The sequence below is a fragment of the Platalea leucorodia genome (assembly GCF_965183815.1).
Source record: "Platalea leucorodia genome assembly, chromosome: 2".
Taxonomy (NCBI): domain Eukaryota; kingdom Metazoa; phylum Chordata; class Aves; order Pelecaniformes; family Threskiornithidae; genus Platalea; species Platalea leucorodia.
In genome coordinates, this window is record NC_138824.1 from 19,991,536 (window position 1) to 20,047,718 (window position 56,183).

The 56,183-nt window shown below is 42.1% G+C and overlaps 1 protein-coding gene across 1 annotated transcript; it reads right to left on the reverse strand.

The window, feature by feature from the left end:
- Positions 1–1,693: 1,693 nt before the first annotated feature.
- LATS2 (large tumor suppressor kinase 2) lies at positions 1,694–53,356 on the reverse strand. The gene is made up of 8 exons (XM_082304737.1): positions 53,191–53,356; positions 48,206–48,781; positions 16,156–16,288; positions 10,667–12,204; positions 7,330–7,912; positions 6,509–6,691; positions 5,107–5,213; positions 1,694–4,344 (listed from the first exon to the last, which is right to left on the reverse strand). Exons 2-8 carry the CDS (start codon positions 48,536–48,538, stop codon positions 3,850–3,852), a joined length of 3,372 nt encoding a protein of 1,123 aa, XP_082160863.1. The 5' UTR covers positions 48,539–48,781; positions 53,191–53,356; the 3' UTR covers positions 1,694–3,849.
- Between the last annotated feature and the right edge of the window lie 2,827 nt (positions 53,357–56,183).

Consider the following 56,183-nt stretch of genomic DNA (forward strand, 5'->3'; position numbering starts at 1 on the left):
CATGTTCTTGCTGCGGCAGATTTCTTTGCCAAGAAAAACATTTTTACACTTTTTTTTCGGTGTGTTTTAACAGTTGCTATTTCTACATTATCTATTCTTGAGATTATTTCCTGTGGGAAAGATTTAATATTTTTAATTCCAATAATAATTTTAGGAACAGTTGCCATTTTCTGCCAATGTTTCTGTATTTTGGGATAGAACCAAATTATACGTTCTAAATTCCTCTTCTCATTACAGCTTCTCTAGGAAAGCTTTAAGGCGGTTATTTCATACCTCAAAAATCACAGGGAGAAGAACACAGTTTTCTTACGTTCATGAGACTGATTTTCCATCAAGTTCCAGGCTGTTGCCTGCTTCCTGCAGTTAACCTCATTCCTCCATTTCCATTTAAAAGTCAAATGCTTCTCTCCCTCATTTAGCTTTCATGTTATTCAAGCTAGGTACCTGGTTATAACTTCTGCTAGCTCTTTTGCATCCCACTAGGAATAAGTTGCTTATCAAGAATCGTTCCTGCTTCTTGGCGAATCTGGCCGCACCAAGGAATACAGGTCTGGGAGGCTGCAGAGGCCCTGTCTGTTCCTGTGCCACCGCCACCCTGGCACTATGAAGTTTCCGTTCTGGAAACAGCAATTACTTACTTACATTTTTCGAGGCAATTATTTAGACTTTTGTACACCCCCGTAAGCGGCGTTACTGCGCACACGCATCTTTGCTGAAAGCCAGGAATGCAATTCCTGTCTCGCCGAGATCAGCAGCAGGTTCAGCCTGGACCTCGAAGTCAGGATTGCATCTCAAATGTCACCTCTGGCCTTAACCAAGAACGCTACTTCACAATTAATAAACTCCTTACTTTCAGTCAGGAATAAATACATCTAAGGGGCTTTTTTGCTGTTTATTTTTTTAAAGGAAGATTTTTTTTTTAAACAAACCCTGAATCGATATAACTTCTTACAAGACGACATTAGATGCTTTTTGCAGGAAGTTCAGCAGAAATGAGAATGCTTGGAGCGAGTCCCAATATATGGCATACGGTTTACTTGTCCAAATTCCATAAAATTTACTCCAAGTTTCTGTTTACCCCTGGAATGTCTGAGAAAGACGTGAGCCTTCTAGAGACAGCACCTGATGATAAGCTGGAAAAGATTTGTTTTCCAAACCAGTTCTTCTTCAGGTGAAATGGGAGTTGGCTCCTGTTCCCTGCAGCATAGATTTTAAATGAGTAATATCGTCATTGTGGAAGCACCTCTTTCCTTCTGGGCTAGTTTCTCTTGCTTGGCTGAGTTGCAAAAGTGAATTACTTGTATTTGCAGGTGAATTATTTGTATTTTAGAAGTACATCAGAGGCAACAGCCAGAGGGGGCAAGCACACTGGTTGTGGTTGCCCTGGCAGAGCTTCTGCTGCAGAGAAAGCGACTGTGTTGAATTTTATGCCGCCTGCTGAGCTGGTGCCCCCAAAGCAAGTTTCAGCCGGGACGCCGGCCCCTTATTCTCAAGGGCCATGAGGACAGAAGAAATTGTCTTCATGTACCCAGAGCCCCCACATTAAATGCTGCAGGAGAGGTGAGACTTGGATCTCACGTTTATAAACTCAAACCCATCATGAACATCACAAAATCACATCCATTGAAAATTCTGCCTTAAAATAGGCAGAAATGATCCTGTTCAAGAACACATAACGCATTTTAGATTTTGATTCAGATTTTTAATAAATTGTGCCAGTAGAAGCTTTCAAAGGCAATGGTATATCAATAAATAACAGTTAAATTGAGTTCCTGAGAAAGAACCTACCACATGAAAGAATGTCAGATAGATGTAAATAACAAAAAATGGCATTACTATATAAAAAAGCAGTAATACTGAATCTTACATGAACTGTCACAACACAAGCACTGCATACCTCAGAACATTCCTTTCATACAAATGTAAACAAATACACAATCATTTTTGTTTAGTTTAGGCTGATGAATTTATATGTTGTTGCTTAGATATCTAAACAATGGATAGGATAGGATATGCTAAAACATTAAGGAATAATATGTGGAATAACATACGGAAAAAAATAATGAAGCTCCAGATTTAAAAATAAAATAAAGCAAAAACACATTAAAGGAGTGTTTTCCTCAAATGTTATTATGTCAATCACTTTAAATAGGACTGTTACACTAATCTGAATTAAGGATTTTTGTGTGTGTTTACTTATTTAGTTATATATAATATATATGCAAATATGTATGGCTTAATTATCTTTAGTATTCTGATATCACCTTGAATAATTCTCACTTATACATATAAGAAAAATGTATATTTTAACATAGTTAAGAATTGATATTTCAAAGTACGCCTATAATTTGAGCGAAATGCAGGACTATTGCGCTCCATCACAGCAACGTTTTTACTTCTAGACAACAGGACAGAATGACCTATGAACAATGCCAACATTTTCAGATGTCAGTGCCTAAAACATTAGGATCCTAAACGGATACACAGCCAGTCCTGCGTAGGGTTCTGATGCCTGGAAAAGCCACGTACCTCCAGGTTCCGTAGATGTCCGTGGAGCTGCACGCACTCAACATCACCCTCATTGCACTTCGGATCTCGGTGCGTTACGGGAGCACAGCGTTAGACATTCTGTTTTGAAGACGTTGAGCTACACGTGTTAGTACTGGTGCTCTGCGTTACTGCTAGTATTAAACACTGGACACTGTGCTGCATGCTGCGTGAATAAGCCCGATCTAGACTGTTGCCACAATCAGCTGTGTGATAATGGTCTTGCTATTCATCCTTTGTGGGGAAACGTGTGTGCCGATGATACGTGTTTACTAAAATGATCTATTACATCAGACCACAAAATCACTATTCAGTTATAACCTTTGCAATCTGTTTGACAAAATTAATATTGGATACAATCATAAGAGGAAACCATCCACACAATACCTTATCAACACACGGCTTAAAATGGTCTAATTTTAGACCCTTAGTAAAAACGGATCCACAGGACCTGCCTGTGAATGGCAAGAAAAGGCCATTTCAAATAGAAAAACACTGCTCATGCAACATTCTTCACACACTAGACAATGAAATCACACCCAAATTATCACTTGCTCACACTTTCTATTACACTCCAATAAGCAGAAGGAAATAAAGCAGCTTTAAGATTATGTCAGAATTTTGAAATGTGGAAAATACATATAATAAACAAAAATCACGGTGCGAATACAATGGCATCAGTAAATTTAGAAAATTAGAGAGCAGGTTTTTTTTTTTTTTTTTCATTTTTCTTCTTTTTTTTCTTTTTTCTTTCTTACATTATTGCACAGAGACCTTTCATCACATGTTCTTCAGCTTTATGCATCTTCCTAAATGTGAAATAAGTGCTATGGATAAAATAAAAATGTAGAAAAGAAGAACAGCAGCATGATTTGTCAAAGTTAATCCCTATAATTTAGTAGGAAAAAAACCCCTGCTATAAACAAAATATAAGTGCTCTTTATTCATTTAAAAAATAATGCTGACAGTTGCAGAAGTCTGTAAATGTTAATCTGAGTAGGGGGGTGCTGACCTCAAATAAAAATAGGCCTAGAAACGATAGACTGCTGGCCTTGCAGATTTTGGTGAAGACCAGGATTTCAAGTGTAATTATCAACAAAGTTATTTACAGTAAAACTGACCTGAACTTTCAAGAGTGCCATTTTTAGGACCTGGCCCTGCAAGCTTCTGACTCCCCAGGACGACTCCAGCCTTAGCTGGAGTTACACCGAAACAAGTGCTGCAGGATCAGCTCCTAAAGGATCAGTTAAAGGCCCTACTGGATTTGAGATTAGTCTTATCTGGAGTACTCTATACAATAATTTACACATATACAGGCTGACAAGCCCCAGTCTGATCCACCACGCCTTTGTCTTCTACATCAGACTTCTCAGACTGGCCAACTTCCATTCCAGAAGGTTTGGGATACCTGAACGGATACCCGTTGTCATCGAAGAACCTTCGGAAAGTAAACTCGTAAAAAGCATGTTCTGTGTGTTTGCTATTGGAAGAGGCTAGTGGATCCCATGTCCTGGTGCTGTCACCACTAGCATCGTTCCAAGGACCTTCTTCTTCAACTGGATCAAAATTTGAAGTGTCCATTGGATGGCTGATCTTTGGAACATAGGGAGCTGGCTGCCTACGGATATCGGTAGAGAAGTCCATAGAGTGAAAGAAAGAATGGGCCTTAATATCATCTGCTCCATTTCTTCCAAGCCTGTCCTCAGCAGCACAGCAGAGCTTTGTGATGAGATCAGTTGCCTCAGGGCTTAGCTTGATCTGTGAGGGAATGTGCAGTGTGCTTTCCCAATTTATCACCTGGAGGTAAGAAAGGCTGTTAAACAACTTCTAATCCTGGAAACGGACTCCTTTCGATTGCCCACATTAACTGTACAGAAGTGTACACATAACTAGGCAACTCACAGTCTGTAGAGTTATCTTAGAGGTTCAAGAACCGAATGATTAGATTACATTGGCTGTTAATAATTACTTTAATGAATCAAGAAACATTGTCGGATAGCAGATAAAAGGAGCGGTTCCATTTTTAAAAGAGGCAAGGTCCTTCCTGAACGCTCCCATAGTCCAATTTGAGAACATGTTCAATTTACACATGACTTGATGGAATGACTTCAAGGAAGTACTTTGTTTCATCTCCAAAATATAAACTAGGAAGAATGGTCAGGAGATACGTCCTTTTTAATAAAAAACTACTTGCTGCTTGACTTTTAAACACTTACCTTGCCAACTGTAATTATCACTAGCATATCGGCTTACTCAAATCCGATAGGCACTCTAAGGAATTTAGATGGATGAACTTGTGCTTAAGAAATCCCAATTGTGCTGACTCATAAAACTAGTAACTATTTATGCAGTTGGACAAGTCAGCTCTAGTCTGATATTCAGTATCTTCATTGATTGGGAAAGGATTTCTCCCTGCATAGAACGATTTAAAATCAGGCTTTTGTAATCACTGCTCCTTTCTCTAGTAAAACAAGAGGGGATAGGTCTGTGCATGGAGGAGAAAGGAAGGGAAAAGCTTAAAATTTTGCTACCACAGATTAGAATTTTGCTTCAACTTACCTTCAGTTGGGTTTCTGTGGGTGTAGGAGCCAGAAAAGGAGGCTGCCCCACTAACATCTCAAAGAGGATCACACCAACACTCCACCAGTCACAGAGCTGAGTGTATCCTGAAAAGCAAGTCAAAAGGTTGTCCTCCACCAACCACAGAGAATGTGTATAGAGCTACTTGCAATTAAGTATCAAAACATACATCACAGATTTCTGTCTTTCTCAGACAAACAATCTGTGATCTAAAAGCAAAGGACTCCCAATCTACCTTCATCATAAAGTCTCTTCTGCTTGCTGATCTAAATTCTACTGGTGTCAGTAAAGATCTAATCCTGTTGTCTGGGAATCTTTCGGAATAAATTTAATTCTCAACAAAAGTGAGTAGTGAAATCATATCATTAGAAAGAATGAAGTTTTTTTCGTGCCCTGTCCCACAACTACTTCACTACACAGCACAAACTGAACATCAAAGAAAAACAAAAAGGTTTAGTGACTGATGTCCCCCCTAGGTTCAATGGAGGTGACACCACGAGTTTGAAAAGCTGCTGAAAGACACGGCCTGGCTCTAGAGACAGAAGAAAGCCACAGATGACTTTCTGAGCAAGTTCCAAGCAGAGGAACAATTTCAATCACTTAATCGCTGTGACAAGACAAATAAAGGTATATGTTTGAGATCTCCGAAAAGGAATGGAGGACTTAAACACTGATTTCAATGGAGATTTGTGTCATCGGATGATGTAGGAGCAAACGTGAAATCTCTCAACTTGAGAAAGATCAGGCTTAGGGTGTGGCTTGCAGACAATTTTGAACATCTGATCTCCCTCCTACAGTGGCCATGTCTGTTCTGCATGGATAGCCACCAAGTACTGCCTAAAGTCCTCAAGCCAAGCTTTTGAATGCAGGGTGCCCGGTGTAAATTGTGGAAGACTTTTTGTTGGCTTTCCCCAAGATTCTGGCTGGGAATTTGGATGACATGCTTCCACAAGTTTACATCATCCATATTTAAGTGACCCGTCTGAATCAGTGATTCAGAACCATCACCTGGCTACTCACTGGTCTAGGTAAACTTGCTAGCGGTCATAGTCATACTCCATGAGTGCAGATAATCTGCTTTATACTTGAAAAATATCGCCGACATCATCATCTGACACATTTATTAGCAGTCTCATTCAAAGGCCTCAGAGTGCAGACGTACACACAGACACACAAAGTATGACCATCATCAACGTCAGCAATGTGATGCTAAACAGTGGAGCATGTAGAGAAATCTGTTCTCCTTAATCTGAGCTAAGTGTCTGTGGCCTTCAGAATGACAATCTTCCAAAGCAGCAAGCTTATTTAGCTTGGGTGGGGTGGGGGGGAATTTCAAAGCATCGATGGTCACTTAAACAGGAGAAAAATACAGGTTATCTACCTTTACGAAGCAGGACTTCAGGAGCAATATAATTAGGGGTTCCAACTAACGAGTGGGCTAGACATCTCTGATGCTGCTTCTTAGCTCTTTGTTCCAACGTCTTCAGCCTATCTCCACATCTACAATTGGACACATCATCCCAAAGATCACTGGGCTCCATGCTGTCTTGTCTGATATGGCTCCCTTTCAAATGGGAGAGAAAGTTTACATTCACGGTCATAACACACAACACACAAAGAGAAAAGTATTTATCTAGACCTAGTTGTGCCATCTTCTGCTCTCACTGAAGAACAGCATTTAAACTTTAAACCCAAGGCATTTCCTTCTGCCCTCCCCTTCATAATTGGTTTTCCATAACCAGCAAAATGTCTCTGTCTCAGTGCAAGGAAGCATGCTCCCATATGGGAGATAGAGAACAATGGAGTATATTTAGATTGACTATACCAATTGTTCAGGACCTTTTGGCCAACAGATACCAATACTCCTCAATGGCACACACAGGAGGTGTGTGGACTACTTTAAATCTGTGATTAAATTATTTCACCATCAAAAGAGACCCTCCAAACAAGTATAAACTCAAAAATTGCTGCTACTGCAGTGGTCAGCCAGATTACTGGTAAGGATTTAAACAGTACTGGAAACAAAGGACTGGACACCAACTAATTGAATGAGTTAGTGAGAGACAGATGCATCATATTGTCATTGACCCTTTGTCAATGTACACACCTCTGTTTTCTGAGCTGGCATTTCTGCCAAGAGGTACCTGTCTGTTTCAAAATAAATAATGCAATACCATCACAAATAAAGCTTAAGAACACTACCTTTCTGATAGTATTTTGAATTGTGAGTCCACCTGAATCCAGTACACAGTCCAAAGTCAGTTAGTTTGATATGCCCATCAAGGTCTATCAGAATGTTGTCCGGCTTGATGTCTCGATGAATAAATCCCATTTTGTGCACACTCTCTATAGCCAAAGTGAGCTCTGCAATATAAAATCTAGCCAGACGCTCTGGAAAGACCTCCATCCGAATCAGTAGACTCATCATATCCCCACCTGGGATGTAGTCCATCACAAAGTACAAGTTCTCTTTATCTTGGAAGGAATAATAGAGTTTAACCACCCATTCGTTGTCTGCCTCAGCAAGTATGTCCCTCTCCGCTTTGACATGAGCCACCTGGTTCCGGTTTAACACATCTTTCTTTCGCAGAGTCTTCATGGCATACAGGGCATGGGTATCCACTTTGCAGGCCAGGCAGACTTCTCCAAATGCACCAATACCCAGAGTCTTGATTTTCACAAACATAGATTTGTCCATTTTGGCCCTTTTAAGTCTGTTGTAGTTGGACTCCTTCTGGTAGAGAATTTTCCTCATTTGTTCCTGTTCTGCTTCACAAAGGCCAGCCTTTACAAAGGAAAGCAAACCACAAGAGCTAGTACTCTTACATTCATTGCAAGAGAACAATAAACTAGCATTCCCAAAATGCATTTCTCAGAAAAATTAACCAAGAACCAGAAAAGACATTCATAGGAGATATACTCTCTTGTCAGTCTACTGAGGTATTTCTGAAATACCGGCAAATTCACTGTGCCCTAACTTGTTACCTGAATTTGCCATATCTGGGACTGGTCTGCCTTTCTCATTTGACTGAACGAAAAGGCATGGGGCAATACCATCAGAGAGGGGAATATAACACAACAAACCTGATCATGAGATTTGGTTTACACCTTTCAAATGTGCACTTTGCCACTGCACTCCACTATATGTATGTGCACTGCAGTACAGCTTAACTTAAACTGAAACTTAAAACTAGATGCAGCAGTCCACTTTGTTCATGAATGGTTCTCCAGGGCAACTCGCATTAACAGTTCCTACCTTGAGTGCTCTTTGACCGTTGGTTTTTGTGTTGCAATTAAGAAGCTAGTTTTGACCTACACATTCCCAACTGCCTTGGGAACCTTCTTCTTTAGAAAGTGTTTTTCCTCCTCTGCCATACACAGCCTCCACTCTCAAGCTTTGTAGATCTCCTGACCATCTCTTCTATAAACTTCTCCCTTTTCCCTCCCAAAATATGTGCATATAACCCTCAGCTCTAGCCTCCCCCCAGCCACTGCAGCCCAGACCCTGGTGCTATTTTCCTCCTAAATGTATTATTTCCCTTCTGCACCTGAGCTGTAAAAAACCTGGCTTATCCAGCCACCTCCTGTCCCCAGAGAGCCTCCAAGTAACTGCAAGTAACATTTCACATGATAGTGGGGAGAGACCTCCTGAGAAAGGGAGAAGCAGCAGTATCCAACCAGACTTTCCCTGCCCTTCAAGACAGAGCCTGCACACTGCCAACTTTGGTGCCTGTCCCTCTCCTGAGAGCCACTGGTGGCCTCCACCAGAGAAGCCCCTGGGCTGATCCCCATGATCTCCTGACAACTCATCTTCCGCAGCACACCCCTTTCTTTCTGCGTACCCCATTTCCAAAATCCTGAATTAACTGGCATCAGCTGAAGCACTCTGAGAGGAAGATTAGTGCCTGGTGGGAAGGGGCAATGGGGAGGAGGGAATTGAAGCTGCCTGATTAGCAGGCTAGAGACCCAAGCATACACCCACAGGGCCGCTGCTTAGATTGATTTAATTTCACATCTGTAGTCTGGGTCTTTAAAGATGAATGTGGGCAGCCAGACTATGCAGTGAGATCCCCATGGTATAAAAATGAAATCTGCATGAATAGAGGATGGAGGAGGTCTGCAGAAACTTGCAGAACAGGTAGGATGAATTTTCAGACTGAAGGCAACAGCCAAAGCAAAACAAGTAATACTGTTTTTAAAATGTAAGGCAAGTACATAAATCCATAATAAAGCAAGTGTTTACTGTTTCAAGGTAAAATAATTAGTGTGTTGTGTTCTTGGTTAATTCTAGAATAATGCAATATTCAGATAGCCAACATCTCCTGAGTGTATTATTCCAGCCAGTGATGAGGTTGCTAGGGGAAGGAATTGTTTTTGTTTATAGCTGAATTATCTCTGAGTTATGAAGTGAGGGAAAGCTGAAGAGTCAGAAGAGAAGAACTAATGCAATTAGCTGCTGTTTTACTTCTCTAGAGATCATTCCCTATCTCAATCTCAGGAAAATATTCACTAAATCCAAGCAATGCAGCACAATCTGTACTTGCAGTGAGGACAAACTATTAACTAAAATGTCTACCTTTCAAGAGATTTTAGAAGCCTATTCCTTTAATTTTAACCTCAACAAACAAACCGCTGAGTTTTCTGGAGCGATGTGAGCATCAAATTAATTGACTCTGGAAATTGACTGTGCTAGGGAAGATCGGGTAGTTAATTATTATCCATTGTGCATTAATAATAGCTTTCCTTAGGGTTTATCCTTAAATACAAAAGTAGACTAGTCATATTCTAGTCATGCCTGGGGAAAAAAACCTCTTCCACATCTAAAAATTAAAAACAAAATTGCCAGAGCAACCATCAGAACTTGGCAGCTTTGTTTTAAGCAGCCCTATCAGTGAATCAGGTTAGGTTTGAGAGCTACAATAAGGCATGAAAGCAGCGCTCTCACTCAAGAAGTGCACCTCCCTGAGACCTGCTTCTAGAACAAGTTCCAGCAAGGGTCCCAAGATCAGTTCAAGCTGGCCAAGACAGGATTACTTGCACAATATTATTACTTGTGTTCAACAGACAACTTCCAGTCAAGTATTACACATTCATCAGAAAACATGGCACAGTGATCATACTGCCGGGTTGAACCATGGCTTTGGTGAATGAGTGGCTATCATGGAACAGGGAAGGAGGACTGGAGCAAAGAGAAAACCTTTTTCAACATTTTGCAAGAGCTGCCAAAGTATTGCCAGAGTTAGCCTCAAACCTGGCTTCTGAGTTCTTGCCTAAGCAAATCTAATACTTTCCTACTATAGGGGGTTTGCTTAATTTTACTTTTCTGGTATGAAGATGTGTTATTTCTCATCTCAGGTTTTTCAAACAGCCTCCCAGTCCTGCATCCATTCTTCTAAGGGAAAATAGTCTAGTATAAGGAGGTGTTGGATACCTACTACTTCCAGTGGAGTCTGCCTTTATAATTTTTTTAACTGATTAAAAATAGTAATAATCAATTTGACCCCATTAGCTTTTATTATAACAAAACAAGGAGAATTACTTTAGCCATTTCTTGCTCCAACTGTAATCTTCTGTTAATTTTCTGCTGGTAGGTCTTTATGACATTTTCTACATGTTGCTCCATGTAGAACTTGAAGGCAAAAGGTGAGTAGCTCTTTATTCGGGATTCTCGCTTTTCCTCATCTTTGCCATTTTTTCGCACAGGCACCGGAGACGTCTGAATCTGCTTCTTATCCTTGCTTGTTTTTTCAGCTTTAGTGCTCTTGCTGCTTTTATCATTTCGCTCACTGTTCTCCTCAGCCTTATTGCACGTTGAATTGGGGACTACACGGAGGGTCTGCTCTACACCCATGCATAAGCAGTTGATATCGAACTGCTCAGAGCTACCGGGAAGTAACAAATGCTTGGGATACGGTGGTGGTGGACACCGCAGTTCCTGGTTACCGTAATCCACATCTAGTTGATAGGCATTAGCTGCTCCAACAGGTTGCACATGCTGCTCAATGATCTCCAAGCCATCCACAGCCGGTGCCTGCGCAGGTAACCAACCAGGATGGGAAGGTCCCACTGCAGTCTGAGGCTCAGGTCTCATCACTCGCATGCTCTTCACTGGCTGGAGAATATGAGCAGATGTGACTGCTGTGATCGTATTTGGAGACGTAATTGAAGGATCAGGTTTTCCTGGAGGAACCTGTCTTATAGACACTGTCACTTGTGGCTGTTGCTGGTGGTTGTTAAAAGAGTTTGTTCTGCTTGGCACTGTGGCATCGGGTCTGAAGGATACGTGTTGCCGTGGAGATGTTTCTATTCCTGGATTTTGTAAAGAATCTCGGCGTGACGGTGTTGCTGCCTGCCACTGCTGAACTTGAGGATTATTCATGTCATAGAGGTCCATGTTTAGGCTATTTCTCGATGGAGTTAATAGATTTTGTGGTGGACTGTCTGAAAAATCATTAGCAAAGGCTGGACCTCTGGATATCACATGCATTTGATGAGAAGAAGGACTTGTCTGTTTGTGATGAGAATGTGATATATACAGGCTTGCTGGTGCCTGCTGAAATGCATGACCAGAATTATTCTGAACAACTGCCCCTTTATTTGGAAGATTGGTGTATCCTCCCTCCTGCTGCATCTTGTTTTGGAAGGATGGACTCCGCTGAACACCATACCCCATAGGTTCCCCCTGCACCATCATGTGCTGCCTACTGTAATGTTGGCTGTTGGAGCCATGGGATGCCTGCAGCTGCAAAGCTTGACTGCTGTGATTAGCCACTGGATAATTAATCACAGAAGACTCGATATTTGCAGGGTATGTTTTCTGCTGATGGCTTGTTGGTGTGCTGTGAGTGCCCACTCCAGAGGGTCGCTGTACAGGAGCATTCATAGCTGTAGACTGTGAAGTAGAGATTAAATAGTCCATGTATGGCCTTGGAACTTCAGTAAGCATATTTGCACCTTCTGCTCCAAAGCCTGTCCCTTCATAGGCTGCATTACTGATCTGATGGTAGGACGGAAAAGATTCATTTGATCCTTCGAAGCTTGGCCTGCGGGTTACATTATTTGGCACAATACCCTTTCCTTCATAAAAAGAACACAGAAGAATGTTAGGAAACAATTCAGGTCAACCAATTACTTTGCATTACTCATCCATCTATACGTACAGACATACACACACAAGCATGCACACTGCGTGGGGAGTATGTGTTATAAAAACACCCTCCAAAATCTAAATTAAGCACTCTGAACATTTTAAATTATAGGTGCCAAGTATTACTACTGATAACGAGCTACTGGCCCACAACACTGCTCATGCCAGGAATCATCAGGGAGTCCTATCAAATCATGAAAATAGAAGCACAAATTCCTTAACCATGAAATCATCAGATTACACTACAGCCTGGTTCTTAAAGCTGGACCAGTATCACCAGTCATTACTCACAGACAGGAGGAAGCTACAGAGCAGGGGGTTAAGTACAGCACCAACAGGAGAAAAAAAGCTCGTGGAAGGACTGTCAATACAACTTAAAGTCAACATTACTATAAGCTACTAGGTCACCACATAGTCCACATCTTCTGTACAGTGAGCTCACTGCTCACGCTGGGGATCTGGTTACATCTCTCTGTTCCACCGTTCTCCTCAAGAATCCTTGTTTCCCTCTCCTTCATTTACAACAAAGGCATCGTACAGTTTGTCCTGTATTCTTTCCAATATGTTGGACACAGAGTATCCCTTTATATTACTCATCTTCCATCTGTCTGGAAGGCAAATCTTTCAGGGTGTCAACATGTTAATCTTAGCTTGAAGAATGTGCAGAGACAAGACAGCAGCATTCCTACACTGTAAGTGTTAATGGCACTTTTCATCAGTTCTGTGATCTGAGGATAAATTGCAGGTGTATAAAGCACTGGCTGTGCTAAAAAGACAAGGGGAGACTCTGTGCTGTCGCTATTTTTTTGTTCCCCTTATGGTTCTTTGGCTTTCACAAATCACGGGACCTGGCCCATTTATGCCTAAATAATTTCCTTTTAAAATCTTGACTTCACAAGGTCTGCAAGAATAATTGTATTGAGCTAACAGGCTTGAACACCAGATTGCAAGCTTTTCTGATTATTTGCATTCCAGCATGTCCCAGCTGGGCCAGATGCAGCACACCTGAGCACAGCTGTTGACTCTTCATCTTGACACACAAGCCCTGCTATATACAGACAGACAAGGACGTGCATGTTATTAAGACAGGTCTATGCACCATCTCTGCGCGCTGGAGAGGCTGCCCCCACACTAAATGACACTTTCATAAACAATGCAATGTTTTGAAACAGAAGCGAGTTGGACAAATAATCAGTGCTCTTTAAAGTGAAATCTACAATTGGCAGCTCTTTTTCCTACAATAACATGAGGCCATGCTTACTGAGGTTGCACTTACAACAGCACTCCTTGACAGCGCATCTGTTGGGACACAGTGAGATGCACTGATGAGGCTGTGGCAATCCAAAGCATCCTAAGAAGTGGCTACTCTGGCCTGGAGGTGGGAGGCAGCCATAAGACCCATTTGTCATCTCTGTCAGTAGGATTCATGCTGAGCCTCAGGCACAAACTGACTTTGTTTTTCCCTATCAGAGGCTATGAAGGAAACTAGAAGCAATAATTGTCCTCCTTTGGGACACATACTTCAGCTGTGCAAGGAATCTTGCTGATGTCAAGAGAGGTATGATGTCCACCTCCTAGATTTGTATACCAGTAAGTCTGGTCTAGTCTGACGGAGGAATATTTGGATTTGTGAAGATACTAAACATGGTAGTTGCAGATGACTTTTTTTTTTTTTCCACACATTCCTATCCAACACGGTAACTGTTATGACTATCTCTTGCCTATGAAGGTTTTAGATCAGTGTGTATTCTTAAGATTAATCAACTATGCTCATGGGATCATCTGTGTTTATACATAACTCTCTGTCACACGGTAATATCTGGTAAGTTTTATTTGAGTCTTGCCAGTATGCGGAAACTCTTGTTAGCTTTACTACTGAAATTAAAGCAGGACAAAAATGAATAATTTGAAGATCTATTTCCATACACGAATATACGGAATTCAAAACCAGAAGATTAAAATTCTCAAACTGCTAATTAAAAGTTCCCAAGTAGCACTACATGCCTCCTAATGAACTAGAGGATACCTATGCTACCCTAGCACAAACAATACCATACCAAACAAATCAACATGATTTTGTGGCACCTCAGGCAGGCAAACATCAATTGCATGATATTTAAGTTTTGCACTCTGGGTATCCTAAAAGCAAAGGTGGATCTTCAGCTCGAAAGGTTAAGTATTCAAAACAGCTGCATGCATTGGAATGTTAAGAAAGCAAAAACAAATGCAAATGAAAGACACCTTAAGTAATTAAAATGCTAGCCTAGAAAGATTTTTCAACACTTTCAGAAGAAATGTATGCTCTTTAGGACTGTGTTCTTTCACTTTAAGGAATAAAGTCTTTATAATAAAAAGCAAAATACAGTTCCGTAATTCTGTCAAAGTTATTTTAAATTCTCCTTAAGGCCCAGTTGAGGCCACATTTGTGCACGTATTAGGACAGAGCTCTCCAAATAGCAAACTGGCCAGTACTACTTTGTCTGTCAGGTGGTCACGCTGCAGGGTAACATTCTTGGAAATGTTTTCTTAGGGTTTTCCAGAATTTCCCAAGTAATAAAACAAGAAGTCTAAGACTGATAGAAAGGGCAGCTGAGCTGCTCCTTACACAAAACCATCACCCTTTCCCACCACATCTGAAGCTCCATTCCTGAGAGCGACCACCTAGAAAATGAGGTCCTTCCCCACTTCCATCTTCCCTATATGTGGCTACCCTCAGGGTCCCCCAGGAAAGAAGTGGCTTTACTGAAGACCTCCTTCCTGTCCAGGGATTTCTCTTTGTAAACTGAATGGGCTTTCTGTTCCTCAGCTTTCCTCATCTCTGGACATGCCTCTCTATCAACTACGCCAAATTTAACACCCTTCCCAACAAAGATCTTCAATTTGATCAAGAGGCAAGAAGGAAGGTGCTGCTGAGGTGGCCAAGGAGATAAATTTGTCATGTGGGAATCACTTGCACTCAGTAAACTCAACTTATGACCACACTTGGAGGTCTGTACTACTGTAATCAGATTGATTGAAGGGATTTATTAGCTTCAACTAGTCCAACACAGACAAGACCTTTCAAGTCTAAATGATGCCACTGACACAACAGAAGTTCCTTGTCCAACGAAACAGGACCCTGACAACAGCTGTCCAATCTGCTCAACGCTTTGTCCACTAACCCCTCTGCAGCATGTAACACTGTGTGATTACACAGGTTTGGCCAGTCAGGGGATGGTTATTTGTCTGCTTGGCCAGTTTTTGAAACTGAAAGAAGATAAAAGTAACAAACTCTACCCAAACCCAAGTGTATCCTGATCACAGATCAAAAGCATTCTGCTGTGCTGTAAGTGCTAATACCTGAACTGAAACAACTCTTGCAAGGCCTTTTGTCAAGTTGTGGACTGATGTTTGCTGATGATGCATATGCAGGGCCCAAATCCTCCCGTTTGCTAATTTACATGAAACAGAACTGTAGCAGACTAGCAGGGATGAGCGGAAAAGCTTCTGTTATCTTGGGCCAAGCTATTTCTGCAGTGTACTTACAAGAATGTTAACATGAATGAATTCCTGGGAAGTGAGATATCTCACAACTCCTAGCAATTACTTACATGCAAGCTTTTACTTTGCAGTAAACTTGAGAAGATTGAAGTGATTTGCACTGAAGGATAAATAGCTTTGGGTTTAAGAAGGTGGACTATGAATGTGCTCTTGCAAAGCAGGTGAGCTGTGTTCAGCTTCTACCCCAGCTCACCTTGCAGGGCCGTGTTCACATCACCGTCTCCTACAAGAGTATTACTGAAAACTGCCAATCCACTACTTCTCACCAGCAACGACCCTACTTTAAAAAATAGCTTATTGCAAGAAAGAAGAACACAATTTTTAAAAAAGTTCATGCTTACCTGGTGAGGTCTGCTTAATCACACGTACTATCTGTTCATTTCTAGGATCCAAGTAGCTCATCTTACTGATATACTCCAGAGCCGCTTCAATACTTCTGCTACCTGTCTGCTTCAGTGCTCGGACAGCCATCTCCTGTATGAAGCAAACAAGACTTGAATCACAGTGAGGCAAACCCCAAGCACTGTACTGCAAGCTAGAAAGCAGTAAACGTTCTTACATTTATAGAAACATTTTATAATTCACACCAGATCACAGCTGCCTGAAACGAAATGGACTCATATTTTGAAAACATTTGCATGCCTTATACAACTGGAAAATTAGAAGAAATAAGAAAAAACACAACCTACCCAAACTCTGGCAATTAAAGAAGCATCAAACTGAAATGTATACTTTCAGATTCCTTAAAATAAACTTTGAGTCAAATCTGGAAAAGGCAGCATAGTTTGACAAAGGATGAAATAGAATGAAATATTTAGCTTTTGGTATTTGAGAGCATGTCTCTTAGTCACACCTGAACACAGTAAAAGCTTTAAGGCTTCACGGATGCCACAAGAAGCTTATTAGGCAGGGACTGATTTCTGCTGAGCGAATCCTGGCCCCAGTAGAGTCAGCAGGGAAGAAAGATTGCTGTTTTCAGTACTGCTGGGACATCATTCACTATCTGTTTGGAAAATGACTAGCACACCAAACTGCGTTTCACATTGTTAGTCTTTTTAGCTGTATTTTATTGGGCACACATCCATCACTGAGAAGTTAATATGGGTGCCAGACATACAACCTGAAAACTAAAACTGGGGTGAATATGAATACTGTAGTTAAACTGCTCCAACACAACCATGGTTAGTGTCCCCTGCTCTACAGCCAGCAAGTCATATTCTTCTGGAGTTTGTTTACAGATTTACTTATAGCTCAGGTATAGAATACCTTTCAACAATGACTCTAGTCTCTGGCTGCAAAGCAAAATTCACAAATCCTTGCAAGGCTGTGTGGTCTTTTCTGAAACGATAGAGAGACTGAAATCCAGAGCTTTAATGTTGAATTCACATCTCTGAACTTCAGCCATCAAGAAGTTAGATACTTAGTCAAAAGCAGTTCCTGAGAACTTTTCTATATCACCTCCAAAAGGCAGTTCATAAAATAGATGTAACAGGAGATAAACTGACCTTTGGTGACAGAAGATTAGAGGACTAATTTGAACAGGGCTCCTAGCTCTTAGATGGCTAAAGCTGAATGAAATGAATGTCACCATCAAGGATGTGCCTGCAAATGTCAGTATCCTATTATCTTGCCACTGTAGCGCCATTTTTAGGGGAATTCTGTCATCACAACCTGCCCACTGAGCGCTGAATCCGATGGAGTTTGCGCCTTCTTGGCTTGCCTTACCGACTGCAGATGTGAGGGCTGGGTTGGCACAAGCGCACTACTCTCCCACGGGGCAGTTCAGCGCACTGGCTAGCAGTCAGGTAGCCTCAACATGTATGCCCCCCTTCCCCTATCATCCAGAGCAAAGAACAACTTTTCTCAACTGAACTGCAAGTACGTGTAACATTCTCACTAACTGTTTACTTAGCAAGGGAGGATCATCTCAGATGACACTAATTCACACTTAGCCCAGAGCCACACGCTGGCACTTGGCATTTTGCTTCGCTTAGCTCAGTCCCCTCCTACTCCCCTCAAAATGGCAGCATTTTCTCCATTACTCAGAGGTTCTGCTTGGGGAATAGCTATAGCAAGATTGAATATTTTTCATACAATTTATGACTCATAATTCATAGAAAGGCACTAGTAGGTTTCACATTTCCTATAGCTGAAATATTTCACTGGCATGAACACATTACTAAGGGCAATTTTAAATCAACAGAAAACTATTATGTATGAAGGAAAGAATTTCCCACAATGTTTTTTTCTTCTCTTTCTTTTTTCTTCTTCTGGATACATTTCTAAAGTATTAGCAAATTCGCATCCTAGTGCTCAGCATTCTCATCATCCAGGGACTCTGAGTTTTACAGCCCAGTTCCACAGGGCTGCTAACACTTTCCCCATTTACACCAGCTGGATCTAGCCTTAGATCACAAGTCTTAAAGTTTCCTAAAGCAAATGTGCTCATTATGCAAGACTGAAAGATCTTTGGGCTGGCTTAGATGTTGGGGTTTTTTTTGGTTTTGACTGCAGTGGAGTACCAAGAGAATAAATGCTTGGTAAGCATTATCTTAATGATTAATAAAACAGCCCATATAATCCACTTCTCCCTCTCTCAGCTATGTTGGCTGTATACAATTCAAAGGGGCTAAAATAGGTTAGTTTTTGTCACCAGCACAATGATATCATCTCTGAAAACAATCCTTTCCCCTCCCTATACGGTGGCACTACTTTCTCCTCTTTTGCCATTGCCTATGTCAGAAAAGCAGAGTAAAAATGACACTGGTCTATGTGAAGCTGCATGTTCTACCTTCAGCAGATATGTTAGGGGATTCATATTTAAACTTCAGTGGGAATAATGGGAGGGGAAAAGCCCAATACATTTCACTGTGGACTGTACGATAACCTAAGAGGGACAGCAAGAGCTGGAGACTGGCAGATGTGTCGCTGGCCATCTCACTCCCGCAAGCCCCCAGCGCAGCAGCAGCCCTGTGCTCCAGCTCACCACCTCTCATCTTCCATTAGGTCAGCTCCCACCCTCCAAAGGGTTTCCTCATTACATACCCTGTTTGCTTAGCACTTACATTACTGCTGGAAAAAATGAAGTAAGTTTTTTTTTGTGGTTCAAAAGAACACCTGTGATTCCCCTGTACACCATCTCATAGCTTTTGCCCTTTCCCCTGTAGCTATCATGAGACGCAAATAGCCCTAGTTTCTGGTGCTGGTTCACAAAAGCCTCACATCATCTCCAAGCAAATGGAGAGCAACCAACAAAAAATAAACATGCCACATACAAAAGGAAAGGATTTTTCTCAGAGACAAATCACATATAATCATAATTTTCCACCCAGGAGACAAATCTCCCTGGGGGCATGTGATACTCCAGGGGACTGGAGGGCAACGAGAAGCTCCAGCACTGTTACAGCTGGCCTTTGGCCTCCTCTGCGTTGTCTTTCCCATCGCCATCCTCCATGCCCACAGCTCTCTCCTCTCTGGCAATTACATGAAGAGGGCTCTGCTCATTCCAGCACCTTTTCACTAGGGATAGGGGACAAGCTGATAAATGGCTGAGGCTCATGGAGGGTGTGCTCTGTGCCCAAGGTGGCCACTGGCTAATAGGGCACGGTGGCCCTCTCCTTTCTATATGCAATGCAGCGATGAACTCTGCTGAGTGACGGAGCGTGGCCGCGACAAGGCAGCGAAGGGCTGGCCTCCAGGAGCCTGCTGAAGGGGAAGCTGGCTCCCCGCTGGCAGCAGGGGCCAGAGCCTGGGCTGCATTTGCTGGAAATCAATATAAGGACTGTTTCGAAGGATGGGAAGAAGGGCAGAAGGTGGATTAAGCAGTGTCAGTAATTACACTTGTTGGAGAGCAGAGGCTTAAGTGAGATGGAGGGTCTTTGTGAGAAGCAGCAGAATGGCTCAAGAAGAAGGAGGGATATCAGTGCCAAAATCTTGCAGACTGATACTGTAGACAGTAGAAGGGCTGAGGAAACAAGACGACAAACACTGGGCAAGAATAAAAGCGCACAGCTATGTTGACACAGATAGAGGTGTCTTGATTTTATGCCACTCTAAGGTAAGTACGTTTTAGAAAGAGAAGGGAAAAAAGACCAGAAATCAGACACGAACAAAAAAATCCGCTCAGAGCCATATCCAACGCCAAAACATTCAAGTAGGCACAGGACCAAATCCAGCTCCCACTGAGGTCAACAAAGATTTCCATTAACTGCAAGGTACACTGCATCAGGCCCTCCGCTTCGGATCGTTTCCTTTTCACCAGGCCAAACGCTGTCAGCCGCAGTATGGTTTGAGAAACCTGGCCGCTGGCTGTGTTCTGCTAACCCCACAGCCAGCTGTCAGGCTGCAGGGAGAAACACAAGCCACTGGCAGCGCGCACATAAACCACAAGGGAACAGAGCGGTCCCGGCCCCAACTCATTCTTTGCATTCTGTGTATTCCCTTCGGAGGATTCAAACATCTCTCTGTGCAGGGCTTTTATACACCTTTTTGCTTCCAGACATCACTAGCTGTTGGTGAAAAAATAAACCAGAAAAAGTAAAGATGAAAAGCTACAATGGAAAAATGTGCTTTTACAATTAACTCTAATAATTTTGTAATTAATGTTACAGCTGCAATATTAAAATGAGGTTTCAGTGGTCAGCTGTGGTTCTGGACAGATCCAATGGAAAACCAAAGTCAGGCCATGAACCACGAAGCAGACTGAGGCAACTCTGCAGGATCCCAAATTTGTGGATTCATAGAGAAAAATTGGGGGGGGGGGGTGGGTCCCAGCTAATTCCTCCAGTGGGCTACCCAAACCAGACAGCTGCATGGTCAATCATGCTCTCCGTTATTTCCCCAGTCTTGCGCTGGTAGAAGGCAGCTTTCCAAGAGATTTCAAGATTTTGCTGGAAGGAAGGCCACCTTTGAGCTCAGATACTCAACAGGGAAAATCCTTGTTTGATGGTAAACAGATATTTGGATGTGTGCATATACAGACTTCATCTCACTCTGTGCTCTGTAGGCAATGTGAAAGGCTTTCCCCATTTTACCCTCCCGCCTGGCTGTACTCCACCAGCATTGGCAGAGGCTTGCGTTCTTGCTGTACTACAGGGTTGTCCAGCAACATTTTTCATTCAGAAAGCTCCTCGTTGCCAAGATGTATTTATCATCCACATGAAGATTGCACAAGAGGTTACAATAAGTAAGACTTTTTCCCAAGAACATTGTGTCTGAAGGAGACAATAGGTCCTCCAAGATTTGGCATGGGTAATTAATTGCTAACAACAACAAAAATTAATTACTTGCTTTCCATTCACAAAGAAGGATGGGCGACAGATGCAGGAAACAGATACAGGTTCCCTGCGGAAGGGAAAAAAACTAAAGCTCATGCCAGAAGAGATGATCCAGAATTGATTACGAACCTTTCTGAGATAGCCCACCATTGTGGGAGTTTTCATTCATGATTTTAGACATGAAAAACGTAAGAAATTCAGGGAACAATGTACGCAATATGGTTTGTCAGGATTGCTGCAGCCCCACAGAACAGAGAACCTTATTTTGTAATATTCTCTATCTGTAATTATTCTCTAGTTGGACACTTTACCCAATTTTCTACTCTACTTTTGTTTTACCTGTTTTCAGGTTGCTAACACCAGGGGCTAAATTTTGCCCACAAATTCCCATGCCTATCTATAACCCCGATTAAAACATTCTAGCCACATAATTAAGAAGCTATCCTGAGAATCATTAGCGCTCTCCAGTTTAGTGCATCAAAAAAGCAGGAGGAAATCAGCACTGGCAGAGACCTATTGAGTGCCCACTTGTTTGCCACAGGATCGTTTAGTCCATTCATAAACCATGTAACCCGTTCAGAAACTAAGGGAGATCTACCCCAAGGCTAGTTAAGGGTTTTCTGCCCCCACTGCTCCTGTTACAAAGCTCCTCCAAAGCTATACTGCTTTGGCGGTGGCAAACCTCCCTCTTACTTTCAGCCTAAATTACACAGGGTCAGTTTATTCCTTCTGCCTTTAGTTTCGATTGTCTTGTAACTGCAGCAGCTCTGCTGCAGGCAGAGAGCCCCCTTCATCCTAAGGGATGCTTGCAGCTTGGCCTCCTGAGCTAAACAAACCACATTCTTTTAGTTTTCTCTTGTAAACCAGGCTCTTCATTCTCTTTATCTCTTTATGTAGTAGCCCATCTCTGTATCAAGAAAGATCAGACTGGGACATGGTTTTGATAAGAGCTGCGCACCCCATTCCTGATGACATGTCAACAGTGGTGGAAAAGTTATCATTGTGGTAAAGTAATTCCTTTTCTTTGTTGATTTCAGCAGAGGAAGTTTGAGTTTGGGGCTTCAACCCCAGCTTTTAGTCCTTGCTTGCAGCATTTCTACCCTTTGTGCTCCTGAATTTATTTTCAGTTCTGGTAGCACTCCAGCCCTTAAGGTCATCCATTATTTTGGTCGGATGCCCCAGCCCTGCTTTGCACTGACTGTGCGTTCCCATTTCACATTGTCAGAGTGCTTCCTTTCTTTTTTTTTTTTAATATCAGACTTATTAATGGAAAAAGCATGCATAACGGACACCCTGTGGTACATAAAGTTGAGGCAGACAGAAAAAGAATGTGGATAGGTGATGAAATGTAAGACTCACTAAGTTAAATCACATCAACATATGAAAAAAAATAACTGAACTGTAAATTAGGAATGGGGAATTACAGGTAAGGAACAACTTCAACCAGAAAGTTTTTATATAACATTTCCAAGGGATATTTGAAGAACTAACAAAGGGAATATGCCCAAAAGATAGAGGGAGGATTTTGGAAATGATACAATGCTCTGGTAAATGTCCTATCAGAACAAAACCAAATAAAACTAACATGACATTCGCTGCTATGCCACCGCTCATTCTGCTTGCCTTCAAACTCTTTCAGTCTTGATTTAGACAGTCACCTACAGAGGGTAGGTGTCTTTACTATTCTGCATTTGCACAGCATCCAGTACGATGGGGTCCTGCCATTGTTGTGTTTATGGCAGTACAACAACTTATTATTAAATAAAAGTAAGGTAATTAAGTCCAGCACAAAATATTCAACTTGGAGCAGTGGGCAAAAAGATGTTGGAGGGCTAAGGTGTCAGTTCTCCTGGGTCCCAGGATAGAAACCCTGGTATTGCTACCACCACAAACCAATGCTGAAATAAGATTACCTTAACCCTCTAAGCCACAGGCACACTTCCTGTAGCTATGGAAGGAATGAGGCAAAATAAAACAAAAGTAACTAGAGATTGAGAAGCATCTTTTGATGATCAAGATTATAGCTGTTCAAAATATTTCCAGTATCTTTTCAGATTTAAAACAGCTCTGGATGATTAAAAAGCAAACAAATGAACCAGACAAATGAAACCAACATTTGAAATTTAGTTTTTGTATTTTACTAGCACTAGAGCTAATACAAAGTTCTTTCACAAGTGTCACAAAAAACCAAAATAAAAGGGCGATCATGACACTTCTCTACTGTTTTTTCCCAGCTGCTTTTCCTTAAGCTTGTAACTAACCAAAGCTATTTAAGTTCCTCCAAGAGAAAAAAAAAATACTCTGTAGACTTAGCAGCAGGGTACTTAAAAAGAACAACGACTGTAACACCTTTACCAACTTGGAAAGTGCAAAAAAAAACAAGAGCTGAGAACAGTAACTGGAAATACGACACAGCTCCTTAGCAGGTGTCTCAAAAGGCATCAGTTACATGAAAATACTTTTTTAACACTATGCAATTTGTATCGAGTAGCAGCATATAACTTTGTTGTTGTTGTTGTTCTTTTAACGGAACTCCTGTAGTACACTGCCCCACTGCAGCTCCTTGTAAGACACACTGTTTGGCCACGGGTGTTTCACAGAGGATGCTTGCCATTTTACACTACAGTCCTTGTGTTCCACAAGTTGTTCAAATATGGCTCTTTGCAAGAAAAGGAGAGATACAAACTTCAGACTATAAGCCAATCCAAGGTCCCAAAATTAAGACATTTGGAAATAAACCAAGCATGGCTGTTCAACATATTTCCAAACAAATGCTGGTGAAATGAAGGGAGTATTTATAACAAGGCATCTCCAGACAAAGAGAGCGTATGTAAACACTTCAAGAAGCTCTGCTGAACTATTCAAGAGATGCAACCTGTTTAAAGAAAAAACACACATGCACTGTAATGTCAATTCGCAAATCCAATCAGAACATTTAGTCAGACAGCTCCTGTTGATGCCTCAGAGACTATGTGTGTGTACGTGCAGACACACATGTAGATATTATATGTGCGCATATCTGTGTATGTGATTTTGTTGAAATTAATCTAATTTCAAGTAAGCCTGTGAGTTCTTTGAAAGCAATGTATTAAAAAAGACACGACACCTTCTTTCATGAAGAAATAAGGCTCTTATTTGTGTCATCAGTCAGACAAGGCAAGTAATTTCATTATGTGTGTGTGTATATATATATATGTGCATTTATTCTAGCATTTCTGGAAGCACGTCAGGCACTCTGGAAAGGATTTGGAAAGGGAAGGCCTGCAGGAAGCTGGAAGATGCCCTGCCCCAGGCAACAAACCTGCACTCTGCATGAAGCTCAAGTGTCATGAAAAAACAATTACAAACAGGCAAGGAAAGAGTGGCCATGGCATTAACAACAATAATGGAAAGGGAGTGAGTATAATCAAAAGCCATCATGAATACCGCTTTTTTTTTCCCTTTCTTCCAAGCTGGCTGGGAAGGAAGAACAGAGCTGAGCTGCCCTGTCCCAACCAGGACACAGGCATGAGAGGAAGGGGAGCAGGGTGCAGAGAGCCCCATCACGGAGGCAGCTTAATGGGTAGACCTGAGGGGTAGTGACAAAGAGTTCATTCTCCGTGTCCCCCCTGGCCTTGGAAATGGCACATCTGTGGCTGAAGAGCTGGTGGTAGAAGCCTAGTTGTCCTAGATACTTGGTGCAGAGAGTGACACTGTTAGCACCCAAGATAAGCAGTGACTTGCTGCCTACCTCAGAGGCTCTAGCACCCCCTTCTGCAGGCACCCACTCTTTCCCCCAGCTTTTGAAAGAGCACAGGCTCCTGATTTAGCAATCAAACTTGACCAACAGTAATAGGCAGTAGTAATATCTCCCTGAGTACAGAAAGTCCCTGTTCTGGAAAATACACTCTTTGCTTCAGATCCCACATCAGAACAGAGGTGTAAGGAGTGAGCACACAGAGCATTCAGTTTTGAACACATGTAGTACTACAGGACTATCTATATACCACAGTTCACAGGCCAGGTTTGCATTAATGGTAAAATAAAGGAGAGGTGGAAGTGTGTATTTGTATGTCTTCACTGCTCGAGGTATCTCCTAGCTGCACAAAATCCTTTCTACTGTGATGGCACCTGAAGCCTTCTGCACTGCGCTGTGCCCTACACAAACACAAGGGAAGAATCCTATTCTAAAAAGGATTTCTAATTTAAAACAGAACAAACAATTGTATATACAGCCATAACTGTTCCTCATTACTCTTTAAGTCTGCTCATTGGAGAGCTATTTAAACTATTTAGAGTTCAGTCTAACCAAATGACCCACGGCGGGTGCATCAACAGACAGAAAGTTGTACAAGTCTCCCCTCATCTTTCCTCAGCACTGGAGCAGAGGGAACTCAAACCAGGAGCACTATTATGTGCTAATTCAGAAACCTTATACTGAGGCCAAATCACGTTATATAAACAGGATTTATAAGTACTGCATTGGCAGGTTTATGTTACAGAGCAGCATGGAAGAGCTTTGCTTACTTCATGCATGTATGAATGCACATGCACACACATGCAAGTGTGCACATAGCTGCTTTCTAAAGGTCGTATTTTACTTCCCTGAAATCCCCTCACTTTGGTGACAGGAGCAGGGAACTTCCCACCCTCTGGAAGCAGTCCATAGCAGGTTCAGCCTCGGCTCCAGCTCACTTCTGTCCCTCCTGACTGGCAGCCACTGTGATGACCTGTATTCTGTCACACAGTGCCTCAGCCATATGCCTTGCATTAACCAGAGATGCTTAAGAGTCTCTCCTGTTCCCACAAGTCAAGGCAAGGCAAGCCATGGCACTATTCATCAATACTTTTAGTATTACCAAGGTAACATAACATCCTACAATAGCTTTTGAACCCTGAAGAAAAGGAAACAGAGGGCAATTAGAAAGCATATTCAAGTATAAGCAAATGAGTTGTCCCAAACCAAGAAGCATCATCATCTTCCTGTAATGTTCACTTAAAACCCCTTCCAGGTTTCTGTTCACATTTTTAACAACTAGAGGTGTTACCAAACATGCCATCCCCTTTTCATACCAAGCCTGACACTGACTGGGCCAGCTCCGAGACTTACAACTGTGACTCAAAGAACAAGAGTCACCCATCTGGTACTCCAAATCAAATCTTTTGTATGGGACAGAGAAGTCCAAGCCAGAGGAGAGCTTGTTACCAAGCCTCTGTGTTTTGATTCAAGTTGCTAAAGTATTGAACGCAACACCTCCCATTTCCCTGTCTTCTTCTTTCTTTACCCGAACAGTAAAGCGGTCCCATTGATGCAAAGAGCAGTGAATCCTTTCAGCAGCAGCATTGAGTAGCAGGGTTTGCCAAAAGCTATTAGCAGACAATATCAGGTGTTACAGCCTTTATAACTAGGAGCAAGATACACATGGGGGAAGAATCTTCAAATGCTCAGTCACCATTTGGTTTGAAACCTTCCTCTGGATTGGTATGATTTACATCCAGAAAGCAATAATGAATCCAGAAACTCAATTTAAAGACAGAATTCAGCTTGAAAAGACAAGAAGAACAGGAAGCGTGTTCCTACCACTTCTTCATAAGGTGTACTGAAACCATCAGGAGAGCAGGGGAGGTGCTGTGCATTTCACCAATGCAATCAGAAAGTTTTCCCACCCAAGAGAACAGGCAGGCTTCAGCCAGACTAATTCCTCCTTACTCCACGCCTGCTCATCTGACTCAGCCTAATGAAACATGCAAATTTGGCCAACAGTGCTGACATCAATACAAGTATTAAAGGCCAATTTGAGAATATTAATAAATACTGCACCACCCAGCAAAGAACCAACACAAGTTCCTGGGGAAAAAAAAACTTACCAAGTTGGCTTCAGGAATTTATTGATTCCACTAAAATCTCACACTCTCAACACACACAGAACACGGTAAAGAGCCTTCCACAGAAGGCATCTTCAAAGTTGAGGTAGAATTGGACCCAACCTCGAGGGAAAGGTGCACCACACTGCAGAACAGCACTGTTGTTTTAAGGAAGGCACTCCCGTATAGCCTCATTTCCAGTTCTATACCAGGATCCTCATGCATGAAATCCAGCCCTGAACAAAAAATGGCATCTGCTATTCTGTTCTCTGGGGGTCCAAGTGAGTGCCCCTACACTCAAGGCGTGCAATCTTAAAAAACAAAACCAAAAAACAACCTACTCCTGACATAATACATCTTAAATGACTGAATATATTAAGACGGCAGTTCCAGTAAAAGCAACACCTTGCTGTGCAAAGGCCAGCTGCCATTTAAAAAACACTGTATAAACTCTTTTAAGTAATCTCTTGGAATCAGGTTCTTTCAGATTCTTTCTCTCAGGTGGGATGTTTTGCAGTCTTATTATTTTATACTTATTAGTAACCAGGGCACATTTGCTGCAAGAGCAGCAGGCCATCCCTGCTCTCCTCCAGACCCGCTTTTCACATATTGAGCTGTCAGAATAATAGCGTGACTCCTTCCTACTAGCTCCCACATCCCCCCCCCCCCCTTTTTTTTTTTTTGAGACAGCACTTTCTTACTCTGTCAGGGCAAGTAAATCAAGCTAGATAGAATAGCAGTTCAGTGAATGTTTCATGATGAGCTTATTCCTCTTCATTAGCAGCAAGTGATGTGTTTGCTAATTTTATTGCTCACGCGTTAGCCAAAAATGCATTTGGCTGGCATTACATTTACAATAATGCTATTTGTGTATCAAAGCATTTCTTTTCAGTGGCCACAGACACTAAGATGAGTGCTTCCCATTGCTCTTCCTTCTACTATAAAGATACACACATATTGAGTTATGTATAAAAAAGGATTTTTACAAATATTCACAGAGCTTGCAAATTATTTCTTAGCCAAACTGGATACAAGGGACTTGTAAACTGGGTATTCAGATTCAGCAAGATGAGTTATGAGGTTTGTTGTCCAGGAATAAAGCCCCAAAGCACAAAAAAGAATTGTGTCAAAGACTGGAAGAGCTTTTTGCATTGCCAAAGTCAGCTGTTGCCCAGAAAGTCACACAGTGCTGCAAATTTGCAGTGCTTGGTATTGTTTATTGCATTTCTCCACACCCAACTCTACAAATTGAATTTTGCATCTATCCCTGTTAATGGTGCCTCTGTCATTTTTACTGAGTGCTGCCTACTTAAGGCATTAGAAGCTTCCTTATATTTCATAATACTTCAACATTTAAAGAGTGATACTCCTCTCCCGTCCTTTTCTTGTAACTTTATATGTTCTTTTTTTTCAGTTTTAAACCACTAGAACTTTCAAGTGTTGTTTTAAAACCTCTTCTCCAAGGCAAGAAAAATTCAAGTAAAGACAGTAAAATTAAGACGTCCATTCATATTCAAGGTCAAATACTAACATAATTTTCCAAATCAGGTTCAAGCATATTCCCAATATGGCCTTTAGAAGCTTAGGAGAGTTTTGGTCCCCTTAATTTTTCTTTGGGGAGTACTTTAATAGAACTATAAAACCTCCAGGATATCTGGTTGGAATGCATTACCACTGAACTGTTCTCTCCTTTGAGGATTTATACCACAATGGGACCCCAACTGACATCAAGCAGTAATGCACAGTCAAAAAGAAAAAAAATAAATCTGAGAAATATAGCTCTATTGTGAGACAAATGAAGGCTACTTCTCTCTCAGCCTCACAGTCCAATGCAGCATGCCTCATGTGACTGAAGAAACATCTGGGTTTTATCTTGAGATTCTTAATATTTCTCAGTACAGACACATACACATACACGCAGAATGCAAGTGTGCTGGGCAAGACAACTTGGCATATTTATTGTTCAAAGAGTAGGAAGATGTATAACTCTTATATACAATATTATTTTTTAAAAATTTGTTGGCATTTTAAAATTTTATTTATTAATTGTAATGCTATCTTTAAATTCTCAAAAATATAAAAAAAAGCATTCAGCTTTTAACATTTTAAAATCAATATGCTCAACCTTGTAATACAATATACTCAAACTGCAGCACTAGGGATCTCATTAGACATTTTCCAGAAGTCTCCATGCAGTGCTTAGTTTCATTAACTCTATCAAATACACATGTACAACTACAGGTCCAAAAGTAAGAATTGCTAAACACTGCTGACTACCACTTAACAATTTTTAAGACTACAAAAATATCCCTTTGTACCGAACTGCTGCTGCGACTGCTAGTCACTGCAGCTTTCTGCAGCTGCAAGATAAAACTCTCAACTCTACCAGTGCTAGAGGCAAAAAAGAAAAAGAGAAAGAAAAAAGTCTGGCTGGATAAAATATCTTAAGGTCAGGCTTTTTACATGTAAAGCAGCCGCAGCAGAATTATTCACATTCTTAGCACATAGCTGACCGGGACAAGATTCCACGGAGAGGCAAACAATTCCCCCAAGAGAGCAGCTGCATCTTCCTCAGCTCGGGAGCTACCGGGGGGAGGGAGGAATGCCCACCAGGGTCCTCAAAAGTGACCAAGAGCGGGAAGAAAATGAAAGACTGCTTCTGCTCCATGGTAATGCTTCACACGACCGCTCCTTTTCTGTGCTTGGTGAGAACAGAGAAGTGTAAAAATAAATAAATAAATAAAGGAAAATAAAGCCAGTTGGTAACACACACTTTGATCAATGTCCTAGAGGAACCTCGTAAGCAGACACCCTAGTCCGGTTAAACATAGAAGAGTAGGGGGGAAATATTAGATAATACTGAACAGAACAACTGAAAGGAATACAGTCATCTGGCTTTGCCTTTATTGCATAATTCTTTTCAGAAGTATCTTTTGAAAGTATAAAACCATTTCTTTGTAGGTTTCCACAATATCTTTCTTAAATTGTCTTTTTTTTGTGTAGTATTTCCTTAGCAGTATCATTACTCAGTTCACCTTGACATTATTTCTGTTGGCTATCGGCCAAGTGGCACACTTTAGTAGTCAAGACACAAAGTACTGAAGAAGCATCTTTCTCGCTCCATTCCATTTATGTGCAAAGGCTGCAATATGTATTTTAGGTTGTTGTCAGAAAAGAAATCCTCTTGCAAGATCCTCCTCAATGCCATCCCCGTAACATTGGTATCGCCTCACGAACCTGCCACTAGCCATCAATGAAATCAGCCGCAGCAACATGAAAAATGACCATATCACTACTTCCAGCATTCATAACTTAGTCTTCACATATTATTTTCCAGCTGCAAGTGTGTCAGCAGAAAACTACTCCCACCTTGTTCCTGGCTGCCTGTCACTGCACCCTGTGCCTGAGGTATCACCTGCTTCCCTCTTCCCTGACCACACTGCGGTCCACTCGCCGCCAGAGACAGCTGGGTTAGCACAGACCTATGATTTAGCTGTTGAAGCCAGCTCAGCTCATTTTGACCCAAGTGAGCTAGGGTTAACTCCAGCAGCAGCTCACTGGGGCAGTAAGACCTGGGTGAGAGGAGGAGTAAGAAGAGACAGCACTGAGCAGATGGCCGTCTCTGGAGCACAGCTGGAAGGAGGAGCGCACATGAGCGCAGGCTGAGCTTTCTCTCGGCATTTCCTCTGATGGTGGTTGACAGCCAAGGCAGCTGCCACTGCTCTCAACTTCTCTGCGGCTTTCTGTGCCCCCTGATGTACCCCCCAATTGTGCTCGTGTCTCTCCCACCATCCCCAAAAGTTATTTTTAACCTGGATCGGTTCCCTGATCAGTCACCACTCAGCTCCGCAAACACTGTGCTGGCACAGCCTGCGGGAATGAACTGGGGAGGAACGAGCGGGAAGACGGGCGGCTCTGGCAGCACCACCAAAAGCTGCGCTCCTGGAGCCCCAGCCCAGGAGTCTCTTCCTCTTCCTCCACACCAACCTACACACTTCCCAGGTGAATGGAATATGCTCGTGGTATCTCAGACCATAAGGTTTTTCTTTTTTTTTCCTCCTCTATGCTGCCTTAAGAAAGTTTTTAATTGCAGTATTTTGTGTGTCGGTGTCATGTTAGGTTTAACAAGCTAATCTCTCTTACTTGTGTAGTTATCACCTAATATTTCAAGGCAACAACAGGACATTTTTCAGAAATACATTTGATCATCTTAAAAAGATATAGCCAAGGGGAAACAGTCTTACATGACAGGCTATAAATCAACGTGTTAGACAAGTAATTTTAAACCACAGGAGGAAGAAAAAAACAAATCTCACTATATCAAGCCAATAAAAACCCTGTAACACTGACTCTAGAAGATATTGGACCTATTCCATAACAACTATATTTCTTAGGAAAATACAGTATTTTGAACTCTAAAAAAGTCTGAACTTGATTAGACTGAAACAAAGGAGAGGGAGGAAAGCAGAGCAGAGGACACGATTCCCCTTATACTTCCTCCACAGTTGGAAGTCTGAGGAGGAAGCTTGAGAAGGCTCAAGCAGATAAAGACACCGTTCCCTTGACCAAGTCACCCAGTGTTGACACATTCACTTACTAGTTCCCAGTAATCCTGGCAGTGGATCAACATTCCTCACCTCCCTCCTTCAAGCATTTACTCGAACTTTTAGGAGACTGGTGTTTTTCAGTGCTCTCAACCCGTGTCACTTGATAGGAGAACAAATGGCAATTGTTTTTCAGACATCATTATTATTATTATTATAGCACATGCTCAGTTGCTTGAATACTATCCAGAGACAGCAATGTTTCTTCTGAGATCTTTTAAGGGTGCAAAATATCAAGAAACAAATAAGAGACAAGTAATCACTTTTCTTCCTTGAGAAAATATATTCTTAAAAGTGAGGTCTACAACAAAATCACACCGGGCAAAATTCTTCTCAAATATTTCAGATGCAGAATGAAACCTGGCCAGAGCTTTGATGGGATAACACTGGTAGTAACAAGCACAATGCTACATGGCCTGGAAGGGAGGCTTCGTAATACAGCATCCCAGAAACTATGACTCTACGATGTGCTGTAGTGCATTGGTGAACATCTCAGTTTCTGGGTGAAGTAAAAAAATGCAGTTTCTATGCACCTGTTCTACAAAGCTGCCAAAGGTAAAGCTGTATATTTGGTTAGGCAATCCAGTTCCAAGTTCCTAAATTTCCCCTATGAGAACTGGGTGGAGACAGTATTCCTACTGGTTTCTAACCTGTGTGCGTGTTGCCAAGTACTGTTAAACAGATGTCATTGCATCACACTGCACTGCAGGTTCATGAGAAGATCTGTGTTTGTATTCTTTGAGCATACCAAGCCCAAAACAAAGCTAAGCCTCCATGGTAATGATAGATGGAGACGGTCTCTGTATTTTGATGATCGAGTTCACGCTACACGAGTAAACTCTGAGAGGTTGTCTCAGAGTAATTTCTGTAGCTCCAGAGAAACGCTCTTTCCTCATTTCTACTGTGTGCATCTTACTTGGGCTCCTGTCTGTGTGCACATTGCCTTCGACAATGCTGTGAGACGCAGAATTACAGATGCAATGATTCCTAAACAGCAGTGTTCAAGAAGACACTCTGCTTCCAAGGTCAACATTCACTTCCTGTAACATGCACTGCAACTCTCTATTATTTCTTTTCTCTGAGGTATCCATCAGCTCTTGAAATTGCTGACATTATGATTAATTATTTTTAATCAAGCTTTCCAGTGTCTGCCACCACCTTCAGAGACTAATTACAAAGGCCAATGATAAGCAAGCTTAGAAGTATGTATATATATATATATACATGTATAGAAGTATGTGTGAAAACCTGAATTTAGGCAATTTTTTCCACAACTGAAATTTGTAGGATTTATATTCCAGACCATGCAATATCTGAGATGTTGGAACTATCCGAAGTACTGCCATACAAAGAAAACAGCAATACTTGTAGTAGTTCCACATGCAGCCCATTACTAGAATGACTATGATTCTTGTATATCAATCTTAATACTCAGTTTTCAACTTTCAGCTCGTCTCTGCAAAAGGGTAGAGGTAAGAATCTAGAGAAGAAGTACCCTAACCTGCAACAATCTGACAGCCTACATCTTAAATAGGATCTATATCCTAAACGCCAAGTGAGCTTTCAATGAGTACTACAATGCTCCCATCTAAGCGACCTATCTGCCAAGCAACTTCTGCATTCTTTCTAACCTGAAGCATACGGGCTGGGACACCCCACCAGCTGACTACTCATTTACTCCTGCTCTGAACATTTACCCATGTTTTCAATACAACCTCAAGCTCTCCTCTGGAAGAACATTAAGTAAGCAGACACTAAGAATGACAGAGATATCTATGCAAACAATAAAAACACTAAACATCATTATCCTTTTATCTTCTCTGTGCTGCAACCTTCCTACATCCCTACCCTAAGAACATCAGTTCAGGTCGTAATGTCTTCTGGGTAGAGACCTCAATTTTACAATGATGCTGTACCACACAGCTTTACTGCAATGCCAATATAACAGTGGCTTTGTATTTGATTATCGCTGTAACGGAGCAATGCAAATGTGAAACCCAAGGTGAACAGTAAAACTCTTGTTAGCGATTTACACTGGTAACACAATCCATCCTACATGAAGCTTTTCCCGATTTCTAACACGCAGGTCATAGACCACAGATCCTGTTCTGCCAGGAAAGGTACCATCATGTTTTCTTATAATGTCATTACAAATGCTTGGAAAACTGCGGACACCAACATCATAACTTAGAGAAGAAAGAAGGAAAATACCAGGTATGCTTCAAATTACAGGAATACCTTAACTGGTTATTAATTATCACATATAGCTGGGTTTAATCGTCCATGTAGTCTGAAATCCAAGCTACTGATATTAAATGGATTTGAACAGATTTCCATTTAAGGCCAAAACCTGTGCCAAAACCTAAGTCTAAGTAAATGGACTTAGCATGTGGGTGTACTGATAGAACAGGAGGACTCCTACTGCTCAAAATAAGCAGCAAAGCTCTGGCCTGAGGAAATCAATACGAATTTTACTGCTGATTTCAACAAGGACAGAATTTCAGCCCAAGAATCTTCATCTTCCACCATGGTGGGCCTGGGGATATGCTCCCAGTCTAGATATATGCACAGTTGATCTGCAGTCCCAAACACACTACTCTTCCCAACTTTCTCATCTCACCGCATTCTGCACAGCAGTGCTCAGAGAACAGAGCCAAGTTCTACCAGAAACTCAGACTATGCAGGCTCTTCACATTTTGTCTTCTGACTCAAGCATCCAAGGTACCCTCTGTTGTTGCAGGTGGGGGTCTGAGGAAGGAGAACATTGTTACTCAGTAGCTGATGAAATGAAAAGGCCTCCCCAGCCCCCCCCCCAGCACTTCCTGCAATGCTCCATACACTAAAGTCATATACCACTACAAGCTGGATTGCAGCTCAGTGCATTCCAGTGCACTTTGTCACGCTTCCCTGACCGATACTATGCCAAAAATGACTAGCTTTAACAGTTCTCTGGTGAATAAAAGAGCTTTTGCAACTCTGAAACAGAGCTGAGTTTTTAATTCATGTTAAATCTGCTTTTCTGTTCTGAAGGAACATTTTTAATGTTGCCTGTAATTCCTCTTCTGTGCTTTTTTCTTACTTCTGTAGTGACTTTTGTGAAGATAAAGGGAAAATTCAAGCTGACTAGTTTTTAAAAGCCTTAAAGAGACCTCCAAAATATGCCTGAAGGAACTAAAAATATGAACTAGCAAAATATGAAGATGAAACAGATCCACATCATGTTCATATAAATCTAGAAATACATGGCAATGAGCCAGAAGATTCACAAGACAGCTACCATACAGAACAAAATCCAAAGTACAGCCGGACTATCTAAACAAGCATAGAGCAACATTATCCAAGATTTGCACATTTACTGTTTATTTACTCCGTACCCAACTGAGCACAATCTTGCAGAATAATACAGACTGCTCCTGCAAACATCCCTTCTACTCAGATACTCTAAGCACTTATAGTTATAGACTGTGCCCTAAGAAACTTTCCTTTGTAATCTCGTATTCAAAACCCATGCCTACAGTTACCAAAAGAACGTGATTATGAGAAAACTGTAAAACTAATGTAAGTAAGTACTTAACAGAGTAAAGTGCTCGTTATGTCAATGCTTGGCTCCCTTCCGTAGCAGGAGAATACCAGCATGTTACATGTGCACCCAAAAAAGGATCCCGTTTCTCTCCAAGCCAGTTAGCTTTGCTCAGCACATCAAGAACTGTTGCTGGTTCCAGCCCATTTTTGGAACAGAGGGTTTTGCTATCCAACCCCATCTCCAGGCTGACCTGGAAATATGCCTGCCCTGATTGCTACTCATGTATGGAAATAATAAAGCTATTTTTTTTGCGTGAAAAGCAAATCCTTTATTTTCCCAAAAGCAAGAACAGCCATTGCAACAAGCATAGAAGCCAGGCGTTTAGAATAGAGGAGGGTGTTACCTACAAGTACAAAAAGCAATTAAGCCTTGTGAGCAGAGCATGTGGGCAGGATGAGGGGTTAAGCATGACTTTACACAGCAAGCACACAAAAAAAAACACTGAAAAGAGGGAAGTGGGGAAGAGGAAAGCAAGGCAACCTGGAGCTTTTAAATTCAATAGGCTGGCAAGGTGGGGAAGATGCCTCTCCTCCTCTGCAGTGCCTGCCAGCTAGAGAGAGCAGCAGTCACTCACTGTTGGGGGACGCTGCTGGGAGCCCCATGCTGCTTTCCCTGGTTTGCAGGGAGCAGCTCTGGCTCAGGCTGCTGTTTCTTCCACACTGCAGAGCTGAAGAAAAGGACTTTCCTAACACCCAAGCACAAACCCTCGCTGAACACGCACTGGCTTTGGTCATGCAGGCAGCCTGGGGGATGACAGACCAAAACAGCACTTTAGTGTGCATGATTAGGATTTTCATCCTCAAAAACTACATCCAATTTTCAAGGCAGATGATACTTCATTAGCACTAAAGTTCCTCCAGTTAAAACAACCAGTTTGCTATTAATGGCTGAACTCAGCACTACCAGCTCCATGACCTGATTGCCCTCCTCCCCAAGTAAATGCCAGACATCATCCTCTGCTCACACATCCACTTCCCGCTTTTTAGAAGGGGCTTCATCCTCGTCATGCTTCCCATTTGCCCTCATGATTGTCAGTTATCACACTCCTGTCAGAGTTTAAACCTCAGCAGTAACACCTCCTCTATCCATTAGCTGCCACTATCTGAAAGTAAAAAAAAAAAAGGGGGGGGGGGGGAGAGAGAGGGGAAGTAAAAATAAGGTCCATTGAGCCTCTTCCCAGACTGGGAAACCACAAAACTACTACGTGAAAGTGGCAAAACAAACGAGATCTGTGGTCTAGTGGCAGGGTTTTCCCCAAATTCATGGACTCAAAACTTTGTGTGCAAGGAGGGTTGATGGTGCCCTGCTAGTTTGACTCGGGGTTTTGTCTAGTGCTGAGCAATGGTCCTGTTTTAAGGTAACAGGGGAGAGGAAGAGAAGGCAGTTTTATGCACAGCTGAAAGTAAGATAGCTGGCCTCCCCTACATGCTGTGCTAACGCTACAGCTGCTGTTGTTTGGCCCACGTAGGGCAGGGTGATGACTGAATTCAAACTCCAGTAGACAGTGGAGAGCTTGGGAGCCCAAACCCTCCTCCACAAAGCAAGAGGAAGAAAATGGCTCTTTGCAAAAAACCAAGGAATCCTGTTAAACACATAGTGCTGCTATTTGCCCAAAATAGCATTCCTGGAGATGCTGAACAATTAGCAGGACATTCTGACCTTCCCAGGAATCTGGGAGAAGGCAGTTCCAACACCGGAGCTCTGCCACAGAACGTGCTGCAGCTCAGACTCTCCTCCGCCTCCTGAGCAGAGGTGTTCCAGGCTCAGGAGGCAACAGCTTCTCCCTGGCAGTAAATCTGAGCACCCATTTCTGCGTAAGTGTAGAGCAGGGCCTGCAACAGCAAGTTTTCAACCTCCAGCAGTTTCTAACCCTTAAGAACCACAGGAAAGTTCCTGGAAAAGTGGCACTGATTTGTTACAGAAGGTTTTACAGCACCAAAGTAGTACTGAAAAATACTTTTTCTAGGTTACTTTCATGTGGCTAAAAACCCTGAAGGTTCACTTCTCAGTAAACAGAGAGATGGGGGGCGGGAGGAGGCACACCAACGCAAATGAAAATTCTTGTGGCTTGCTTTTGAATTTGCTGGCACTTCGCAGTGAGGTCCTGCTTTTGTAGTATGGGGAGCTGGCTCGCCACGTGCCCTGGCAGAGACTGATGACTTCTGCCCACTTGTAAACTCCTTCTAGGCTCTAGGTCTTCAATTTGCACTGTTGAGCACTGCACCAACATCTTCTCTCCACCATTTGCATGACAGCAACACCACACACGTGTTTCACAGGTTCTTCATAACACACCTTCGAGAAAGCACTCAATGAACTTAGTGTTTGCATTAGAGAACATAATAAAAAGATTTTCAGAATGGGAAGGATGACCAAGGTGCAAGAAACAATCACAGGAATGAGATGGAAGTGAGCTTCCAGCAGAGCAACTGCTGGAGCACTTGAAAGAAAATTCTGCCCTGCTCCAGCACATAGCCAGCTGGTCGCTACCATGTCTGGGCAGCACACATTACAGAGGCAATCAGGGGATCATCTAAAAGCACAATCAAGATTGGACACTCTGAAAAAACAGGCTCCAGCAAGGTGGAATGCATGTCTCTAGAGAAAATTATTCAGCACTTATTTGGAGCCAGGACAAAAAGAGCCCACATGGAGTGGATTTGTCTTGATTCAAAGATCTCTGTCATATGGCCACAACTTTTTATATTTTTAATTGGGACAGCCAGAGATTCTTCTGTTTTTGTAAACCAGGATACCCTGCACATATTAATATTTCCAAGGTTCCAGTTACATTGATTAAATTAGATTTTATGCACCTTTATCAGGCTGACATCTGTCAGGAAGGTGGAGTGAACATAGCGACTGTTGCAAAGCTGAAGAAAAGCATGAATGGGACAGGTGGCTAGTTTAAGCACAGACTATGGAGTCCTGACACTGAATGGAAGAAAAGATGCAGAAGTGAAAATATATGGGGTGTGCTGTCAAAGTCACATTACAGTTGCATCTATAATTCTTTAGGATGTCACATCAAATCTAAAAAATAAGGTTGAAGTCTATAGAAGAGTTCTTTCTTAATAGTTTGCAATTATTTAAAAAATTAATTAATTTAGGGTATTCAGAGGCACAGGGAAAAAAGCATGTAGGAGGTGTGGAATATTAGTCATTCAAACCAATGGAGCAGAAAAAAACAGTGCAATAGGACAACAGGTAAAGGAAGGTATAGACTTGAACAGCCCTGAAGATATTTAAGAGTTGATACAGTGAAAGAACAAAACAAACAGTGAGAGAAGGAAGCTGCAGAGCAGCGACGATGATCTCCAAGTCTGTGCTAACATTTTCTTCTGTTTTGAAATAACCCACATCCAATGGATTCATAAATGGTGGATAAAATCCAAACCTAACCATATAAAGACTTATACAGGAGTAATGTTACACTGCTAGCTGCCCTACTGAAGTCAATATCTTTGAAGGGCAAGAACTTAACTATATTATCACCTAGTATCAGCAGTCGTCTTTCTAGCATTTTATATACATGAGGAGTAATACACTGCATCTTTGCATGCTTCGGCTGAAATGAGTAATTTACAAATCGTGCATTAAAGTAACAAAGGATATAGAAAACAGTTGCAAAATGCTTGGTCATTCAAGCAATCTACATTTAAATCTCAACATTTTTCCACTTACATTGCGTTTGTATTTCTCTAAATGCATAGAAGATAATATGTGTCGCAGTAACAGTTGCACATATGCATGCATACACTGATAACAATTAAAGACAAAGCAGCACGGAACAGTTATTTTCACAGGCTGTCCCTGCTACAGCCATTACCTGATTCACCAAGTTACAGGTACACAGTGTTCTTTGGCTTCAGCTTTCTGAAATTAACTGACCTAGAAATAATTTTTTAAAAGTATTTTCATATCCTCTCCTGTTCTCTTCATCCCTTGCCTCCCTGGGGAAATATTTTTAATTGCTTGGATTCAGTTAAAATGAAGAGCACAAGCTTCTCATCAGGAAAAATCCATCTCTTGCACTGCAGGGAAGCAGAACACAGCCTCAAACATTAGAATCTTGTTTACTTAGACTGAAAATGAAATCTTCAGTGCAGTAGCAAATCCTATGGATTAAGTTCTTTGCAAACAGCTGGTACCATGCAAATATTGCGGTCATCATAATGCATAGATGCACACATGCATCTCTTGGGTGAAACCTAATTTCTACGTGTCAGTTTGCATATAAGAAGTTTCTTATGAACTGCCAGTGACAGTCCAGATGGCAGGACAAGACCATTAGAACAAAACTAGTTTTGCTGTGCTGCAACCATAGCGGGGTGACCCCTCAAGACCAGAGCTGACAGAACTACCTCAGCAGAAGCCACATGGTATCAGGGAAGACACATCAGCTGCCAAGTAACATGAAGTCAGAAATATTCCAGCAGCAACAGTATTTTGGGTGACCAGCAGCAGATGTGTAGAGCAGGTAGACAGCAAGAGGCTGACTGTTTGACTTTCACCAGGCTTTGATTTAAGCATCTTCTGAAGATGGGAAATTGGGATTGCTCTCAAGTCTGGACAATACGAGCCTGCTGCTGCTGTGGTACGATAACACCAAAGACCACAATGCCACAGCAACTTGAGCCTGTATTTTGGTAATCAATCAGAGGCATTTTTAATTTTTTTTTTTTTCCAAAAAGCTAGGGAATGATGAAAACCTAGAAATAGGGACCAGCATTTTCCATTCTAAGTCTCAGCTCCAAGCAACATAAAAACACCGGATCTAAGCTACATTCACAAATACATTATGAACATAAACAGAAAAGAGTGAAAAAAGTGGAATGTATTTCACATGCTGTACACAACTTATGTAAGGATAAGGCCCAAATTAACACAAACATCTGTAGCTTTAAGCAAACAGGGTGTCTGTCCCTCCTAGAATTTACTAGTGTGAACTGCATTTGTTACAGCAGTACCTGATTGTAAAACATCTACTCTAGAGTAGCTATATGTGTAGTGAGGCAGCTTGCAATCCAGCCAGAATTCCTTCCTAAGTCAAATAAAGGAAAACCTGCCCAGCTGTTCGTTGAGAGATTTAAAAAAAAAAAAAAAAAAAAAAAAAAAAAAAAAAAGCAATGATGGGGAATTAATGGACATACCCAACAAATGAGAAAAACAGCAGCTGCCATCACCAAGCAAATTCGACCTAAAGGTCTCTTTCATGTCTCTCCTCACGTATTTTAGACAGCATTGCATACGTGCATTTGTAAGTCACAGAGACAGCCAGCACCCAAGGAACAAAGAATATATGTACTGGAGCCTGATTTATGGCAGGTTGGAGGGATACACGGACAACACATATGGGACACGGACATTATATAGGAGTCACCACCACCACAAGCAGCTGCTGAGTAGGATTTGAATGCTGTGCCCAAGGGAGCACCAACAAGCTGTGGTCTGCTTGAGAGTGACATGATCAACCTCACAACCAAAAAGCACTTCTGCTGTGTTTTCTAGCACATAACCATTCACCTTCGCAGCAACAGCGGTGTAATCCTCAGTCCCTGCCTCCTGGGCATGACCATACTGGTCACTGTTTCTCTTTCCAACAGGGGTCTGGTAAGAACTCAGCCAGCATCTTGAATATTTCCAGAAAACAGACATGCAGTTGTAATACTACCATGCTTCCAGGAAATGCAGTCACAGTAACTTCATTCTGTCCTTGGGCAAATATGACAATATCTAGCAATGACATTTTATAAATAAAATGGAAGAAAAAGTAGCTTAGTTCCCTTCAGTTTATCAGATTATATTATGCAACTGAATGCCTGGCTACACTTTTGTAATTTAAATTACTACAAGCTCATGTACCTGCTGACAGTATTTCTACACAGGGTACAGATGAAATTCCCCATGTTTTTTCTTCCTGTTAACTTAGTTTCAGTTCTGCTGATCAACTAATTTCAAAATGTCTGCAAAATATTTTTTCCCGTGGGTACAGCATGAAAAAAGAGTGAGGAAAAAGGACTGCCATTGTTAAGTTACTCTGTATATTTGGCCATGCCTTAGGGAAATAAAAAAAGAAAAAGGAAAAAAAAAAAAAAAAAATCACTCCACACAAGTATGGCACATGCCTATATATCACATGAGAAGCAGTCATAGACTTTCATTTGCATTCTACTGATATTCAATTAGCAGCTTTAACATAAGCTTTTATTTAGTTTAGCAACTATCAGGAAAGCATTCCTAGGTTGAATTAAATGAATTCCAAATGCACATCTTGGATTACCTCTAAGGACTGTAGCATGCAAAAGCCTTGTATCCAGTCCTTCTACTGAAACCTCTCTCTGAGTTTAGAAGTGTCATTCCATTTTTTTTGAGGAAAAAAAAAGGCCAACTACAAACACAACCAAAAAAATACACCCCCCCGCACCCTCCATGCAGAGATGCTACTTTTCAGTCTCAGCATAAAAATCACATTGGTTCCTCTCAGATACAAGCTGAAAAGAGCAGCAGAGATTTAGGCTGAGAACAACAAAAAAATGTAAAAGGAACGGTTACACCCTATTACTATTGTGATATCAACTTCCTGTTACAATAATGGCAATCTTTACTTTTGGTCACAAGGGCTTTTTTTTATTCAGAGACTGAAGTTAATGCTTATGCAGAATTTTTAGTGACTGTGAAACCATTTCCTTTTTTATTAAAAAAAAAAAAAAGAATAGCTCAACCTTCTTCTGGCAATTAAATTTTAATAAATACAATTTAAGTATCCAATGCAAGTTAATCCTGCACCTTGTTACAGCAATACATAATTTTAGACTTTTATATTAACTCCCAAGCTTCTAGAATGATTATCTGACACGAGGAATAGGGAAGCATTAGTTTAACATAACTCAAGATTCACACTTATCTGCAGTTGAAGTCTAGCATCTGATTGCTGTTCTGTCATTTCAAACATAATCCTATTACCAAGTTGCAATTTATTCTATAGTTTGCTGAAGAAAAAAAAGCAGACTAACAAGAATAAAGGGCAGAGTTTAAAACATACTGCAGTCTTGTTCAGTGCCATATTACTGCCCAGCTGCCAAGAAGCCACATCTTGTCATGTGAAGGAGCACATGGAATCACCTACTACTGCCAAGGAGTATTTCCACCACCGCAAAAATGCAAGGAAAAAGACAAAATTCTTCTTCTTCCTTCTGCAGGACAAGAGCATACTCTAAGTCACACTCACACAGAACAAGACCAAGAGCACCTTCCCAAATATATTGCAGGAACTGCGTCACGACACAGAGGATTCAAGTATATTCAGACCAAGTGTCATGAAGAAGCGACAGCAACGCAGGTAGACTGGAGACAAGAGAAACAGGACAGAAGAGAGAGGTGTCGTCAGGTATCAGCTCAAAAGCAATCCTCGCCTCTTGCTTTCAGCCCCTGGAAAGCTATGACTCACTTTTTCTGAAGCAGCTAAAAACTGAAATGACTTAAGGGGCTACCTTCAGGCATATTGGTGGGAAAACACATTTCCTTACATGCTTTGATGGAAGAACACTGGATGATACTCAAAACTTCTCAGAAATGAGAAAGGTTGGAACCAAAAAGGAAGGTTAGAAAGAAAAAGGTTATGAAACAAGCTCTGAACACATCTAGCCAAGAGAACAGAGAGTGAACAACTTACCTTCAAATGAGGGAGGCAAACGAACACACAAGAGACTGTCGGCCTGAATTATCAAATCTACTTCAGTTGCTAAAATAAAATCCTTCTCCTGCATTCAGCAGTGAGTGCCCTCATTTGAAGGCCTCTTTTTTCTCCTTGTAACCCAAGAATACTCATTTCCTCCTGAGCTGCAAGATAGCTTGTAATGACTCTTGCCACCTTTAACATATGTCCTACAGAATAACCTAGGCAATCTTGTAACAGCTCATTCTTCAGTCATTTTTCATTAACAAAATAATCTGGACCGAAAACACCCAGAAGATGACTAAGATGTTCATCCTGGAGCTTTTGGAAAATAGCTGGGCAAGCAGAACTCTCACCACAGGTAAAGTTTACCCAAGCAGAAGACAAAATTTTGTTACAGGACAGGCCAATGTTATGAAATTAATTCCCCCATTTGCTCAGGGCTATTACAAGATTTGCTGCCCTTCACGTCGAAGCTAAGCTGTCTTTTCAGACATCTTAACAAATACATCACAACAGATATTTTACTACAAGCAAAACTCCAGCCATGTATTAACTTTGCATTGTTATCTGCTTCTTCTCATCACTCCAATGATAGGATGAAAAGTCATACTGCTCGGTAACACACTGCTAGATGGCACATGGATTGTATGTGAACAAGCATGACCTAAAATCCTATATAGAAAAGAAAAAACACAATACCAATTCCACATGCAAACATAAAAAGGACTTCCTGCCCAAGCTCTGCTTGGCATAGCAGAATTTCCCTCACTTAAAGAGGAGCAAATATTTGTTCAAATTGAGATAAATACTGTATTCCCCATTCTTAAAGTTTCCCAAAATCAAGCGGTAGTTCCCAAATCAGGGTAGAATCTTTGCCAAATGGGTTAAATAAAAAGGATGTAATCCATGATGAAGAGATCACAAGAATCCTGGAATGCAAGAAGGAGAATTAAATAACAAAAAACAATCCCCCCAAAAAACACACCAAAACCACCTCACTTCTACAAAGTGAGTTCCATTAATCCAATGTAATACAGATGACAAGACGGTCAGCATCGTATTCTTAGACACATTACAGTACCCGCAAACACCATTCCAGTTCCTTGAAAGACACTATAATTAGCATCCAAAGGACAGATCTTCCCCTTCGGAATCTTCTGATATTGGCACAGGTGGAGTGTACATGTTTTATTACAGAGATATTTATAAAAGCCTCTGGAAAAAATTAAACATAAGGACTTCCCTGCTTCACATATTCACACAGTTATTCAGTGTACAGTACATGACGCATGTTACTGGAGGTACATAGCCTGTAAAAAAACCTGAACCATCATTTTTTCTTAAAAACAGCTGCCCAAACAAACTATGTCGAGAAATCTTCACCCAGAAAAGGCACCCTTGCTCAGAGAAAAGAAGTTTGCTTGCAAGGAAGCCGGGGGGGGGGGAAGCGATAAGTGTGTAACGTTCCACAGTTCATCTAGAACTGCTGCAGCCCACTCTACATTACAATGTCAGTGGCTGTTTATGCTCTAAGGAAGTACAGTAAGTACAGTACAGCCCATTCAGGTTGCTGGAATGTCACTGATCATATGCTCAATTGCATCTATTCATTAGAAAAATTCAATCCACAACAGCAGCTGCATTTACCACCACACCCCAAACGCCATCCAGTTGCCCCAGGTGATTCCAGCGGTTTACCAGCCCGCAGGACAGACGCCCCATGCTCCTGTCCCTCTGCAGCGACTCTAAGTTACACTTCCACACCCAAGGAGTTTTATTTACTGAAGAACAGTACATTAGCAGTGCTTTTGGCTTCAAGCTTTTGCAACAAAAACGGTCCGGCCTTTTGCAGTCATATTCTACAAGTTTCAAAACAATTTATGCTGCACTAATTATTTTTGATGGAAACTTGCTCAATAATTACTGTTGAAAGGATGACTTAAGCAAACAACAGACAAGTTACTCCATTTGTTTGAGAAGAACTATGACTAATTATGTGTGTAGTTTTGTTTTGTACTTCTTTTAAAAAAAAAAAGTGCAAGCCTGGCTTCTTTCAGGTCAACAGCAAAGTCCCCATTAAATTCTGAGGGCCAGATTTCACTACAAAATCATAAGCTACACAATGGCTGAAAAGAAATCTTTGTGAAACAACATGGGTCATTTAAAAAGGCACTGGCAACTTCCTAATCAATTTAAAAAAAACCAAAAAAAACCAAAAACAAACAACAAAACAACCCAAAACATTTTCACATGTAACACCTATGATGACTGTAACTGAAAGACACAAAAATTTTGTATTTACTTCATGAATTACACTGCATTTTATGTATTTGTTAAGTTTACCAGTTAGCTTATAACCAATTTCCTGTCTGTGTGGGTCTCTCATAGAGCAAGAATAAAGTAATAAAATGTTATGATGTTTCCTTTTTATTTAATTAAACCAATTTCAATTTCATCTTAATACTTAGAGTCACTTAGGAAGAACAGGGAGCTACAAATCCTACCTTTATGTTACCTAATAGGTAACATCTCTTGTAGTATGTAAAATGGTTGTTGTTAAAATCTAACCATGCTACAGATATGCTAGATGAGTGGAGCTAATAAGAGTAATAAATAGCAGTATCCCTTCCCCAGCCTCTAGAATTTGTACTCCTTCCTTCTTAATTGTCACTGCTCCCCTTCAGCCTTCCAAAAATCCTTATTGTAGCCCAATAAACAGACTGAAGAAGAATCCCGATCCTTGCATGGCGTCCACCGGAACAGATTACCCACAAGGTTAGGATTACTTTCCAGTGTTCCATCTAGAACACCAAAAAGCATCAGCCCAAATCCAACTTGAAAATGGAGTTCACATAAGATCAAACCAAATAATGTTATAGCCATCTATTCATTCTTCACAACTTCCTAGAATGCCCATGATTAGAGTTTCTTATGACAAATAGGCAAATTCAGGACACTTGCTGTTAACAGCTGATTAGTGTATCATGAAGCAGGATGAGGAGCTGTAAGACCGGGGGGGGGGGGGGGGGGGGGGGCTTCAATGCCCATTTACCAACCCCACACTAGCAGTGGGTCCAGAGGTAAATAAAACCATCCCTAAAGAAAATGAAGCTGACTTCACTTCTCTGTTAAACCAGAGATCTGTTAGCTGCCTACAGGAGTACAGGAGGTGTCCACGCGGTAGGCATTTAAAGCCTTTGATTTGCAAGCAGGGACAGGGTAGCTTGGGATGGCTGATTTACTGCACATCATACTCTCAAACAGTTCAGCATTTGATTCAAAACAGCTCGGGCACCAGGAGGGAAGGAAGAATCTAGAGGCAGTAATCAAGTCTGTTACCATACACCATGCCATACCCAGGGCCAGATACCATTCACACCATCTCAAGAAGCCCCATTCATTCACAGCCCTCCAGGACAGCCAGCCTTCATACGGCCTGGTCCCACATTAGGAAACCCAGCATTTTTAGCCACAAGACTCCAGTTTTGGAACACCTATCTGGACTCTAGCCAAATGTGATCCTGCTTACGCTTAGGTTTGAATGCCAAACACACCTAAGGGATAGGCCAAATAATGTTGTCTCCACGCAACAAGTCATAGCTAGGGAGAAAAGCTAAATGTGAGGATGAATGGATCATGGCCAGTGAGGGAGGAAAAAGAAAAAAAAAAAAACCAACAACCAAAAATGTGCAGCCAAATTCAAGGAGGTAGCAAAAATCTCCACATCGGAGTCAGAACTGGGCTTATTCTCAGTGCTTTATAAGAAGTAATACCACTGTATGAACATTTAAGTCAAAATAGCTAAAGATATTAAAAACTTTACACATATAGTACATTACATTGCCTTTAATACCAAGACGTTTTAACAGGTGCTCAGGTATTTCTGTTTTATACATTGGCTTAACATTTCTGTGCTGTAGTGTGCTCAAAGTATGTTCCAAGATTTCAGTCCAACAAGCCTGTTCTGTATGTGAACGATTTGTCTATGTAACCTACCAAATGTGCATTTCCAATCCAGAATCCAGCTGTGCTCATTTAACCTTGGCTCATACGCACAGGGAGTGTTCTCATCCTAAACAGCTAGGGAAATTTAGAGGGCAGAGTTCTAAAAAACACTGTGTTTTCATGGCATGCTTAAGATCAGAGAAAATCCCTGGTTTCTCCAGTTAAATAATTCAGTACAGTATCTTGGTTCACTGGACTAGGAAGTGTTTAGTTGTACTGCAGCACTTCTCATTGGATCTGCAATCTACTCTAGCTCTGATTATCTCACATAGCATAAACTCTTTGGAATAGAAACAGCACTAATTAATGTCTATATAGCTCCAGAGAAATGCAGACTGTTTATAATAATGCCTGATGTTAGTTTTGTTATACAGATTCAGAATGTGGTCTAGGAGAGCCAAGAGACTCACACTCTGCCATGAGCGAATGGAGGTTAAGCTTTGAAATGAAGGAAATGCCACCAAAAGCGCTTTGGTTTTAAATCTCTCCAATTTATATCAAGGACTATAAATGGAAACGTTTCAGCTTGTCAACAACCACCATTCAATCACACAGGAAAAAAGTTGTTTCTACAACAATCAGAATCTGAGCCCAAAACAGCACTTCCATCTCTAAAAAAGCAAAATTTTGAACTATTCCTGGACAGAGGTAAAAGTCAATACCAACACTGGAAGCACATGCAACATGAAACCAGCTCAACGCAAAAAGACCACGTTCTGCACCAGGTGAAAGATCTTTGAATTAAGAATACATTCTAGCATCAATCTTGGAATGACAAAAGCAAGCATCTCTGTGCCAAGTTCCTTATCTGAGACATGGCTACCACCTCTTGATAGAAGCAGAGAAGGTGAGGAAGAAAAGGTGTGCGCCCAACCACTGCTGCTTCCCAAACATCCAGCCAGTTCCACCCACTTCTAGCAAACAGCAGGTGGGCTTCTTCAAAGACCATATACTGTCTCTGCCATTTCTTTAGTTGCTTCTGACAGTGAACTGAGCTTAGATATGCCAGACAAAATTCCACCCTATTACTCATAGCTAAGGCTTGTTCCAGTATTGAGGGGAAAAAAAGAAGAAAAGAAGGAAAAAAAAGGGAAAAAAAGAAAAAAAAAAAGAAAAAGACACGCTACCCTGTTCAGCCTTATATATCAACTGGAGAAATCATAAGAGAATCATACAGGTCACCATGACCATCTTTAACATGAATTAACCCCATACTAGGCACATCTCTCAACAGCAAGTCCATCTACTCTGCTAGTCATACAGCAACACGACTGCCAGAAGAAACGGTGCATTTTGTCAACTGGCAAGCTTGAGAACTTCCATCAAAATCCTTTCCTCAGTCCTGAGTATAAACTCATTTTGAAGGCAGTGACAATCCCCCTCCAAACTCATACGTACCTGATCGCAACCTGCATTCACCAGTTCCTGGAGCATCTGCCTATTTACTTCAACAGCTGCTGTAGTGCTCGACTCATTAGCAAAAGGCAGCAAAGAGTATCTAATTTCTCGCAGAGCTTTCTGATATGGTCCAAACTTAGGTGTTTGTCTCATCTGCTGCTGCCTTGCAGCATCCTTCCCTATTAAAATCTTAGGGTCCAGAGAAGTTTCACTGCCTGGTCCAATAGGTAGTCCTGAAGATTTGGATGGTTGCTTTAAACCTTCTCGAATCTCTTGTAACCTTTGTCTGCTGTTTCCAGAATATGTCGTAGCAGGAAAAGTCTTTGGCCTCATTGTTAATCCAGTTTTCTCTGAGCATAAATACAGCTTTATTCTTAGTTTTTTTAAATTACTTTTTATTTCGAAAAAGTGTCGCTTGATGGTATCAATTTCTTGTAAACATAATCCTTCAAAGAGAAAAAGAAAAGGCAAAATTCTCAAGAAACTTCTGCCAACATTTTACTTCAGATCACGATCTTCACGCTTCCTACAGAAAACGAAAATCCTTGGAATCATCATTTTGCAGAATGACAGTGTCTGAAACAAAAGAAAATAGAAAGTACATGCAATTAAGTTGATACTGTAAATGCCTCTGAAGGGACAGCATGAAAATTAATCAAGTGAAAGTGAATCAGTTTAACCTATTAAGCTGTCACAGCTGGATTCCCTTTAATGATTTTCACTTTATCTGTTTTCAAGAACAGGATTCCAAGAGGCTTTCTCAACATAATCAATAAATAATCCCTTTTTCTTTAAAGTTTCATTTTCAAAATAAATTAAAATAAAATCCTTAAGAACTACAACATTTAAGAATTTTACAGTACCTAACTGTTCCCACCCAATTGCATAACCAAATCCTGGACAAGCCTATCCTATTTCATAATTAGGGAAGAGTATGCTCATGAAATATTCCCCCCCCCTAAGATTTTGTTTGTTTTACACTAGCTGAGCTCAGTTTCAGAAGTTTATGAAAAAGATTTATAATGGAAATATTGATGACTCTAACCATAGCAACTTCTGGTATTTCAATAACAAAGTGAATAACAGAAAGACAAGATATTCTGCCTTTCCACATGAATATCTTAGCAAACCCTGAAGGTAAAAATTCTCCCCAGAACTGGAAGGGGGGGGGGGGGGGGGAAGGGAGATAGGAGGGTATATGATATTTCATTAGCTATGCCTAACAGGGTAGAAAGGGAAGAGAGCAGTAGATGGAGCTACTCAGTAACAGCAGAAGAGGCAGAATCAGCTCAGTTAGCATCCCAACACAGAAAAAACAGAAGACTGAGACAGCTTTATGCACCTCTTCTGACAGGCAGCTGAGAACAACTATGCAGCACAGCCAAGCTACTGTGCAACTTGTGATCTCCATGCAGCATGAAGTTACAGCGAGAATTCTACCTTAACTAAGTCTTTGTGGCAACACCATAACAGAAACATTAAATAATGGTGCATTCAGAAGAGGAATAAAAAGATAGCTAAATCAGAAATATCATCTCGCTATTGATGCTGTTTACAAAAGTTTGCTTCTGCTGGTGCTACTAGCACTTGCAAAGTGACTCCTGAATGGTGCTCAAGCCACTTTGTTGGGAAGGTTGGAATTTTGTTCAGTTGTTTTCAAATCACAAATACAGAAGATTGTAACACACCGTATGTTCCTCTCGCTCACTCAGAAGTCGACTGGATTTTTTTTTTTTTTTTTTTTTTTTTAAAAAAGGCACCTCACTTCTGATCATAGCACATTCATCACTGGAAGGAGTTTCTCCAGAAAGTATTCTTCTTTATTTGCACGTGCTCATACTAAAACTCAACTCATTGTGACAACTCTTCCTGTGATAGCTATAGTATTTCCCAACAAAACAACCATTTCCATACATTTACTATCACTTCTCACCGCCAAGCAAACAGCTTACTATTGTGAAGGCCAAGAGAATCTGGACACATTCACCTCGGAAGCCCATCACCACTTCCTCATTAGTCCAGAGTCCACTTCAAGATTGCCTCTACGACCAAGGACTGAAACGCAACAGTGAAGTCAGACCCTAGACTCTTTTATGATGGTTCACCAGTCTGAAATGCAGGAGCACAGATTAATCACTTGAGATACGGTCTACATGTTATGTTCTTACAACACATGCCATATACTCCTCCACGTCTTGGCTGAAAAGTGGTAGAACTCTACCCTGAAAGCTCTAGGATCAAACTACTTCAGAACACACAATGAAGGGCACCCATGTCAGCCTCTTTTCCTAAGATTTAAATGCTCAGTTAACTAAAAGACACCAATAATGTATTTGAGGTCTCGAGCTCCTCCACTTGGTACTCTCTAAGGATATCCTGCAACCTTAACTCATCCAGGACTGAGTGACATAAACGCCCACGTGCACATTGGACAGGGTTTGTCACTTGTTTTAAGGGAAGTGCTAAAGCTGTTCACCTAGATTTTGATATTTCCACAAACAACAAATCAGCTGTTAGTCAATAACAGGTAAAGTTTTCATTGTTCTCAATGAAGACAAAAGCGACTGAAGAATCCCAAGAACAGAATTTTGTCTACTTAGTCAGAATATAGCGAAAGATTAAAAAAAAACCCACCAACATAATAGTATTGCAGCCTTTTTAGGATTACATCATAACTAGCTAGTGCTTAAAAGACACAGAGCAATTAATTGGTCTATAACTGTCTTTTCCTGACAGCAGCAGGTACCATATGGCTGGGTTTGGGAATCTGGGCTGTTCTTCCTTTTCAGTCCCCGTGCCAATCCTCAGGCCTGGGACGCGCTGGAAAAGCTCGCAACCCCCCCACCTTCTTGCAGCAAAGGACTGCTTTCCCACTTACACACATGCTTCACATAAAGAACTTTTGTGACCTTTAGCCTAAGCTCGAGTCTAATAATGCTAGGTCAAGCCAGCTGGCAACTTCGTCAGCTTACGTTTACAATACTGCTAAACCAGAAAGAAACATTGATCATTTAGACAGTACGAATGAGAACAGCAACAACAGTTAAGTACTGGAGCTAACTGCAAGCGTGTTTCATATTTGGGAGAAGGGTTTTTTAACTAAATATGTAAGATAAGCCAAGAAATCAGAACATTAAATATTACAGATGATTTACAAAGAAAGACAAGCTGCCTGCTTTTTAAAATCTTCCTGTGATTTGCATATTTAGCAAGAAATAAACAGGTTGTACGCTCTAAAAGATACGTAGTGTGTCTAATTCTGTCTAAGCATTTCTGACTGTACATCTGGATTTGGATAACTCCAAATCCTTCTAATCTGCACCTTTCCTACAGCATGAATGTATCAATAGCCTTCCTGCCATCACGAGAAATGACTTTTCAGAATAATTTTTGAGCTTCAAGCCATTCTGACTAAACAATCCTAAGCTTTTTTTTCCAAAACGCTATACATTCTGCACTAATTAGAAGCTTGTCCATTATCCTGAAGATATAATATTTCAAATAAGCGCAGCATTACTTTAATTGCATCAAGTTAGAACAATTTTTGAATAACTGATTATATTTCTTCATTTGAGAAATACCAGTAGCTGCTCTGGCAGCAAACAACCAAGCACACTGAAATTATATGCTGATGCCTGTCGTCCCAGCAGCACTAGCTATTCACGCTCCTGCTTCTTCATTCACCAACAGGCTGCGTGTGCTAGTGGCTCGGTGGAGCTCGGACACAGGCAAGAAACTAAAGCTCAGCTGTGTTTCAACAGCTAAGTCCCAAATCCGGAGCTGGCGAGCCATTTCCCAGTCTATAACCGTGCAGGCACTGTAGTGAGCTGAACTAGCGATCACTGCAGAATGAAGGAGTAAAGTTTTAAGAAACTGCTACAACTGCCTTCCCTCTCTAAGTTTACAGGCATTGCTTTGGTTTTTTTGGATCACAAATTCATGGAAGCAGGGACTGTCCACTTTGTACTGGAGGTTTAAGATTGTCAGGGCGTGCGGCGTCAGGAATTTCATTATTATACAAACCCTGCTCCCCTTTATAAGTGGGCACACGGTGAAAGTGAAAAGAAATGAAGTGAGGATTTTCCCCAAAACATTCCTCCTGCTAACAAAAAGTGTCCAAAAGTAACTCTGTGCCTGTGTCCCACTGCCAACCATAAGCACTGGCCCAATCCAGCGCTGTGGGAAACAGCTCACCTTCCCCATCCACAGCAGACCAGCAGTAATTGACCGCAGAGCCTGGACACTCCAATACGCTTTTTTGCGTCATTTGCGCGAGTGCCTTTGCCGGGGAAGGGGGTATTTCAACACGCACACCGCTCACGAGGCAGGAGAGAGGGTGGCGAAGTGCTCAATTTTGGCAGTGACCTTCAACTGCCTGGGAACAGCAGGGCCCCCGCCGCAGCCGGACGGGACCTCGCCGGCTCTGGATGCCCCCGGCCCCCGCCTCCAGGGACATCCCCCACCCCGGCGGGGTCCGGCCCAGGCTCGCCGCCTCCAAGCCCCGTGCCGGCCGGGAGTAGCCCCGGGGAACGCGGGCGTCCCAACCGCTTCTCCCCCAGCCCCAAACCCGCTCCTTTCGCAGGCAGAAAGCTCCCAAAATAAACTCCGGCCGTTTACCAGCAGCTCCGGCCTGCTGCGGGACCCCGCAGAGCCGGTCCCCACGGCGGGGGGGGAGCCGGGCTGCCCGGCCTGGGGCAGCGGCCGCGGGCGGGCGGGACCCCCCTCCCCCTCCCGCCAGGGCTGGGCTGTCACACGGGTGTCCGGAAAATGTCGGAGCGTGCGGGCAGGGCGCCGAGGCTGCCCCGGGGAGGGGGGCACATACACGGGACGCTGACTCCCGCTTCGAGGACCGACCCTCCTTCGCGCCCCCCCCCCTTCTCCACACGACTTCCCCCTCAGGGCACAGCAGTTGGGGGGGGGGGGGGGGTAGCGCTCACACCCGGGGTTGAGAGCAAACCGCCGCGCCCCCCCTCCCCTTCTCTCACCTCCTCGGGGCGCCCGGCGCCGTCGCTCGCCTACCGGGTGCCGTCAGAGAACGGCTCAACAACAACGACGACGACAGCGGCGGCGACAGCGGCGGCGACCGCGACGGCGCTGACCGATCTCCATCTTCCCCCTCGGCCGTCCCGGGCGCCGAGTGCGGGGCGCAGTCGGGACATTCGCTACATTGTTGGCATTCCATTCGCGTCACGTGACCCGCGGCGCCCGCGTCACTCCACTCCCCCCCCCGCCCCTCCCGCCGCATACCAGCGGGGGGAGGGGCTTCTCGGGCGGCAGGGCGGGAAAGGCCGTTAAGGGTTGTCGCACCCTGAGGGGACCGGAGGGCGGAGGGCAGGCCGCCCCCGCGACCGCGGGGGCGGCCTCCCCTCCGCCCTCCGGTCCCCCCCGGGATGCCCTTCCCTAGCTAACTTGTGACACTCCTTCCCCTCCCGCTGGGTTTTGGGGAGAGGGGTGGCTGACCGCTGCCTCCGCTCCTTGAGGTGAAAAGGGATGAGGAGGTATGCGGCTTGGAGGTGCCAGTCCGCTTGCCTCAAACTCTAACTTTGCCCCAAACTTTAACTGTGAATTTTGTGGTGATAATCTTTCACTATTATTCCTTCTGTGACGAACTACCCCCCCCCCCCCCCCCAAAGTAGCAGGACTATCACTGCCTATTTAGGCTTTTCTTTTCATCTCTGGTTTCCTTTTTTTTTATGTATTTGACTTATTTTTCATGCATTTTACCATGTCAAGGGGGCTGTGAGGTGCCAGAGGAGGGCAGCCAGGGAATTCACATCTGGATCAAAAATGCAGACTCAAGTTGCAAAGGATTTTTGGATGCAAAGCTCATGCTTGACCTTGTGGATGGAGCTGCCTGCATCTGAGCCTGTTTTTCATGAAAGTAGGAATATTCTGATTTTAGATACCTCTATGGTCTTTAATAAAGACAATTATCAATGAGAAACAATCCCCCTGCACACAAATACAGCAATGTTTGCATCTGGGAGGCTGGCTCTGACACCTCAGCATGACAGATACACACACTAGCCATAACCAGGGAATACTAATACAGAGTAAGAATGATAAGAAAGTAAGCTTTCCTATATATATATATGCATATATCTAGATCATTAACATGGAAGTATCCTGCAGTCCTGAAATAAAACTTCAAAATTCTCCAAATTCTGTTGCAAAGCTGGGAGGTGCTCATTGCAGAGGCGCTCCGTTTGGCAGGGAAAATGTCAGTCCTGCAAACGCTGCAGACACACAGTTATCTTTAATCACGCGACTACTCCCAGTGCCTTCAACAGGACCGAGAGCGTGTATAAAGAGAAGACTATGCGTAACTGTCTTTCCAGGGTGGGAGCTATATTTACAGCCTTTTCCAAACCGTAGGGACTATTTTTGTAAGTAATATTACTCATGGGCAGTCCTATCTAAGGATATTTCTCTGAGCCTGTTTATCATAACCCTTTTCCTTTTTTTTTAAATGCCTTCCATGCAAATTGTCAATAGTCCTTATAAATGATGCTGGTTTGGGAGGAGAAGGGGATGAATGTTAAGTGACTGCCAGTAGAGCACTACATTTCATGAGAAAAATGCAGCCTGGTGCACAGAAATTGTTTAGCGTCTCATCTGAGGGCAGCCAGTTTCTGTATATAAATTACTTCTGGAATTTCAATAGTGTCATTGACTGGAATATATTGTGGCGGGGAGCGGGGAGAGGAAACCTCCGACTCTGGGGAGCTACAGAAACCCATTAGGTTCAGAGCAGATTCCAGCATTGGCAGAATATTACAGGGTAACGTGGTTCATTTTGCAATCTTCAAATACCTGCAAAACTGAAGTAAATTTTAAATGATATGACAGATGCAGCATGGCTTCATTTTCTGAATTACTGCTGTGCTTAACCGATGAAGCATAGCAACACGATTGCCCAAACGAGAGATTGCTCAATGGCTTGAGACCTTTTCCCAACAAAGTTCAGGCTGGTTTAAAGGAACATCATCGAGATAAAAGTTGCTTACTCTGTGCTAGTATGCTCTTTCATAAGATTTGGTTGTCATCCGCATTTTTAAATCTAGGTAAAACAGATCTTTTCATTTATTTTTCTCCTTTGGAACTGTTTGTTTTCCTTTTGCATTCCAATCCATCTGGGAATGAAACTCAGCTGCACTATTTCACCTCCTGGTTCCAGCCAGCTGCACTTTCTGAACTTCATGCATTTGCAGAGTTGCTGGGTTTGAATTCCCACCAGCAGAGCAGCAGGTACAGGACAGAGGGGTTGAATCCGCTCTCCAGAAAGTACCCGTCTTCCGCTGGTCCGACACAGATGAGGAGACTCTGTAGACTATTTCTGCTTTTAGCCTTTAGAAACCCAAACTATTAGTTCCTCAAAAATACTAAGGAAATTGAAATCAGTTGGGTTGTAGCGTGATACAACTCTGCTAAAACATGATTTGATCTCTGGAAGTTTTTTGGAGATTACTGTCTATCGGTCAAGTCTTTCCTCCCAGCTATCTTCTACGCAGTAAGTTATCTCCAGAAGGAAAGATGCTACATAAAAAGAACAATACAATTTGTCTGTACAAGCAAATCCGTTCACAGACTAGACCATGAGATAATAATCTACCATGAGTAAGGGTCAGTGTGTTTATTCACGGCTCCACTTCAGTGACTCTGCTGGATCTACGGTGATTGCAGCACTCGCCTCCTGACTTGCCTGAGCAGCTGCCGGCCCCGCTGTGTGGGTACGGCGGGAGGGACCACGGCTCCGCCATTTCACATTCTTTCTCCTTCCACCCACCTGAGACAGCGAGGGAAGGGGGAGCTCTCTGCAGCTCCATCGCCTCGCATCTGATGCTCTGTGTCGCCTCATCCCCTCCCCGTACTCGTTTCGCCGTTAGCTGGGCCACAGTGTGACTCTTTCTATGCTATTGTATTTGGAACCAATTACCAAATCGTACTGCTAAAAATACTCCTAGCAACCAAATAATTG

Bases quoted from the DNA above. Each gene is read 5' to 3' on its own strand.
- LATS2 (XM_082304737.1), bottom strand. From the start codon at position 48,538: ATGAGGCCAAAGACTTTTCCTGCTACGACATATTCTGGAAACAGCAGA. The intron at 7,913-10,666 runs GTAATTCTCCTT...TCCTTTGTAAAG, and splicing joins TGGAGCAAGAAATGGCTAAA to GCTGGCCTTTGTGAAGCAGA. The intron at 4,345-5,106 runs GTAAGTTGAAGC...TCTTACCTCCAG, and splicing joins CCACAGAAACCCAACTGAAG to GTGATAAATTGGGAAAGCAC.